The 61347-nt window shown below is 45.3% G+C and overlaps 3 protein-coding genes across 3 annotated transcripts in view; 2 read left to right on the top strand and 1 right to left on the bottom strand.

The window, feature by feature from the left end:
- Positions 1-3653: 3653 nt before the first annotated feature.
- On the bottom strand, positions 3654-27558 carry ada (adenosine deaminase). Its single transcript, XM_084445826.1, has 11 exons — positions 27446-27558; positions 18471-18532; positions 17320-17442; positions 15155-15298; positions 14543-14658; positions 13498-13622; positions 7612-7683; positions 7135-7236; positions 5421-5488; positions 4855-4984; positions 3654-4568 (listed from the first exon to the last, which is right to left on the bottom strand). Exons 1-11 carry the CDS (start codon positions 27488-27490, stop codon positions 4464-4466), a joined length of 1092 nt encoding a protein of 363 aa, XP_084301952.1. The 5' UTR covers positions 27491-27558; the 3' UTR covers positions 3654-4463.
- A 20357-nt stretch (positions 27559-47915) lies between these two features.
- On the top strand, positions 47916-53990 carry ccn5 (cellular communication network factor 5). The gene is made up of 5 exons (XM_084445427.1): positions 47916-48052; positions 49029-49245; positions 50885-51133; positions 52426-52646; positions 53138-53990. Exons 1-5 carry the CDS (start codon positions 47990-47992, stop codon positions 53411-53413), a joined length of 1026 nt encoding a protein of 341 aa, XP_084301553.1. The 5' UTR covers positions 47916-47989; the 3' UTR covers positions 53414-53990.
- A 2316-nt stretch (positions 53991-56306) lies between these two features.
- Positions 56307-61347, top strand: part of pfkfb1 (6-phosphofructo-2-kinase/fructose-2,6-biphosphatase 1) — a 10524-nt gene continuing 5483 nt past the window's right edge. Inside the window, exon 1 of the mRNA XM_084446012.1 lies at positions 56307-56438. Within this exon, the coding sequence (XP_084302138.1) occupies positions 56327-56438 (112 nt within the window). The 5' untranslated portion in view covers positions 56307-56326. The remainder of the gene's footprint in view (positions 56439-61347) is intronic.

Here is a 61347-nt window from a genome sequence, read left to right as displayed (position 1 = left end):
GTGATGCTTTTGTTGGAGTCTGAATACAGACTTTTTATTTGTATATTTTCTAAAGGGATAACATTATTACTGTATGACAGCACATCTCACACTTTCTACAAATCTATTTCTATACAGATTTTTAAGGAGATTAACTTGACATTCCCTGTTAATAATGATAATAATAATTCAGTGTTCATCCTGGATATTAGGAAGAGTTATTCATTTTATTTAGATTATTTTATTGACGAGTTGATTCCAATCAACACATTCAATCACTTGATTCAATCAGTGTCTATGATTGTTATGAACTATGGTTCTGTCCAGAGAGGGTCTCTGGTCTGCTTGTCTGTCCAGAGAGGGTCTCTGGTCTGGTTCTGTCCAGAGAGGGTCTCTGGTCTGGTTCTGTCCAGAGAGGGTCTCTGGTCTGGTTCTGTCCAGAGAGGGTCTCTGGTCTGGTTCTGTCCAGAGAGGGTCTCTGGTCTGCTTGTCTGTCCAGAGAGGGTCTCTGGTCTGGTTCTGTCCAGAGAGGGTCTCTGGTCTGGTTCTGTCCAGAGAGGGTCTCTGGTCTGGTTGTCTGTCCAGAGAGGGTCTCTGGTCTGGTTCTGTCCAGAGAGGGTCTCTGGTCTGGTTCTGTCTAGAGAGGGTCTCTGGTCTGGTTCTGTCCAGAGAGGGTCTCTGGTCTGGTTCTGTCCAGAGAGGGTCTCTGGTCTGGTTCTGTCTAGTAATCATGAGTTTGTAATTCCAGTTCTGTATTCTGGATGTCTCGCCATGGACTTCAAACCCCCCCACCCCCAGCCCCACCCCCACAGACGTCCTTGCTCCTGTGCTCATGTTGTCCTCTCTTCCATTGTTCTTCTCTTTTTATTTTGTGTGTCCCCCCCCCTCTCCACCTAGCCTCTCTGATCCCCTCCCTAATGTTAGTGTGTTCCCTCTGCTTGTGCCACTGCTGATTTCTGTGTTGTGTATTTCTGGCTCAGATCAGTCTTCCCTCCCTTGCCTTGTGTCTGTGTGTTCGTCTGCCACGCCCATCCCTCGTTATGTTCAGCTCCACCTGGTCCCGTTCCCCTCGTTAAGTCCGTCTTTCTAGTCCCTCCCGGTTCCGTTGTCGTCTGTCAGTTCACGGTTTTGTATCATGCTGCGTGTTCCTGTTGGCTTTTGTCTGTGATTCAAACTGAAATGCGCCTTCCTTGCCGCCTCCATCGTGACAGCGTCCCTTCCTGCGCTTCTTTGGGGCCTGATCCACGGCGTTGGCCCTGACCAGAGACACGCTTCCCTGGCTGAGGGCGGGCAGTAGGCGGGCCACCGGGGGGGCGGGGACCGGCTTGGGAGCGTCTCGCGCCGCTCTCCTGGACAGCAGGCGGCCGGTCTGCACCGGGGGCCTAGGGCAGGTCTTGGGCGTGGACCTGATCTCTGTGGCAGGCTTCTCTGGAAGGGCGTCTCCAGGCGGGCAGAGCATCATGATGTTTTTGAAGCTGGACGCAGGAAGGTCCAGCTCCTCCATGCACAGGAGAGGGCTGTAGGGCCTAGGAACAGGCTGGCTGGGCCTCACATCTGGCCTAGAGAGGCTAGCTGGGCAGCTGGGCCTCACATCTGGCCTAGAGAGGCTAGTTGGGCTGCTAGGCCGGGAATCAGGCAGAAGATTGTGCTTCTGCAGCACCTGAGTGATGGAGAGCACCTTCCTGCTCCTCTGGGGGGTGGATGGGGCACACAGGGTCGGCAGACTGGGAACCAAGGAGACGCCGCTTTTGATGTGTGTGAACCCAGCAGGGGCAGCCGAGCGTCCAGCCTGGAGGGCAGCCGAGGGCTGCCGGTAACGTCTCTTTTTTTTTACCTCTAAGCACGATGAACTGTAGGTTGCTCACTTCTTATCAGAGTCCAGTTGTCTTGTTGAATGAAATGGCTCAATCCAATTCTACAAGAGAGACGGCACCAGGATGGCAAAAACATGCCTTTTTTATGAATGTATAATAGGATGCCACTTGCTTTGAAACTTTTACTCGTTTGAGTTAGATTACATTGAGTAAAGAATTGCAATATAAATGGAAAAATAAGTGATTATACATATTCAATTATACAACCGTTCATAAACCTAAAGGAAAAAGTAGATATTATACACTAATTTTTCCTACCTTCGGTCACCGTGAAGTTCAAACCGCAAATGGTCATCTCTGATGACACCTCAGCTTTTGTAGGCTACACCCTGACCCTGCGTTTTATGACGCAATAATCCAAGTGTGTATCTCTGCAGGCCGGAGACTTCGAGGGGGCGGGTCAACTGTCAATCAATTTTTACTTTGGCCAATCAGAGGCTGACAATCGTCTTGTCAATCAAAAACTAATTCGCTCGTCCGGCCGCTATGGGTGGACCGGTCACCACAGCAACACCAGCACTGCATATCAACTACTGAGCTATTATGGTATGTTCGTTTGTTGTCGGAGCTGGCAAGTCGCAAGTGGCAAAATACCTACCTCCGACCTGTGTGCATTCGAGCTATATACCATTATATCACAGTTACCTAGTTGCTGGCCAGAAGCTCACGGTGTCTGTAGCAGTGCCCAGCCAGCCTCATTCTCCTTGCTGCTCTCTTCCCACTCACCCTTGGCCTCTCTTCGTACAGATCTTCAGTACTGACGTGTGCGCTATGACTTATGTCCAGTGCTGCACGTAGCATTCTGGTGTAGCATCTGTTCAGCGACCTCAGCAGGGAGTGGCTCAGGGTTGTGAAAGGTATTTTTGATAAAGTGCTATTATAGTTGTTTAATACAAGGCCTGTCTATTTAGGCCTAGTTATGCTTCAATACTGAATGTCAGCAGTTTGTACTTTTCCAGAACACATAGTACGCATGAAAAGTTGTTATCTGTGTTCCAGTAGCAGATAAGTTGACTGCCAAGGACACACAACCTCACAATGAAAAGCCTGTTAAAGTTGTAACTAACAGGGAACACCCTAATCACATCGGCTGAATGGAAAACGAAAGTAGTAAGCTCATAGGACTAGCATTAGATAAAAGTTTCAACCAATCAGGTACTAACACATGTAGTCACGCGCCAATGTATTGTGTGGAATAGTATATACAGAACGTCCCGACATTCGGTCGGCGCGCTTGCCCAGATACCACTTGCGTCTCTGTGTAACCGTCCCTTTGCTGCAATTGTAAGGTAATAAAGTAAGTTTCTTTTACTCTACTCTGTTATATTTCGTGTCCTCATTTGACAAGGTTGTGTGATTGTGTTGGTCCTTGGGAGGAGAACCCTGTGGTAGGCTACTGGTGAATTCAATCTGAAGTGTTATAATAGTATTTTGTGAGTGTCCAAATGTCATAGGTCAACCGAGTCCAGCCACCACAGGGTCCAGCACTCACAACCATACAGCAGAACGGCCTCCACAGCGGCCTCAAAGAAGTGGAGCTTGGTTTTCCAGGGGAGGTTGGAATTCCACATGTTGCTCATGCCGTTTATGTACATGTGCATTTGAGTGGTCACATGTTCCTGTTTACATTTGGCCCAGAATGGTCTTACACTTCCATGACACAAGAGATGGGAGGCTAATTTTTCAGGATGGTAGTAATCCTCATTGTATCTATTTCCGATGGCTTTCAGGAAGGACAAGACAACAGTTTAGGATGCAAAAGTATTTTATTGTTGTCTTTGCTGTTCTTCATTGTGGTCATGTCTTCATTTTGCGTCAAGTCAATAAATGGTGTAAATAAGTGCTCCTTAGTAAAATGTAAAAGCAGGAAAATATAAAATCACAATTCAAATAAAAACGTAATTTTACTACCTCTATAAAATATACATAGGCTTCACTATCTTAGAGGTTGTCATTCTAAAATGTAAGACCGCTTCAGTTGACGTCACTGTCCATTGGATGACAGTAGTGTGCCACCTAGTGTTCATATGTAGAACTACAACTTTGGTGTCGTGCAGTTTAACCTGATGCATCCCACATTTTTAAAATGTGAAAAAATTAAAATCTTTTTTTTCCACCAAAGGAAATAAAAAGCTGAGAGTATGGATACTGGTGATACAGTACTTCAGATTTCACTTCACTGTGTGTCTATGATATGACAACATCATGTACATACACTGTTAATGTAGAATAATAAAAAGCATGTCATGTCAGTTGTATGGTTCTAGTAGTCGCAGGTAGGTATGTTGACATTAAGGATTACATGATTCAGATTAAGACCATGCTATCTTAGTATAGCTATGGCATATCCAAGTGACCCAACATTCACTTGAAACACTGCTCAGACATTTGTATTCACTGCAATGTTCAAGAGGATATATATAATATTGTGGGCATGGCTGATTATACTATACATAGCTGGTTATTCTGTACATGGCTGGTTAAAACGTATGTGTACATGAGGGGAAAGACGTTATTAGGGGAAGACGGGGATGTTCCATTATGGCCGGGTGAAGGGGGGGGCAAAGTGTTTTGTTCCTGGGTTTGTGTTGCCATTACAGCATTAATCCTTCAGAAGCCGGTGGATTGCACCATGCCGTACGCATCATACAGCTTGTTCAGAAGGTCCTTCTTCTCTTTCTCAGGCAGGAAGCTGGAGTGCGCAGAGTTTATGTTCTACAACGGCAGGAGCAAAGTCAGAAGTCATTGGACTAATACTGGTACTCACTGGACTAATACTAATACTTATCATGGGACCCTGCTGGAGTCACACAATATCCATTACTCAAGAGCTTTGGATTTCAATCCAAGGACTGAACATGGTTTTTGTTCATTAAAAACATTTAACGATAGCAATCACAATGTTATTATCCTGAGCTGACATGGAATAGAGTTAATCCCCTCCGTGCTGCAGAGTCCAGTGTTGACATACTGAATGTGGTGTGACTGTGATCGGTCTCACCAGTCTTTTGAACTCCTCCTCAGTGAAGCCCATGTATTTCTGTGCCGTGACGTAGTCCAGGTGCAGGGTGGAGTTGAAGATCATGGGATCGTCTGTATTCAACGAGTAGTTGGCCTTGTCTTTCCTGAACCTGCGCACATTCGGAACAAAATGTGTGATTGATCAATCAATCAATCAATCAAAGCTTTATTTGTATAGCGCATTTCATACCCAGAGGCAACACAATGCGCTTTACAGAGAACCAGGGAGGTGGGCATACGACCCACTCTACATATTCCAGAGGGAAGCAAAAAAACAGTAATCACCCGGGGGCCAGATAAGTGAGCTGTACAAATTCTTCCCTGACCCCTCTCAACAAGGCGATCGAGCAAGCTCCAGGAGTATGTTTGTCTACCGGCTAAGAACATTTATAAAGCAATACATTGCATTAAATTACATTTCAGAGTAAGAGAGGCTAAAAAAGCATAATAGGAGAGGGCATCCTGATTGATGTGCATGTTATGAAAGAAACAGGCGTGTCACATTAAGGCTATGATGAGGGTCAACGGGGGGACATAGAAACTCACGTGATAACTGGATGTTTGGTGAAGTCAGGGTTACAAGCACCAGTCAGTTTACTGGATATGGGACACACCTAAAAACACACATCTGTCAGCCACCAGAGAGGAGAACAGATCTGATAGTAGGACAGTATGATGTGATAATAGTAATGTATGATATGATCGTACAGTATGATATATTAGTAGTATGGTATGATATATTAGTAGTATGGTATATGATAGGAGTACAGTATGCTATGATAGTAGTACAGTATAATATGATAGTAGTACAGTATATGTTATTAGTACATTATGATATGATAGTATGACATGTTAGTAGTATGGCATGATATGATAGTAGTACAGTATGCTATGATGGTAGTACAGTATGATATGATTAGTAGTACAGTATGATATGATAGTAGTACAGTATGATATGATAGTAGTGCAGTATGCTATGATAGTATGGTATGATGATAGTACAGTGTGATATGCTAGTACAGTGTGATATGATAGTAGTACAGTATAATATGATAGTAGTATGGTATGATATGATAGTGTGATATGATGATATTATAGTAGTGTTAGTACAGTATGATATGATAGTAGCACAGTATGAGCCACAAGTCACAGTCCCACTACGTGTGAAGGAGAGAAGACCTGCAGCAGTGTTCCAATGATTAGACGCTATGTGAATTCTGTCCACCAGGGGGCAGTGTGTCACATCAAACAAACTTCTACATTGTCAGCAACCGATAACCCCAGTCTATTGGGGCAGCCCCAGCCAGTGCCAGAAGAAAAAAGACACACAATGTCCGAATAGATATTATCTATGGAAGCATATTATGTCACATAATTCAAATGTTCATGCAATTAGGGATTGTATTTTCATGTTCTACTTTTGCCTGCATTATTTGACTCAATATTCAAATGTGATTTGCATTTTCATGTACTACATCTGCTTTGTGTAACACAATTCTAATGCATGATTGCATTTGCATTTGAATATGGAGTCGAATAATGCAGGACAAGGTGGAAATGAATTTGAATTATGTTACATGCTTCCATAACTATCCAGCAAGAAAAGTAAATAAGTAAAGTTGATTTGGTATAGAACCTCTCATAGTCAAAGTCACAAAGTGCTTCACAGAACGATACGAAATAAGATTTCACTGACACCATTTGATAAAATCTGGTTAGAAACAACAAATGAAAATGACTAATCTAGCTGGCTAAGACTGCTGATTATATTTGAATTGCTTTGTGTAATTGTCAAGTTGCTTGGAAACATGTTTCATGCCATTTGCAACCTGCAACTACTGTAATTATGTGAAAGTTTCACAGTGTAAAGCCAAATTCCAAACCCATGTCAAATATTGGATGTCATTGGTGTTCCTCCATCACCGTTTAAAATTCCAAAGCAGCGTGATCATTTTAGGAACTGCTTTTCTTGAGTTCACTACAATTGATATAAAAGATATTGAAATAGTCTGTATTTATCCTATAATCTTTCCCGATGTATAACAGGAATAACTCACTGGAGGATTGTGGTATATTGCAGTGGTGTTTCTTCCCACTGTACACTCCAGGGTAAGCCTGGTTTATCAAAAGAAATCCCAATAAAAATCCTAATAAAAATAAACTATAAGCTATTAATGGTCTGAATACAAGGATATGATTCATTAATAGACGGACCCATAATGCACATGTAGCATGATGAGAAAACCATACAGGACCATACCTCAAAGTGCATGTTCTGGGCCAGGAGCTGCTTGTATAAGCCTGGGTCCTCCAGGGTTCTATAGCCATGCCCAACCCGCTCTGCTTTCAGAACCTCAACAGCCTAACGATGAGAACAGATATGGGTCATAAAGATCATTCAAAAAATTTAAGGAGAAAAAAGCCTCATAAGCATGTGACCAGACAATCTATTTCTGGACACACATGGTCTTCGGTCACATAGTTGTCTGTCATTTTGATTGATGGGTTCCGTAGAAAGTGAGCTAGCGAGGAATTCCTGGGTGATATGAAATTGGCTATGAAATTGGCTAATGTTGTGCAATGGTGCAGTCCACAGTATAATATGTGTCTATAACAGAGCACAAAAGACAAAAAAGACCATTGAATTATTCCTCAATAATGAAATAACTATTGTTGAGAGGATCATATTGAAATGTCTCCTCCATGTTGACCCCAGAGGCCAGGGAGGGAAGCTCACCTCTTTGACGACCGAGGCTGGACCCACCTCTCCAGCATGCACCGTCCTGTGGATCCCACACCGTACTGCTTCCTGTTAGGAACATCAGCCAGGAACGTCAACAACAAGCACAGACATGTGTGTTTTACATCAGCTACAGTAGTTCTCCTCCCACTGCAGCTGCCTGCCTCTCACTGTCTCCTGGACAGAAAGTAAGTAAGTAAGTAAACTTTATTTATATAGCGCCTTTCACAGCACGAATGCACAAAGCGCTTTACAATACAGATAACACATAAAAAAGGAAGAAAGAGCGACATACAAAATGCAATACATACAAAATACAAGGCAATTACGACATACAAAATACAGTACAAGACAGTTACAAAATACAGACAAGAGCAGGAGCAAGCAACAAAAGCGTCTTCTCTGAACGAAAGCCGGAAGAAGAAGAAAGCCCTGTAGCACGGGCGATAAGAACAGTGAAACGGCGTTATGCATATCCTAGCCGAATTACAAGATAATAGGTATGTCTGTGTGTGTGTGTGTGTGTGTGTGGATGTGCTGCTATTACCATTGTCCCTCGTACTTAGTGCAGCTGAACAAACATCTGCTGGATTTGTTCTGCTGCCCAAATGCCGCATGATTGAAATGCACGTTTGGGCAGAACTAGCTTGGCCTCTCTCGACCCTGTTTAGACTGTTTAGACACCGTGGTTGTGATTAGCGCCCATACCAGAGTGGACTCTGCTCCGACAGCCCTAGTGTTCATGCTCTCCCCTATGATGACTGGAACAGATGTTACCATGTCAACCTTTTTTATTGGTGGGAGCCTCTAGCTAGCCTTCCCATATACTGTCTTCAGGGAAACATTAAACTGAGCCAATAATCAAAAATGACCTATGAGCAAGAAGAATGTGTGACCACTGCACAATAAAGGCTATTATAAAGAGAAAGCGTTTGTGTTGGCTTGAAACAATGTTATTAACAATGTGTCGGTCATCTTAATTACTATTTTCCCTGGAATGTGTCTTTATTACTCATTTCATTCTAACATAAATCTTGTCATGTTTGAGGTATTTCGTGACCTTTAGGACAGCATGTTAAACTAGAAAGTACATTTCCTGGAGAAAATGTGAGGTGGGCTAGCTGCTGCAGTTGTATGTAACAGCAACTGCTAGAACTACTACGGACCAGGCAATCTCCATGCACCCACCGGCGAAGACTGTGCGTCTCTAGCCCAATCAGGGGCTGAGTTGTGGGGTCTGTGGTGTGGACAGTGGCATGGTGGTGAGACTCCGCCCCCTCAGGTCAGAGCTGGTCGAGGACAGTGCACCCCTCTCCGGGCCACCTACCCGCCCGCACCGGTGAAGACCATGTGTCTCTAGCCCACTCAGGGGCTGAGTTGTGGGGCCATGGCGTGGATAGTGGCGTGGGGGTGAGACTCAGCCCCCTCAGGTCAGAGCCAGTCAGGGACAATGTAGCCCTCTCTGGGCCACCTACCTGACTCAACCGGTGAAGACCGTGTGTCTCTAGCCCACTCAGGGGCTGAGTTGTGGGGCCCGTGGCGTGGATAGTGGCGTGCTGGTTAGGCCCCGCCCCCTTGGGTCACAGCTAGTCGGGGACAGTACAGTGACCTCTGGGCAATTTCAATGCATCCACCAATGAAGACTGTGTCTCTAGCCCACTCAGGGGTTGAGTTGTGGGGCCCGTGGCGTGGATAGTGGCGTGGTGATGAGACTCTACCCCCTCAGGTCAGAGCCAGTTGGGGACAGTGTACCCCTCTCCGGGCCACCTACCTGACTCCACCATGAAGACCTCCGGGCAGAAGGAAGGAAAGAAAGAAGGAAGGAAGAATGGAAGTAAGGGAAGGAAGGAAGGAAGGAAAGAAGGAAGGAAAGGAAATGAATGAAGGATCGAAGGAAAGAAAGAAAGAAGGAAGGGAAGGAAGGATGGAAGGAAGGAAAGAAAGGAGGAAGGAAGGAAAGAAAGGAGGAAGGAAGGATGGAAGGAAGGAAGGAAAGAAAGAAGGATGGAAGGAAGGAAAGAAAGAAGGATGGAAGGAAAGAAAGAAAGAAAGAAAGAAAGAAAGAAAGAAAGAAAGAAAGAAAGAAAGAAAGAAAGAAAGAAAGAAAGAAAGAAAGAAAGAAAGAAAGAAAGAAAGAAAGAAAGAAAGAAAGAAAGAAAGAAAGAAAGAAAGAAAGAAAGAAAGAAAGAAAGAAAGAAAGAAAGAAAGAAAGAAAGAAAGAAAGAAAGAAAGAAGGAAGGAAAGGGAAGGGAAGGGAAGGGAAGGGAAGGGAAGGGAAGGGAAGGGAAGGGAAGGGAAGGGAAGGGAAGGGAGGAAGGATGGAAGGAAGGAAGGAAAGAAGGATGGAAGTAAGGGAAGGAAGGAAAGATGGAAGGAAGGAAGGATGGAAGGAAGGATGGAAGGAATGAAAGGAAGGAAAGATGGAAGGAAGGAAGGAAAGATGGAAGGAAGGAAGGAAAGGAAGGAAGGATGGAAGGAAAGAAAGAAGGAAGGATGGAAGGACGGGAGGGAAGGAAGGATGGAAGGAAGGAAGGAAGGATGGAAGGAAGAAAGGAAAGGAAAGGAAAGGAAAGGAAAGGAAGGAAGGAAGGAAAGGAAGGAAAGGAAAGGAAGGAAAGGAAGGATGAAAGGAAGGAAAGAAAGAAGGAAGGAAGGATGGAAGTAAGGGAAGGAAAGAAGGATGGAAGGAAGGGAAGGATGGATGGAAGGAAGGAAGGATGGAAGGAAGGAAAGAAAGAAAGAAGGAAGGATGGAAGGAAGGATGGAAGGAAAGAAGGATGGAAGGAAGGGATGGAAGGAAGGAACGATGGAAGGAAGGAAGGAAGGAAGGAAGGAAGGAAGGGAAGGAAGGAAGGAAAGAAAGAAGGAAGGGAAGGAAGGATGGAAGGAAGGAAAGAAAGGAGGAAGGAAGGATGGAAGGAAGGAAGGAAGGAAAGAAGGATGGAAGGAAGGGAAGGATGGATGGAAGGAAGGAAGGATGGAAGGAAGGAAAGAAAGAAGGAAGGAAGGATGGAAGGAAGGATGGAAGGAAAGAAGGATGGAAGGAAGGGATGGAAGGAAGGAACGATGGAAGGAAGGAAGGAAGGAAGGAAGGGAAGGAAGGAAGGAAAGAAAGAAAGAAAGAAGGAAGGGAAGGATGGAAGGAAGGAAAGCAAGTAAAGAAAGAAAGAAAGCAAGAAGGAAGGAATGGAAGGAAGGATGGAAGGAAGGAAGGATGGAAGGATGGAAGGATGGAAGGAAGGAAGGAAGGAAGGAAGGAAAGGAAGGATGGAAGGAAGGAAAGATGGAAGGAAGGAAGGAAGGAAAGGAAGGAAGGAAGGAAGGATGGAAGGAAGGAAAGAAAGAAAGAAAGAAAGAAAGAAAGAAAGAAGGAAGGAAGGAAGGAAGGAAGGAAGGGAAGGAAGGAAGGGAAGGAAGGAAGGAAGGAAGGAAGGAAGGAAAGGCAGGCAGGCAGGCAGGCAGGCAGGCAGGCAGGCAGGCAGGCAGGCAGGCAGGCAGGCAGGCAGGAAGGAAGGAAGGAAGGAAAGAAAGAAAGAAAGAAGTAAGGGAAGGAAGGATGGAAGGAAGGATGGAAGGAAGGAAGGAAAGGAAAGGAATGAAGGATCGAAGGAAAGGAAGAAAGAAGGAAGGGAAGGAAGGAAGGATGGAAGGATGGATGGTAGGAAGGAAAGAAAGGAGGAAGGAAGGAAAGAAAGGAGGAAGGAAGGATGGAAGGAAGGAAGGAAAGAAAGAAGGATGGAAGGGAAGGAAGGATGGATGGAAGGAAGGAAGGATGGAAGGGAAGGAAGGATGGATGGAAGGAAGGAAGGATGGAAGGAAGGAAGGATGGAAGGAAGGGAAGGATGGAAGGAAGGATGGAAGAAAGGATGGAAGGAAGGAAGGAAAGAATGAAGGAGGGAAGGAAGGGAAGGATGGAAGGAAGGAAGGAAGGAAGGAAGGAAGGAAGGAAGGAAGGAAGGAAGGAAGGATGGAAGGAAGGAAGGAAGGAAGGAAGGAAGGAAGGAAAGAAAGAAAGAAAGAAAGAAAGAAGGAAGGAAGGATGGAAGGAAGGATGGAAGGATGGAAGGATGGAAGGATGGAAGGAAGGAAAGGAAGGAAAGGAAGGATGGAAGGATGGAAGGAAGGAAGGAAAGAAGGAAGGATGGAAGGAAGGGAAGGATGGAAGGAAGGAAGGATGGAAGGAAGGAAAGGAAGGAAGGGAAGGAAGGAAGGAAGGATGGAAGGAAGGATGGAAGGAAGGAAAGAAAGAAGGAAGGGAAGGAAGGATGGAAGGAAGGAAAGAAAGAAGGATGGAAGGAAGGGAAGGAAGGATGGAAGGAAGGAAGGAAGGAAGGAAGGATGGAAGGAAGGAAGGAAAGAAAGAAGGAAGGAAGGATGGAAGGAAGGGAAGGATGGAAGGAAGGAAGGAAGGGAAGGAAGGAAGGATGGAAGGATGGAAGGAAGGATGGAAGGATGGAAGGATGGAAGGATGGAAGGAAGGAATGAATATGAATGCTACCACAGTAGTCAATAAAGGGTGCCTGTACAGAGAGCATGCACGTGTCCCCAAATTCAAATCCCAACTGACACTGAGCATCCTCTCATTCACTTCAATGGAAAGGCATGTTGGCTTCAGACAGCTCTCTGTCAAAAAGTATAAAGGTCACAGCCTAGATTTTGACACCGTATGAATCCTGAGAAAACGCTGAACATTTTAGGCTATTATATGTCCGTGTAGCTTAAAAACTGTAGGCAATGCGACAAGTTAGAAAAAGAGTAAAAATGCAAAATTAGCAGCTCAAAAGCTAGAGTGTGTTGCCATACGTTTCAATGAGGAGCGCAGTTGCCGAACAAATCGTCATACAGCGAAAACTATAAGTCATACGGCTTAGATACTTACATTGTACGAATCAGCACAGTTGTGTGAACATTTTGATGTATAATATGTGTGTGAGCTTTCAAAACTGTAGGAGTGCCAGCAGTTTACAAAATGTGTGAATATTTTCAAAGCAACTGCTGCCACCACTCTAAAAACATAACATTTCTGAACATTCCAAAAGCATTTCAAGCAGTTTCAATAGGACAAAAAATTTTTTTTAAAGTTAAATTTCTTAAAAACTATAAAAAAATATCAAAAATCTGAATGGATCCGTTCAAGAGCTGAACGTCATGAACATTTTAAAGTTTGAATGAAGTTTCTAGCACAAAGTATGAAGAACTAGTTAACGTCCAAAAAAGCGGGGAGAATAATAATAAAGAAAGAAAGAAAGAAAGAAATAGTGGGAATATCACAAGTTGGGCTAGCTTCTGCAAGATAGCCCACCTAATGACTTTTCTAATTAAGTTCAAATTGTGGAATGGAGTTTTAGAGAGCCCACCAGTAGTGGGTCTTAAATGCCGGCTCTGCTGCAATAGGCGTAATAAATACTAGTAGTACTTTAACTTTGTTATCAGAACACGTGTAGCCAGAGTGAAACATGTTTTACAGACATTATGATAATACCACTTCAATTCTTGAGCAAGTCCAACTTAGATTACTGAAATATTTGAGGGAGGCCCACTACTCTGATATTTAATTAGATGCAAAACAGACGAAAGTCCACAGAGATCTGAGACTTCCTCAGCTCTTTTAGCCTTTTCTTATCTTTTGTTGTGATGACACTAGAAACATGGACATGATTTGAATAATATTTTCTGTGCTGCTTGGATATGCAAACAGTTTCTCTGTTTTCATCGCCCACATAGTGTATCAGCCATAAAGGGGGTCTGTCCCCAGATAGCAAGCGGATCTGGGCCATATATGGGCCGGAACTAAGCCACAAGGGCCAGATCTGGCCTGTATATGGCCCAGATCCGCTTGCAATCTGGGTCTAGTTTCGGGTAGCCTGGGAGGGTGGTGGTGACCTCGTAGGCCTTCCGGTGTCCTGGGTAGGCCTCACAGTTGAGAGACTCGTCTCCTGCCAGGTCGATGGCCACCACTCCCTCATGTCTGTACTTCTTACACAGCTCCACCACATCCATGGACCAGCCTGCACAAAGACACACACACACACACTTACTACAGGAAAGCAAAAATATGGACCAACACACACACACACACACGCACACAGACACATACACACACCACGGACCAACACATACACGCACACACACGCACACACACACACGCACACAGACACATACACACACCACGGACCAACACACACACACACACACATACACACACACATGCACACACACACACAAACACACACATTTATTATGTGAGGTGTCATGCTAGATCTTGGGAGCTGATGAAGATAACTGGATACTGAACCAGTCCATACTGGGAGACCCTGACTGGTCAGTAAAGATGGGGTCAGCAGTGACTAACCAGATGTAGGCTAATTCTTCAACTTTCTAAATCCTTACACACAACTGGATTCAGAATTCTGGAAAGTATTGAATGTTTGCCTAAAATATTGCCTGACATTTACTACATAATTACAAGTGCAGGACCTTCAGGAAGTTACATCCAAATGGCTTTGCTCAGGGAAAATCTGTTGTACGTGACTGTGAATGAGAATTTGCAGTTGGTCGTCCAATGATAAAGTACTGGACTGTACTGTGGATACCAACACACACAAGAGCCCCTTCTCACTGTTTGCATGGCAATCAACACATGCCTGTATGGCCAGATCCATCATTTCTCAAGTGATCAACCCAATTTAGTCAAAAACTGAAATATTAATTACACAGTGAGAAATATGTCCAAAACAGGGTGGATCTAGTGAAAGGATTAGGGAGTCAGGACAAGATGTGCTTTTGAGTGGGAGCTGTTTGATGTGCTTGTCGAGGCGGAGCAGACATGGGGGTGGGGGTGGGGGGCGGAGCAGACATGGGGGGTGGGGGTGGGGGGCGGAGCAGACATGGGGGCAGGGGCCTCTCAGGCGAGTGAACAGTGCATTACTTGGCATGTGGCGCATGCAGCACAGAATGGACCTGGCTTTGATTTTGAAGGCCTCCTGCCCCTCCCTCAGGCCCTGGTTGACCAGGCGCACCACCTCGCCTGGGCTCAGGTCTCCCCTGGGACAGGAGACACACACAGGGACACGCAGCAGCACACAGGGTCACACAGCAGGACAGGATCAAGTCACTTCATATACATACAGTATTTAATATATGTTTAAGAGGAGGTACTGGACCAAGTTGTTAAAAATGACATTTCACTTATTGTAGTTGTTTTGAAATTGCCATACCCATTAAAGTTGCAGTATGCGGTTTGTCTCAGAAGTACTTTTTGTTATATTTTTGGAATTTCTCATTACATCCTGACAGCAATCAATAAATAAAGTGCTCTGACACTAAAATGAAAGAAATCCGTACTCTACCTACCTGCCTAGCGAGGGTCATTTGTTTCCCCCCAGTTTGGAGGAGAAGATTTGGAACGAGGCCTGAAGGGAGGGGCGGGGATTTTGTCGGTTGTATTTTTCAAAATCATTTAAAAAAAAAAATCCTATGTCACAAACCGCATACTGCATCTTTAATTCACGTAGTTTCATGCCACATAGCCAAGACTTACTCTTTCTGGTTCCATGGGATGGGATCCACCTCAGTGTTGGCCAGGAAGTGTGGGCTGTACCTGACCTCCACATAGACCACGCCCTCTTTGGCCTTATCCTCCACAAACTCATAGGCTATCCGCTTGATGGCTTCTCTGTCCCCACTGACCAGGAAACATCAACAATAGCTCAACAATGTGTCCACTACCCAGGAAACACAACAATAGCTCAATAATGTGTTCAGTAATCAAGTGATATCGACCAGCATATCTTACACTAGCATACTGGAGTGGTATCTCATCAGTTATGTCATATGTTGAAAGTAATGATTCACCTAAACCTTTAGTATTGATTATAGGAGGAGGGGGGGTAGCAGAATAAAAAGAGGGATATCAGGGGCTATATCCATATGTACAGTAACTGTGCAGTATAGAATAGAATATGATATGTACCTACATACATTCAGTCAGTATAAATATAACTATAAATATACATGCTATACAGGTACATAAGTAAAGGAGTATACACACACACACACACACACACACACACACACACACAGTACATACATACATACATACATACATACATACATACATACATACATACATACATACATACATACAGGCTGTCTAGGTATATACAGTACATATGTATACATACATACATGCACACCTCTTGTTAATCTGATGGGAATCCTCCACACACCAGAACTATCACTGTCCCAGAGAACGGCTCCTGACCACAGGTGATAACCTGCACTTGACCTACACAACGTGAGGCCCTCAGCCAACAGACAGGCAGATGTGAGCACTATCAACATCCCCAAACCAACACACAGAAGTAGGATCAGCAGGGGTCCAGTATGGGCCTATGATGGGTGATTTGAAAGTGGTAGGTGTTTGGTTCCAGATGGTTCCGAAGATTTTCCATTTTAAGAACTGTCCTCTTCCAAAACAACAACATCAACAACAACATCTAATTGGTTAGGTCAGTTAGCCCCCAAACCAACCCCCTTTTCTGGGGCTTTGCAGACTACAGCATAGCATCTCTCCCACATATAACATGGTAAACAATGCTTTAAGCTTTTTCACTAGAGGTGAATGCTTGTTACCAGCCTGAATACCTGTTGCTACTCCCCTCCCCCCCCCACCTCCCAGAACCCACCACTGTGCTCAACTCCAACTCACACAACCCTGTATGAGCCAGACACCGCTGGCAACTTCCCTGTGTTGCAGGGGAAGCAATAGACACAAACAAGGCCTTTTCAATGGCCTTGATAAAGAATGCTTTATTCAGCATCATTGCCAGCTGCTAGCAGACACGACAAGCCAGTATTGTCCCTCTCCAGTGGACTGCTGGTGTACTGGACAGAGGGGGGACAGTTCCAGGTTTCCCCCTTGTCTACCATCCAGCTGCAGATCTTTGGGGCTGTTCAGTAAGTTTTAATATAAGGCAGTGTGCAAGGGAAGGGAATCCTTGACAGATGGAACTGTGTCCGACTGCGTGATGGAAATGACTGGCGCTCTCACCCGCCTCCCTGGAGAGCCAGAGGACACGTTTCACCTCTGGAGAGCCAGAGGACACGTTTCACCTCTGGAGAGCCAGAGGACACGTTTCACCTCTGGAGAGCCAGAGGACACGTTTCACCTCTGGAGAGCCAGAGGACACGTTTCACACCGAAACACACAGGAACCTGGCGCAGAAAAACTAGCTAGCTAATGTATCTGACTCTACTCAAAATAGTTAATAGTTATCTTACTGACATTATTATTATTATTGTTGTTATTATTATTATTATTAATATTGTTATTATTATTATTGTTGTTGTTGTTATCATCGGCAGCAGCATTGCTGTCTTTAGTAGATAAGTATCAGTGTAATGCTATCCATCCAGCCAGTAAAAATACCAGTAGAGCCTTTAAATAAGTATTGATAAGGGTGGAGAACAAGAGATGTTTAGGGCCTCATGTCTGTGTTTGCCTTTGGCCCCAAAATGACTAAATGTGCCCCCTGCTTCCTGCAGCACCAGGCAGGTGAACCCTGACCCTTGAACCTAGTTACTATTCACACCCCCTGTCTAGCTGGTCACTCTGGGGCACCACCTCCCTGTAGTAGTAATGAAACCAGACATTCAGGCCAGAGTGTTTCTCATAATGATCATCTCCCAGTGTGGCACACTTACGCAACAACGTGCATGTACTCTGCAAACTTGCCCAGGAATTCTGTGAGGGTGGCGGGCTGGCGGACCGTGCAGATGCGTGTCATCTTCTCCACTGTGTCGGCCAGCAGGGAGATGCCTCGCCGCCTAGAGCAGGGAGACGAGATGTTACACAGGCTTTTAAAAGACAGATGCAAAGCCAGGAGGAAGAGGTATTTGAGTCAAGTGGAGCTTACACACTCAACTTTTTCAACGCGCCAGGTTATTGGTAAAAATGAGTCACCTTTCCTGTGAGGGACATTATTACATGTTCTGAGGTGCCAAAAGCCTGTCGCTACAGTGAAACTAAACCCTTTTAAAATTAGTAATCACATGTTCATGATTCATAACAACCTGTAAAACCGGATACTTTAAACAGGATGAAGGGTGAAAGATAAGACTAATTGATAGTTCTGACTTTGCGATCTGACTGGTTATATAAATCAACAGATATATATATATATATATATTAGCTGCTCTCTATATTCTATAGCTCCCTCTGTCGGTTGGTTGTTTGGTTGATTGGTTGGTTGGTTGATTGGTTGGTTGATTGGTTGGTTGGTTGATTGATTGGTTGGTTGGTTGGTTGGTTGGTTGGTTGGTTGGTTGATTGGTTGGTTGGTTGATTGGTTGGTTGATTGGTTGGTTGGTCCACAAAGCTTTTCCTGTATAACTCAAAAGCTCCTTGGCCAAACATCCTCTAAATTTGCATGCTGGAACTACTGTAGAGACAATAAGTAACTATGCCAGAAATAATTACCATTCTTTGTCGACAGGAGGTGGCACTATAGTAACTGTTTGCACATTTCAAAATGCAGGCATTTCTACACCCTTTCACGAAAATGTACAGTATAAAAACTTTGCCTCAAGAAACCACAAGGTCCACCATGATGGATTTTTCTGCAGGTTGAACATTTGGTGATTAATTTAACAGTTGTTATGTGTGTGTGTGTGTGTGTGTGTGGGGTGTGTGTGGGCGGTGGGGGGGGTAAGCCCCAAATGTCTTCAGATCCTAGAAGCATCCCTGTACCACACCCTCTCACAAGTTATTGCCTTAATGACAAACTCAGCTATTACTGGTCCATGGTGGACTGGAAAGAACACACAAGCTGGACATCAAATGATGGTCAACTTACTTGGCGACATCTAGGATGGTAGCCACTCGGATAGCTCCGTCCAGGTGCACATGCAGCTCAATCTGTGGGTGGGAGACGCAACACAGTTAGGACCGATTTGAAACAATCACAGATTAGCCTGCCTCATACAGGCTTGACTTTAGGCATTGACTGTGTGCGTCACAGATAATTTTGTTGATGGAAACTATGACAAAATATTTGTCAACAACCTTTATTTAGTCACAAGATGTCATCCCATGAAATCAATCAATCAATCAAAGCTTTATTTGTATAGCGCATTTCATACCCAGAGGCAACACAATGCGCTTTACAGAGAACCAGGGAGGTGGGCATACGACCCACCCCTACATATTCCAGAGGGAAGCAAAAAAACAGTAATCACCCGGGGGCCAGATTAGTGAGCTGTAAAAATTCTTCCCTGATCCCTCTCAACAAGGCGATCGAGCAATGTAATTCAGAAGCTTTGTCCATCAGATGTTTGGAAGTTCTAGGGAAATCAACAGTAGATTTAGTCGATTAAAATCTTAATTCTATTTAGTCAACAAAAACTAGATTAAAACTAAAACAATTCAGATGACTAAAATATGACAAACTAAATAGCGTTTTAGTCAAAAGACTAAAAGACAAAATTTGCTGTCAAAATTAACACTGTGCGTGACAGGAATGTGGAAGAAAGTTTTACAGATCATCAGGCATCCTCAGAGTCAGCCTACGTCTGTCTGAAAGGGCACAGCTTCACCTCACTGCCCTTGGCTAGAAAATAAAAACCCAATCATGGGAGATACACAATTGCACAGTCGTCGTGTGAGGGTGCGGCATCCTCTGTGTGTGTTCTGTATGTGTGATATATGGACTGGTGGTGCTATGTTGGCTGGACCCATCTCCAATGCAGTACGCATGACTGGGCATGGAGCAGTGAAAATGCCAGGATGCCAGAAACGGTTCTCAGAACAGCGAGTGCTCAGGGTCTTTCGTGTGTTATCCTGACAGATAGAAGTGCTAAATCTTCCCTGCTGTCCTAACCCTAACTCTAACTAAATCTTCCCTGGCCCTACAGTATATCTAAATCTTCTAGGGGTCTACAGCAGATCTAGATCTGGTCTACAGCCGATCTAAACCTGGTCTACAGCAGATCTAGATCTGGTCTACAGCAGATCTAGATCTGGTCTACAGCAGATCTAGATCTGGTCTACAGCCGATCTAAACCTGGTCTACAGCAGATCTAGATCTGGTCTACAGCAGATCTAAACCTGGTGTACAGCAGATCTAAACCTGGTCTACAGCAGATCTAAACCTGGTCTACAGCAGATCTAAACCTGGTCTACAGCAGATCTAAATCTTCCCTGCTGGCCTCCAGTAGCTGGGTCCGGCCAGCCATTGGCCAGCCTTTCCAACCAATCATCCATAATCGGACAGTAATGAGGGAGACTCACATATCCAATCAACTTCCCTCTTTTGCTAGTCTGAAACACACAATGAGAGTGTGGAACACATGTCATCATGATACTCATTGATACAGAACATACAGCACATTATGTCTCATACTGTAGGTCATCTATATAGAGAAATGTCCAGTGTTATGTAAGAGGCTGAACTGTCCCTGACCATGTAACCGGGCCATGAGGGAAAGCTCAAGGCCCTAATCAGAAGTGAAGTGTTTATCAAGGGAGGAACGTCCTGTAATCAAGGTGATGAATTATCCCAGCTGCAACGGCAGGCCAGGAAACCAGAGTTATAGAAAACATTTCCCCAAGGTTTCCCTGCAGGAAATCTCAAGGTAATGGGACTTGTACCATATGTACCGGGACACTGTAATTTACTACAGTATGTGATGTTTTTCTACCACAACCTTTACAACCCACAAGCACGTCATGTTCTGTTAGGGTATCCATCATCAGCCTGCATGTTTTTTATTGCACGGCCATGAATGTGTTTTCAACACGTGGTCCAGGAAGACTTTTGTCACCTCATGAGAAGCAACGTGAAAGGACAGTAAAACACTAAAGCGTGCCTGAACAGTCCATACTGACCCCACACATCACAATACTAGCTCGTTTCTTTTCTCTGAAATCCATTCCCTTGACTGCACTGAAACCAAAGCATGATGCTGACCGAGACCTCTTCATCTGACCATATTAGAGGCTAAGGACATGTGGGTCCATCAGATCAGCTCCATCAGATCAGCTCCATCAGATCAACACTGCTGCTTCACTCAGAATCTGAATCAGAATCAGCTCCATCAGATCAACACTGCTGCTTCACTCAGAATCTGAATCAGAATCAGCTCCATCAGATCAGCTCCATCAGATCAACACTGCTGCTTCACTCAGAATCTGAATCAGAATCAGCTCCATCAGATCAACACTGCTGCTTCACTCAGAATCAGAATCAGAATCAGCTCCATCAGATCAGCTCCATCAGATCAACACTGCTGCTTCACTCAGAATCTGAATCTGAATCAGCTCCATTACATTACATTACATACATTACAGTCATTTAGCAGATGCTTTTATCCAAAGCGACTAACAATAATTGCATTTAACGTAGGAAGAGCCAATGTACTACTACTTGCCAGAACTCACAAGTGCATCTTCTTTCTAAAACAAGTGACTAAGAGCATAATCTAGTGCTGAAGGCAAAGTGCAAGAATCACAATCTAAAGTACAGTGCAATATAATATAATAAGTGCTTAGGTGGGAGGATTGTTGTAGTACTTCTTGAAGAGATGAGTTTTGAGCCTGCGACGAAAGATGGGCAGCGACTCTGCTGTCCTGACATCAGTGGGCAGCTCATTCCACCACTGCGGGGCCAGGACAGAGAAGAGCCGTGACCGTGTCGATCGACCGCAGGAGCCTCGGAGTGACGGGGCAACCAGTCGCCCTGAGGTAGCAGAGCGTAGTGGTCGGGAGGGGATGTAGGGTTTGACCATGGCCTGGAGGTAGGAGGGGGCTGTTCCTTTCATTGCCCTGTAGGTTTGCCCTGTAGGTTAGCGCCAGAGTTTTAAACTGGATGCGAGCCGCTACAGGGAGCCAGTGTAGGGAACGGAGGAGGGAAGTTGTGTGGGAGAATTTGGGGTGGTTGAACACCAGGCGAGCAGCAGCTTTCTGGACAAGTTCCAGAGGTTTAATGGCTGACGCCGGTGCCCCCGCGAGGAGGGAGTTGCAGTAGTCCAGGCGGGAGATGACCAGGGCCTGGATGAGTACCTGCGCCGTTTCATTAGTGAGGAAAGGGCGAATCCTCCTGATGTTGTAGAGCATGAATCTGCAGGAACGTGTGACGGATGTGACATGTGAGGAAAATGACAGTTGGTCATCCAGGGTCACACCCAGATTCCTCGCAGTCCGAGTCGGGGTCACCACTGTGTCTTCAATGGTGATGGCCAGGTCCCGGTGCGGACAGCCCTTCCCCGGGAGGAACAGCAGCTCAGTCTTGTCCAGATTGAGCTTGAGGTGATGTGTCGTCATCCACTCCGAAATGTCAGCCAAGCACCCAGCTATGCGTGTCTCCACTTCTGTATCAGAAGGGGGAAATGACAGAACCAGTTGGGTGTCATCGGCATAGCAGTGATAGGAGAAGCCATGCGAGCGAATGACAGAGCCCAGAGATGTAGTGTAGAGGGAAAACAGGAGAGGACCCAGGACAGACCCTTGTGGAACCCCCGTAGTCAGACTACGCGGTTCCGACGTCGACCCTCTCCATGTCACCTGGTAGGAGCGGCCCGTCAGGTAGGATGCAAACAGGGAGTGTGCAGAGCCATTGATGCCTTTCTCCTCGAGGGTGGAGAGGAGGATCTGGTGGTCTACCGTATCAAATGCTGCTGACAGGTCTAGGAGTATCAGGACAGAGGAGAGAGAGAGAGTTCTAGCGGCATGGAGTGACTCTGTTACTGCAAGGAGGGCGGTCTCTGTCGAGTGGCCAGCCTTGAACCCGGATTGGTGGGGATCTAGGAGGTCGTTCTGGTGGAGGTACGAAGACAGTTGGTTAAAGATAGCACGTTCAAGTGTTTTGGATAGAAAGGATAGAAGGGAAACCGGTCTGTAGTTTTTGACATCAGAGGGGTCGAGAGATGGTTTCTTTAGGAGGGGGGTGACTCTGGCAGTCTTGAAAGCAGAGGGAAAACATCCTGATACAAGATGCATTGATGAGGTGGGTTAGGAAGGGAAGGAGTTCGGGTGCAACAGACTGAAGGAGAGTCGAGGGAACAGGGTCTAGGGAGCACGTGGTGGGGCGGTTAGATGTAACAAGGTTGAGGGCCTCGTTGGGGGAGAGGGGAGAAAAGTGGGATAAGGTGGGGCGTGGAGAGGAGGGGGGGAGCAGGGAGTGGAGAGAGGGTGGGGATGGGGGGGTGAGTTTCGTGCATGGAGCGTTGACCGGGGGAGGGGGGAAAGAGGATCTGATATCGTTAACTTTCTTGTCAAAGAAGTTGGCGAAATCATCAGGGAGAAGGGAGGAGTTGGGAGTAGGAGGTGGGGGCTGGAGTAGTGAAGAGAAGGTTTCAAAGAGTTTTTTAGGATTGGAAGCAGAGGTTAGGATTTTAGAGCGGAAGAAAGCAGCTTTAGCAGCAGACAGAGAGGAGGAGAATGTGGAAAGAAGAGATTGGAAATTAAGAAGGTCCTCTGGGAGCTTGCCTTTCCTCCATTTGCGCTCAGCTATTCTCAGGCTCCGTCTATCAGTACGCACTGAGTCCGACAGCCATGGGGCAGGTGGAGTTGGGCGTGCAGGCCTGGAGGTGAGGGGACAGAGATTGTCCAGAGAAGAGGAAAGAGTAGAGAGGAGAAGATCAGTGGCAGTATCAGAGGGTAGGAGAGAGAAGGATTCAGGGGCGGGGAGGGCGGAGGTGACAGTAGAGGAAAGGTCAGTAGGGGAGAGCGAGCGGAGATGGCTACGGGCGGTAACCATGTGGGTAGGAGGAGGAGTTACAGGGGAAGAGGGGATGGAGAGGGAGTAGGACATGAAATAGTGGTCAGAGAGATGGAGGGGCAGGACAGACAGGTTAGAGGTGGAACAGTGTCTAGTGAAGATGAGATCCAGCTGGTTGCCGGCTTTGTGAGTAGGAGGAGAAGAAGAGAGGTGAAGATCGAAGGAGGAGAGGAAGGAGAGGAAAGGTTCCAATTTCTCACTCTGGATGTTGAAGTCCCCGAGAAGGATGAGTGCGGACCCATCATCAGGGAAGTGCGAAACTAGTGTATCGAGCTCCTCTAGGAATTCACCAAGAGGACCTGGTGGGCGATACACAACAGCAATGGTGAGCTTGATTGGATACATGACAGAGACAGCATGGAATTCAAAAGAGGGAGGGGAGAACTGTGGGATGGAGACGAGTGAGTATTTCCATGTTGGGGAAATGAGCAGGCCAGTACCACCACCTCGCCTCGCTGCTCTGGGAGTGTGGGAGAAAGAATACACATCTGACAGGGCTGCGGGTGTGGCAGTGTTCTCTGGTGTGATCCATGTCTCGGTGAGAGCAAGGAAGCTGAGGGAGAGCAAGGATGCATAGCCTGAGATAAACTCAGCTTTGGGCACCGCCGACTGGCAATTCCAAAGTCCCCCTGTCACCACTTGCTCTCTATGAGTTGAGACAGTCGGATAGATGAGGTTAGAGGGGTTACGGAGTCTGGGGGTGACCCAGTGTCTACGTGACCCCCGGAGAGGGAACACAAGAGGGATAGGATGCAAACACATAATGGTAACAAAACAGGTACAGAGGTAAATGTAGACGTACTACCTTCCTGACAGTCGCTCTTGAATAAGTCGCCCGGTGCCTTTGGTCGCCCTAGCCTTCAGTCGCGCGCCGGAGGGCGCTGTCGCCTTCCCGCTGTCGCCGTCTAAGCCGTCAATGCTTAAGGCCTGTAACTGTTGATTGCTAATCGTCTGCCAGGAGAGTAGGCCACTCCCTCAGCCCACTCAACAGGGCAATTAGTCTAGCTCAGGCCGAAACTAACTCTCACAATAACATTGAATAACAAAGCAGTTTCACAACAACACTGACGACTTAGCACTAGCTATTTAGAGAAACAAAAATATACTTATGTTTCTAGTTCAGTCTTGTAGCTCCAAGTTCCTTCCAGAGGTTAAAGCAATCTGCATCAGATCAACACTGCTGCTTCACTCTTTAGCAAGTTCAGTCGTCCTCTGGCGACGGCACCAACCCTCTGCCTTACTATCTGTTTATCTCATCTATCCCTGGAACAGGAATGGGATGAACAAATGCTGCTTTGGTCAGATGGGGCTACAAAACTGGCCCAACCACCTGAGTGTGTAGAAGCAGAACTGCATTGTCTGCCCTCTACTACTCAGCTCTTGCAGCTCAAAAGACCTTGCAGAGTTCAATTAATAATGCAAAGAACTGTTGTTAAGAAATTGGAGACTGTCATATAACCAACATGCTTCAAAGACACGAAAAGAAGAAGAATATATCCCTGAATGCAAACACAACAAGAAGCACATACTATTTTGTAATTACATGCTTACTAATGGAGTCATATATGTAGATAGATAAAATGATATATACGTATATACAATGATTGATGCGCTTATTGAAGATCTATGAGACTGACACATCTATGCTTACTGGAATATCTATGACACCACTGGGATATCTACAGTATGACAATACAACCTCGTGTTGAAGTGATACTTTCTCTTGCTTGGATAATGAGCCCCTGAGAAAAATATAATGTGTGGAACTCATTGTGGCCATGAGTGGCATAAATGCTTGATGAAGAGATTTCCTTCCGAGTCAAAGTCATTCCTCAACATTGGCCATCTTTGTTTCCCAATCCATTCTAACTCACGCTCACCGCCAGTGTAATACAATAAAAGGAAGCTTTACACACACGCACACACACACACACACACACACAAACACACATACATACAAAGACACACACGCACACACACACACAAACAAACACACAAACACACACACACACACAAACACACACACACACACACACACACACACACACACACACACACACACACACAAACCTGGAAGCCCTATCATTATCTCTCCTCTTATCGGGGACTAGCTGGAGGGTGTACAATGTGCACACTGACTCTGGGCTGCTAGGACTTCAAAGGGCACTCCTATTTCTGTGGTACTCATGGCCCTTGGAAAGAAGATCACTCACAGGGCCCCTGTGTGAAAGAAGATCAAACTTCAGAACCAATGGGCCCCCACCCAGAAACGCTGGAGGGGGGAGACTTGTACCAGAGCCCACCTGGAGGCACTCGCCAATTAATTGTTCCTATTGCCAAGTACATTTCGCTTTGCATTTTACACTATGCTTTGTGTCTCAATAAAAGTATAGTTTATCCTACTCAGGAGCCCGTCTACTTTCTAAATCCACTGAGTTCAGAACTTGAAGTGTTCAGTAGCTCTTTAGGTGCTTGTTCTTACACCTTGTAGAATACAGCATTGAGCTGTATGCATATCCCTATGGCGGCAGTAGCACTTTACGGACAGCAGAGGGAGACATAGACCAGATAAAACTAACTGTTGTGGACACATTTTAAATGAACAGTAGATTATCATACCATTTTATTGCATGGCATTTTTTTCATTAAAAAAAAAAATGTTGCTTTCATTACGTATTTTTTGTCCTACAGAAAGTTAAAATCACTTGAGGTTCTATTAATATTACCAATTTAATCACATTATTTTAATTCACTACTTTACTTTCGAATAAATGCTTTACCAAACTAAAAATACGATAAGCCTATATGCCAACTCTATAGCCTGAATCTAAACGAGAAAAGCCCACTCCCACAACAACCGTACATGCTGATGACATGCATCATGGGTGGGGGACGACAGGTTCACTATTCACTTGTTTGCCTGTCCCTTGTCCTGGTGAACGGATGCCCTTTTGTGAATTAGCTCCAAATGAAAAGAGAGAGGCTCTGAGCAGGGGATATGACAGTACTGTCAGAATAACCCCCGACCGTTACGCTCTGCTACCTCAGGACGACTGGTCGCCCCGTGACTCTGAGGCCCCTGCGGGTCGATCACGGCTCTTCTCTGTCCTGGTCCCGCAATGGTGGAATGAATTGCCCACTGACGTCAGGACAACAGAGTCGCTGCACATCTTTCGCCGCAGGCTCAAAACTCATCTCTTCAAGAAGTTCTACCACGATCCTCCCTCTTTTAGATTGCTATTCTTGCACTTTGCCTTCAGCACTAGATTATGGCCTTAGTCACTTGTTTTAGAAAGGAGATGCACTTGTGAGTTCTGGCACGTAGTAGTACACTGGCTTTTCCTATGTTAGATACAACTATTGTAAGTCGCTTTGAATAAAAGCATCAGCTAAATGACTGTGATGTAGGCCTAATGTAAATGTAATGTAATACTTCCCCCTCTAATCAAAGCATGTCATCAGTGTGAAGACTGGTATCAAAAAATACTAGCTCACCTTTAGGGATTAATTTCTCTAGAGCTGAAGATGCTGTAGGCTATATTACTTCTACATGGCCAGCACATCAGAATGAATCCATTGCCATAAATTGTAGTCTTCATACAGTAGACTAGCCTACTGTCCCCCACTAATGAACCTGCTGCCAGTCTAGCCACCTTCCCCTCAGTGTCAAAATCTCACACCCTCTTCTACTGCCATGATAAACGTTATGGTTTAGAAAATGTATCGCCCCTAATATCAATAACGCACCCACTGGTGGTGTGTGAGGAGTTGGCTTTGTGTCCCTGTGCTCTGTGAATGACACTGCACAACTGAACTGCAGCAGACGTCCGTTCAAGGAAGTGAAACCACGTGCTTTCTTGATTTCCACTCTGACATACCATATGAAATAGTGACATTTTTAAATTTGTCTAATAATTTAAGTTCAGTTCAAGTTTTATTTTGACCACACAAAATTAGAAACAGTGAAATGGAGCGCTTGCTTTGTAGGGCTATTGATAATTCAGTAAGTAACGTTTTGTCTACTAGGCACCTATAGGCTATACAAATAAATTTACCTTTGGCTTGTTGAATACCACTTGATCTGAGAAGTGTTCTGCCATCACGAAAGCGCGGTGACTGCAGTTGAATTTAATGAGAGCACAGAACGAGTGGCGCGACTTCCAGCTTCCCCCGGCTTCTACGCGAATGCCCAAGCCTATCGCCTCTCTCAGCGCTTTCGTTATGACTTGGCCGAGCGGGACACGCCTCGCCCACAATCCAATCCACAGCAAAAATGGCCATATGCATGCACCCAGAAAATGAGTTCTACCGCTATAGGCCTAGGGAACGAAATAACATCGGAGAGGGCCTACATAATCCCAGTAATGGTTACCAGCCAGCTTGGTGAGTAGGATTAGACCTGTTGATCAGATGCAGCAGTGCGTGGCCATATGCTGAGAGGTTGCGCAATAATCTAATTAAGAACTGGGTAGGTGGAGAACTTAGAGAGAAAGAGCCTATAACCAAACATTGATTATATTCACCGAACATTGATTATATTCAGTAACCAGTAGGCCTACTTACTAGTATACACATATAGCCATACAATTAGCCTACTTACTACCCCTATTCATGAACTATTAGAGTAGCCTACATACAGCAGCCTACATGCCCAATGGCCTACACCTCTATTCATCAATTCAAGGCACTCGGGTGACAGCTAAATGTAGTTGCATTACACTCTCCTAGCTAAATGTGGGCCATAGTTGAAAATGTCAATGTTTTAACCAGCAGTTACCCTGATATGAAACTGCTAAGATCAGCATGTGGTCTGTGAACGATGCTCAAACTTCCTCTTCCTTTCCGTCTCTCAGCTGTGGGGGTAATATTATACATTTTGACTCATCGCTTATCTGTAATGTTTCTGCATTATGAAATTTAATCAGTTTTGAAGGTTATACTGTGGCATGCGAAAACGTCACGTAGCGTCGCTAGATTCGTTCAGTTAGATCTCTCCATCCAATCTCCAAGAAGGGTAGCCTACCATCCTCTGTAAAGAGGAACATGCTATTGCATCAAGCAGTTTGAAGTGGTTTGCTGACATGGCTCCAAATATGTCTGTGTGCATTGTATTTTGCTAACGTAACACATTTCACCTAAGATATTGAATAGGCCTATTGAAAGAGTAAAGTCATGTTGTACAACCTTCAGTGATCATTTCAATGGCCATTCAAAGTGATAGCACCACCCTGTGGTTATGTCTGATGACTGTTTGCATTTGATGGATATCTTTTCAGACCCCTTCACACATTTAACCGTGGAACCTAGGTGCAGTCCTATGCCAAAAGTCCTCAACTGACATTGTGGGCCAATAGTCCTGATGGTGGCACTATAGTTGCTGTTGTTGTATACAGCAACAGTCTTAAGTTTAAAACTTTAGAATCATAACAAATCAGCCTTGTGTGCCATCACTTTGCAACCACCACCACACAAACAAAAACGGTCATATGCTTCAAGCTGGCAGGAATTATGAAGTCCATCATGTTTTTCTCAACAACTGTAAAACCTATCTCCTCCCACATTTTGGGTCAATTGACACCATGTTTATCTTCAAACTGTCCTCTACAAACTTCGTTCCGGATTTTTTGAAATATTAAACATTGAGCCCACAGTGCATCAAAATGTTTTACTGTTAACAATACTGTATGCAGCTACTGCAAATTCTCACTCAATAAATCTCCAAAGAAACGATTCTGACCTGCGCCAGGCCTCCCTGCCACACAACCAACGCTACAACACAAGCAGAGATGCAGAGGGATGAACTACGCCACTTGTCTCTGATAGCGGTGTGGTGCCTTTTAGCGCCTCTCCCTCTCACCACCCATTAGCCCATTTCAATACAGTATGGAGATCACCAACAGTCTCTTGCACACCTGACTCTCACATGCAACCCTGCCCAAAATGGCTGCTACAGCCTGGCAAATTAACCCTGGCGTTTTCTCTGAAAGAGCACACCTGCACTCAATGTGCAATCAAGCAAGACAAGCCCAAGAACATTTCAAACCCCAGCCAGGACAGCTCGAGTAGGCTAGTCAATGAAAATAGAGCATTGTTAAACAGATAGATAGATAGATTAGATTAGATTAGATAGATTAGATAGATTAGATAGATAGATAGATAGATAGATAGATAGATAGATAGATAGATACCGCACCACAGCCGTGCCAATAAACCACAGTAAAGCACTCCCTCTTGTGTCTTATTGCTTAATTAAAGTCTATATGAAAATAGAATAGAACAAACTATTGTTCTACCTGTGTTTGACTATGGTGATGCTGTTTATACTGCATACTGCTTCCTCCAGCTTACATTATTCTAGATACTGTTTTCTGCTGTGCCCTCCTATTCATGCCAAATATTGCACACTTCACTGCAATTTCTATCACCAAGTAGACTGGACGTCATTAGCTATTTACAGATCCCATCATTAGCATCTACAGTTTTGGAATACAATATTGCACACTTCATGGCAATTTTGCAAAAGCTCCCCTCCTACTTGTCCTCCCTTTTTTAACTGGAACTTTGTACTTATGACACAATCCACGCAGAAGCTACTTTTAAAATGTTCCTCATTGTTGCAGTGAATTAGGAAATACTGCATTTAGCCATCATGCTCCCAAGACCTGGAATAATCTACAGAATGTGCAAAGTCTTGAAAATCCTCTGTATCTGCAGCAATTGTAATCAATTATTACTGGACTGGACTCACTGAAGAATGTACCCTAACTGCCTTTAAACCCTGCTCTCACTGTCCCTTGTCCTGACCTATTTGCTCAGTGTTGCAACATGTGTATGCAACAATACAGTACAGTATATGCATGGTAATGTGCTTTGTACATTGTTTATGTACAGTATGTGTCATGTTACCCCTGCAGGTTTTGCTTGAAAAAGAGATGCAAATCTCAGTGAGACAAACCTGTGGGAAAAAAAATAATAATAATAAATCTTGCTGGTATGTGTTCTAGTGCTGCAAACTTTATTGTTGTTGTTGTTGTTGTTGTGTATTTTAAAGCATAGACTTCGAGTGAAAAAAGAACTCCAGGAGAGAAAAAACGGTCGAATCAGCAATTTATTGAGCAAGCCTTTCACACAGGGTCAAATCTTCGGCAATACTAAAGTTCACAAGGTGGGGCCTAGTTTATATATCCTGGCTTCAGGCCAGGTCTCACATGACAAACTAATTTGCATACAAGGGATGTTCATTAACACAGATCTGATCAACTAGTCTTGTAATTGGTCAACAGGTCACTGAGCTCTGCCCCTCTGACATGGGGCTATTCTGGGTTCTTCCTGTGTCCTCCTAAGATCACGTTACAACTGTAGACTTCAGAGGTGTTATCTTTATTGACTCAGGGACAAAGGAATGTTTACTCAGGACAGGACATCTGTTGTAACTAACCTGTTAAACTAAACACAGTTCTACCTAAAGTGAAGTTTATTCATTATTCTTAATAAAATGATTACTACATGAGAGTAATACAAATGTATTGATGTAATACAGTATGGTACAGTATAGTACAATATAAAAATATACGACATTGTTGTTGTTGTTGTTGTTGTACTGTACTGTTGAATACTGAGATGCATGTTGTGCCTCTTGGAGGTCTGGTCAACCTTTGGCTGGGTCATGTGGGTGAGGGTGTATGATATCGAAAGGCCCACAACACCTGTGATCTAACCCTAACCCCAGGAACATCCCTGAACACCCTGTGATCCTAACCTAAACCCAGGAACATCCCTGAACACCCTATGTCCCTAACCTAACCCCAGGAACATCCCTGAACACCCTGTGATCTAACCCTAACCCCAGGAACATCCCTGAACACCCTGTGATCTAACCCTAACCCCAGGAACATCCCTGAACACCCTATGTCCCTAACCTAACCCCAGGAACATCCCTGAACACCCTGTGACCCTAACCTAACCCCAGGAACTTCCCTGAACACCCTGTGACCCTAACCTAACCCCAGGAACTTCCCTGAACACCCTGTGACCCTAACCTAACCCCAGGAATATCAATTTGTACAGAAGCATTGAGAGATGTAGGCCTATTTATGAAATCTGAGTAGTGAATTAATGAATAACACTGAAGGCCTTCTCTTTGCCCTCACATGACTGCATCACATGTGCATAGATAAATATTAGCAAATGAACTTTAAACCTCCATAAAGGAGTGAACCCCTCATCTCCATTCATACAAATGCTAACTACATGATTTATGGCTGTTTAAGAGCTAACCTCTCTTAAGAGAGTTGTTTGCACAACATCTCATCTGTGCCAGTGTATTTAGAAAGTCAACTTTCAAGTCTCAGTGAGCTGTGTGAGTTGTAGTGGAGATTTGTGGAGAGAACTGGAACCAATACGAAGGGTCATGAGGGAAAAATCCACCAGCTGCACTGGAGCAGATCTGCACACCATTAAACCCCTACCTCACGACTATTACAACACGATCCAACACTGACCCATAAGCACATCCAACTGAACCAAGCACTGCATAACCGAGCACACCAACGCAACGTTCTGAGCAGCCTGACAGTTTTATTACCCAAACATGGAACATCATTTTACATCCCTGAATGGAACATTATTTTACAGCCCTGAATGTGACTGTAGGAATGTAGTATTCGAGCGATGACAGTCTGGCTCCGAGTCCCACACACAGGCGAGCAGAAGTCGGTAGGCCCGTATAGTCAATGCTTTCTCGTGTCTCCCATGCACACACGCTGAGCATGCTTTAGGAGTTGCAGAGAGAGGCATAGAGTGGTTCAGGAGGAGGTAAGAGCAGGTATGGAGGATAACAGGTCCTGTAGAGGTGGGAGCAGGTGGTGGAGAAGATCTCTTGGACTGAGCTTTGATAGGCAGGGCCACACCGCATCACGTGTTCCTGATGCAGTCGGTCTATGATGTTCTCCCATCCAACGTCTAGCTGGGGCAAAGTGGAATCTCCAGCTTGCCCACACTTACAGTAGACTAGGCTAGATCATTCTGGTCTTGGAGTCCACGAAAAACATCCTCCTACTGGAGCTGACAGTTCCTTGGGAAGATGGGATAGAGAAGGCCTACGAGAGGAAAATGGACAAGTATGAGGGGCTTTCATTCGCTGCCAGGGGCAGGGCTGGAAGGTAGCCTACAGTACGGCGCACATACCCGCGGGAAGTAGGAGTGCTGGGGGTGCTGCAGCACCCCCTGCTGGAGCACCCAAAGGTGTTGCTGCGCCCAAAAATATTTTCAAAAAATAAATATTAATGATTTTTCTTTTTAATATTCATTGAGTTTCATAATGAACTGACGAAACTGAAAAACTAAAACTAAACTAATTAAACTGAAAAATCATTAATATTTATTCACAACGTAGCCTAGCCTACTACGTTGACCTGACGTTGAAGTTCACTGATGTAGCTAATTATTAGTCCATGCTGTTAGTGCTACTAGCTAGCTACTGTAGTCGAAATGGCGCAGAAACGCAGTTTTCATGTCTTTGGAAAGCCAAAGCCTCAAAACAAAAAAAGATGCGAGAGCAAGGAGTTGCCTGAGGAAAGACTCGCTGGCGTCGCTGCCCACTGAGGCTGAACCTGGACCTAGTTCTAGCACCTCAGGCTCCGGAACGAGCAACCCCCCCCCCCATCACAGCAGGTAAGACCAGTTTCGTAATGCTATCGCCGCGCAGAAATGTGTGTTTGGAGATTGTGCTTTGTCTGAATTATAATGCTGTCGCTGAACAGCCAGCATGCATTTTGTCTTAGAAATGTGGCTATAGGCCTAAAGCTGCCGCCATGCAGAATGTGTATTTGAGGTGATTGCGCTTTGATTATTATAATGGTAAATAATATAATTTGGAACAAACCATTTCATGGTTTACATTAGGCTATAGCCCATCTGTGTGCTCTTAAGGATTCTTTTAAATTTGTTAAGACTGTGCTTATTATTGAAAAATAACAATAGGCATAGGCCTACATTTTACACAACGGTGCTTTTCTGAATGTGCAAGGGCAGGGCTACAAAACTACCGGCCAGTCCAGTCAAGCAAGGTTACTCTGGAGAGGTGGAGGGCTTTTAGGGCCTCTCCTGATCAACCAGCACACGTCGTGCATTTCAGAGGAGGGAAAGCGCAATGATGGATGGATTGAGACTATCTGACATCTCTGGGGTTGCTGTGATCAAAGTTCTTCTTTCTCCCCGTTGATGTGGATGTAATAGCATCTCTGTCAGTGCCATGACGTTTTTTCCCAACCAAACCACATTCATTATCCTTAATTTAAGCTAATTCTAAACTCCACTGAGTGTGCTTGCGCTTCAAGTTACAGCCTCCATTAAGACTACAGGCAAACTGTCATCACTCTGGTGAGAACAGATGGGTGGTTCATTTCAATCATACTGTACCTCTGAGAAACACTGAACTATATAAATAAAGTTTACTTACTTACTTACTTACTTACTTACTTACTTACTTAATTACTAACTCTTCCCCTAACGAGCACTCCCTTTCCAGTCTACTGAACTCTCAGTTTTAAGAGGCAGCGGGCGTCTCTTTCTGAGGTATGCCGGGAGGCTTGGTGACTCATGAAATGCAGTGAATTTCAATCAACAGAGGTAAGATGGGGAGTTCACCCCGTGGCAGAGGTGTGTCCACCACACACTGCAGTCCTGGATCTGACAGGGAATGGGCTGTTGTTCCATATCTTTGCTTAACATCCGAATTAAATCGACGACAACGATTTATTTATGTCGTCACCGAGAAGCTCCATGCGTGGCCCCATTTCCAAGTCCAACAGAGCCCACAGAGACCTGACAGGAGAAAGCTGCTACCATTTTCTGAGTTGTTTAATCATATCAATATAACAGTCCCACGGCGCCTAGAGCACCAGAGCATGGCCAGGGACTGTTTCAGACAGAGTGGATTTGCTGTGTTGATAACAGTGGGCAGATCCACCATTACGTTGAGAAGGAAGGGGGAGGGGGCAATATGACTCATCCAGTTAGGGCAGCAGAGCATAGACCTGGTGAGGTCGAGTGTGCAAGGTCTGTTTGAGCCTGTGGGGCACAAGAGTAGGCTAAATAGTGAAAATACATTCTTTATAGCAAACATCGATCTCAAGACACTTTACATTACAGAATATTGTAGTATTGGCCATATCTCCCATTTTTATGTCATTAATTGCATAACAACAAAAAATAGCCTCTGAAGTTTAATTCTCAAAGCAACTGAAGGAAACAAACCGTATCACTCATCCATCTTACATGTTTGTTTTTCCCAGCAGAAGCAGCTGGTCTGACCTCTTATAGAACAAGAAACACCACTGGCATTTCTGGGAGACTAAAAAACATGCTGGAGGAGGTCATCCAAGGACAACCTACCGAGTAAAACAGTTACAAACCTCTACAGAAACCTCCACAGGTCAATTGCTGCAAGCACTTTATTATTTATTATACGCTCCCATGCCTTGAAATTAGTAACTGATGAGGAAAGGTAGGGATATTATCTTCATCCCAGTAATTCTAATTAGAGTACATAAGAATAGAACCATACTGATGAAGGAATTAGACTTCATGCCAGACATCATGGTTCTGGATTCTGAGATGGCAATCTGGCCTAAGCCCGTGAAATGACGGCATGCGTCTGTTTTGGAGTGTGTCTGAGGGAATTTGCCCATTCATCCAGAAGGGATGAGGTCAGACACTGATATAGTATGAGAGGGCCTAGCTCGCAATCTCTAGAACTAGTTCATTCCAAAGGTGTTCGATGGGGTTGAGGTCAGGGCTCTGTGCGGGTCAGACAAGTTCTTCCACACCAACCTCACCCAACCATGCCTTTATGGACCTTGCTTTGTGCACTGTGGCAAAGTCATACTGGAACAGAAAAGGGCCTTCCCCAAACTGTGCCTACAAAGTTGGAAGCATAGAATTGTCTAAAATGTATTGGTAAGATGAAGCATTAACATTTCCCTTCATTGGAACTAAGGGGCCTAGGCCAACCCCAGACCATTATCCTTCCGCCACCAAACAGGCAGGTAACGTTCTCCTGGCATTTGACAAACCCAGACTCGTCCATCAGACTGCCAGATAGAGAATCTAGTGATTCATCACTCCACAGAACACATTTCCTCTGCTCCAGAGTCCAGTGGCAGCGGGCTTTACACCACTCCATCCGACACTTGGCATTGCGCTTGGTGATGTAAGGCCCTCTTGTCCAATATCAGTGTCTGACCTCACAAATGCTCTTCTGGATGAATGGGCAAAATTCCCACGGACGCACTCCAAAATCTTGTACAGTAGAAAGCCTTCCCATAAGAGTGGAAGCTGTTCTAACTGCAAAGGGGGGGGGGGGCAAATCCATATAAATGCCTATGAATTTAAAGTGGGATGTGATAAAAGCTCCTGTAGGTGTAATGTGTAGGTGCCCCAATACTTTTGTCCAATTAGTGTATTGGGAATCCAGAAAATATTCACATCCCCTCTGTTACGTAGCCAGCTGACCTCCTGCACTCACCTGGCTCCTGTTGGGCCATCATCATGAGTACATCTGACCTGCATTCCTGCTACTCCACGCCAATTCAATGTTAACTCAGGTCAGTACGCTACAGTACCTAGAGACATTTTTCTAGTTCTCGAGTCTGCGTGGAGTTTTGTAACACCCTGTCTCTATTTTTCCCCTGGACTCCCGGAGCGTGCCTTTTGCTGTCTGCTTCCCTGGCTGTGAGATCGCTTAGGACCCAGTGCAACCCTGGACGTAAAACCTTATGTTACATTCCATGAGTTGGAACTTATCATATCATCGCTAGCTAGCTTGTAAACAAACCAGCATTCACACGGGACTTGCCAAACACAACAGGTCTGCTATGTTCTGGGGGGGATGGACATACTGTATAATAGACTAAATGGGCAATTACTGATTGCTCTAACGCAAGGGTGTATTTTTGATTTGAGCTTTGGCGGGGACATAATGTGAGCAAGCATTGCGCGTGAGCAAATTTTTTTTGGCACTTTCTAAACTAAAAACGCATACATTTGAGCTGATCTGATTAGCCTGATGGCTGGTTCTTTAACCTCCTGAACTGGTGGTCAAGCATTTGGTCCACATGTGCACTTGCTGCATACAAATTGATAACAACAGATAGGGTTTAAAAACGTAACTTACCTAAACATTACATGTCTGGTTTGTTTACTAACTTTATGCATTTCAGTGGGGGAGTGAGCCTCGTCATGGCTCAAATCTTGCCGCATTTGCAATGGCAAGTCGTTGCCGTTAATATGGAATTTTCTCGTATCGAAAACGAATTCAGGCTGATTTTGGGCAGATTTTTGTCGTAGACAAAGTGTCAGCGTCAGGCCCGAATTTGAACATCGTTCATTAGTGTGACATAATAGAAGATCAGCGATTTGGACGGCCTATGCCAAACGAAAAGTCTAGCATGTTAGAAGTTTTTGTATTTTCCTGCCTTGTCTGACATCTGTGACCATGCCTATGACGTACCTTGACATTGGTCAATAGGATGACATGTTAACACATTACCTCAAGTTCTTCTTGAAGGATAGACAGCCCATACTGTCCTCTTTGTGAAACCCAGGAACGGGTCCACAATCGTTTTATCTTTATTTTATTTTTCTTCTTTGATTCTGCGCAACACCGCTTGTGCCGAATTGCGACTCCCTGTCAGAATCCCCTTTGCGTTTAGTTAGATTTGTGCACTTCTGACAACGTGTTTATAGTTTCTACCACTCAGCAAAAAACAGGACATCACAAGATAGCAACTTGTCACAAAAAGCGAGGCTATTTAAGCAATTGACCACGAGAGGCAGTGGTTACACAGGATTTCACAACAGCTACAGGGCGTCGTTAGGCCCGACGCGATAACTTATCAGCCATCCAGCTTATCAGCCATCCAGCTCCTGACAAGTGGCATGAATCTACAGTATCTGGAATCCTTCAAACCGCTGTTGAAAACTTCGCCCAAGCTTTTCAGGTTTTTTTGTGAATGGGATCCTGCAATATTGAAGCATAATCCATCCACTACCTTACCTTTCTTCAACATTATGGACTCATACTGTACTTTGTTGGCTTGAAACTAATTTTGGCCCACGCAGGAAATGTCTCCAGCCCTTACAGAATCTACCTGCTTCCAGACACGGACTCTGTTGTGACTGTAATCTATGAAGATCCTGATTAGTGATCAGGGCACCCCAGACATAGTTAACCCCCCCCCCCCCCCCTCAACACTCTTTCCTGACTTCAAAATTGCCAGTGCAAAGAGAACGGCCCATTACAGCCACAGAGCATACGGTTTGTGTTGCCGCCCCTCCCACCCCTGTTCTCTAATACTGATTAGAAAATACTTTTTATTCGATTCAACCGTACTGCACCTATACTACAGCTTGCAATTTTCCATCTTTTGAAATGGCATGTAGCTACTTCAGCTTCTTATGTAGTACCTCCTCTGATTAACTTCTACCAAGAATCAAAGCGCACAACAGGTGAGCAGGTCACACAGCTTTGCTCTACTCAAAACAGACGCTGTGTTTGTGTTCAGATCCTTGATTTAGATGGTCTGGCCTGTGGGACTGGCTGCAACAGAAGTAGACTAACTGCCAAAACACCTGACTTCTTCATTATACCATGACAGTGAATGTTGTAGTATAATCAGAGTTGTTATTGTAATATATGACACCATTGCTAATGGTGTGTGTGTGTGTGTGTGTGTGTGTGTGTGTGTGTGTGTGTGTGTGTGTGTGTGTAATCAGAGCTGTTATTGTAATATATGACACCATTGCTAATAGTGGTGTGTGTGTAATCAGAGCTGTTATTGTAATATATGACACCATTGCTAATAGTGGTGTGTGTGTGTGTGTGTGTTCAAGTTCCAGTTTTTGTCTTTGTCTTTGAGCCTGGAGATCAGAGGGGGGAGGGGAGTGAGTGTGCAGGGTGGCTGTCATCCATGATGGTGCCATGTGCCTTCATCCAGCAGTACCTAGAGTAAATGGACTGGGCTGATTTCACCACCCACTCTGTAGTGCTTTGCAGTTGCCGTACCAAGCTGTGAGGCACCCTGTCAGCATTCTCTCCACACTGTACTTGTAGAGGTTTGTGAGGAGTGATGCGGACATACGGTACCATGTTTTCTCAACCGTTTGAGGAATTACAGACGCTGGGGGGCCTTAGTGTTGAGGGTGGTGGTGTTGAGGGACCAGGTCAAGTCATTGGTGACCCAACTTGCAGGTGCTGAAGATCTCCACACACTCGTCAGCACCCTCAAAGAGAGTGTGTGTGTGTGTGCGTGTGTGCGCATGTGCGTGTGTGCGTGTGTGCGCGCGCGCATGAGGGCAAAAACAAAAGCACTACAAAGGCCATTCCAAAGGGCTGCTGAAGAGGTGTACCATCAACCCCACTTTGAATCCACTGCCCTCAACGAGCTGCCTGGACATGAAACGAGCTGCCTGGACATGAAACCCTTTCTTGTCCCACCTTACCGAGGGGTGCAGCCCCCGCCTCCGCCGCCCCTAGATGTTGTCATCTTGATTCTGATGGACAGCCAAGACTGTGTGTATACTGTATGTTATGTATTGAGATGATTTTTAAGATTTTTAACTACTCCACAATGACCACTAGATGTCATCAATCAGTCACTATCAGTACGACATACATCATAGGGACTCCTGTACATAAGAACAAAAATATCTCAGCCGGATGAAAATAGAGAGAAAATATTTCAAACCACCTTAATAGTTTTGGTAAACTGATAAATGACAAGCAGGTCAGTTTACGGAAATCTGATTGGAATTGGAATCCAGTCTCTTGTTCATACTTTCTCAGTCACAGTTCCTCCCAGTGGTAGCTCCAATAATGCTTTGGAAAATGATGATGACCGAAGAGAATGCTGTGCTTTCTGGAGAACAGCATGTTGGTATACTGCTGCTGTACCTTTAGTCAGTGAGGTTATCTTTGTTCCCTGAGATGCTGTTAATCGTAGGTGTGTTCAAACATACTTGGATGTTCCAGCACTGGTGTGGTCAATTAGTCCTCAGATTTCACATAATAGTCAGGACCAAAAATGGAAAAATCCCCCTGGAAAACAATGCGGTAGACATTTTTAAAGAAAAGTATGTCATGTGTTGTTTCTATAAGATTTTGATGTGCTGAATCCATTTATGCTGTATGCCAAGCTGTAAAAGTCACTGTTTAGTCATAAACAATTAGTAATTTGCATAATTAGTTAATTAATCGCCACAAACTGGAAATGCCTATAATTTTGATTCTAGTTAAATTATAAAGGTGAACTGGTTTGCGCCGATGTTTGTGATGTCCAGAAATTCATATATTACCATGGTGCAGTCTTGCCACTTTATCTTCTTAGCACAATTTGCATGAATTATGTAACAATTAAATGGTAAATGGACTGCACTTTACAATGGTCTCTCATTCACCCATTCACACACCAACAGCTGCCATGCACGGTGCTAGCCTGCTCATAGGGGTTCAGTGTCTTGCCCAAGGACATTGCCCGCCGACCCTACGATCATTGGACGACCCACTCTACCACTGAGCCACAGCCGCCCCAAAATCCAAAATGGCGGAAAATGCAATATGGCAGAAAATTGTTGAACTCGGCGTGAGCCAAGGAATCCAGTGGTCCCTCGTTTTTGAAAATCGGGCTTACAGGTCAAATTTGCGTGCACAAACGCACCTCCAACTTTGACACGTTGGTGGCGCTGGAGGGATCGAGGTGTGGACATGAGTCTGGGTGACAAAACTCAAGGGACTGTTATGAATGTCATAATCTGTTTCATCATAAAACACTGAACGTGTGGTACATGTAAAAGCCCACATGAAAAGATGTTTGTTGATTAAAGTATACACACTGAAACAAAGGATTGGGCCGGTCCCAGACTGGGCCGGTCGTGAACTGGCATTTCGACAGATGACGACATTTTTCGTTGTTTTGTATGTGTGGGTTAATTTGATTGGTTGATTTTTCATTTGGACTTGACTTCCATAAGCCAGAAGCTTTTTACCTGGCCTACAATGTTAAGTGAATGACGAGCTAGTAAGACCACTGTCAACGGACCGTAACATGGTTTTCACAAGGCCTGTAGGGGGCGACGGAGCACTACCAAACCAGTAAAAACAGATGAAAATGAAGCGATATGGCAGAATACAAGACACATTTAAGTCAAAAACAGTCTGAAAGTCGATTTTCTGCCTTCTTTCACTGAAAGAAGGCACACAAATCAAGTTTTATTAGGATCTGGCTTACCTTGGCATATACAGTAGGAGCAATAGCCACTGATATTCTCCAGCACAATCTTCATCCTTGAGAACTCTCTTGGATCTGGCGACGTCAGCTGTGGGATTGACGGCTTGGGCCCTCTGTATGTATGTTCTTGGGTGGATGGCGGGTCTGCTTAGTAGGAACGATGTGGGGCTCATGTGGCTTACGTGGTGCATAGTATGGCCGCGGATGGGTTCTTTTAACCTGACATGCCAGATGGTTTGTTTCACTCAACAAGGCTTTTTTGGAAACTGTTTGGAAAAGGGTAGGCACTTTCAAAACTACTTGGCAGGTGATTGTATGAACCATCTGCTCATACCTCTGTGTGAGAGGGGTCTTCTTACACCTGGTGTGAGACTAAGACCAGGTTCAGACTCCATGAAAGCGCTGCGAAGTGCTGCGAAGCGCAATGTCCTTTCGGCACCCATGAGAACCAACGTGACTGCTCACACCAGCGCCCATGTGAACCAACGGGACTGTTCACACCAGCGCCCATGTGAACCAACGTGACTGCTCACACCAGCGCCCATGTGAACCAACGGGACTGTTCACACCAGCGCCCATGTGAACCAACGGGACTGTTCACACCAGCGCCCATGTGAACCAATGTGACCGGCCACATCACGTTGAGGAGCTCCACGGCCGGCTCGCGCCCTGTAGCTCCAGAATTGGTGTCTGGCCTATTTTTTCGCAAGCCACAAGCGAACGTGTGTGATTAAAGTGCAGAGGAGCAGTGTTGCTTGGTTACCAGTTACTCCTGGTCTTCTGGTGTGAACAGCCAGGCTCCTGCTCGCGTGAGTATTGACGCTTCACGGCGCTCTTCATGGCGCTCTTGCATCAAGTCTGAACATACCGTATGGCGGAAATTATCCTCTGCTAGCAACTCATCAGGGTCAGGAGGGAGGAGGTGCTGCTCTCTACAGCCCACAGGATGCACTTTGCCTTGCATTCTTCATCAACCTTAGAGCTGCAACAAGTTCAGGTACCTGGCCAGACTGATGCTTCAGAGCTGCATTCTCTTGGTTGATCTGCTGCAACCTGGTGGCCGGTTCCAACAACTGACTCATTTTGTGGCGCAGGTCCTAATTGTCACCCCTCACATCCTCCAGCATCCGTTGCCTCTCTTCTGTCAGCATGCTCCGGTCTGGTACACTGCCTTGACTGATCTCAGCCATGGCCCTGGAGGGCGCCTCAGCCCCTAGTGACCCAGGGGTATGGAATCACCTCTGGAACCTTTGTCCGGTTAGGTCATAGTCTGACAGGTGGGAGGGAACTACTGCGATTGGGTCGGGCGACCATCTCATCTGGATCAGGGTGTTGGCCCATGACTCAATCCCCACAGTCTTAAAGGAACAGACGGCCTTTTAAACACATACCTATGAGCATAAGAACATTCAAAACAGTCATTCCATGTCATCAGCTAATACATTTTTGTGGGTAGTTTGTGATTATAGGGGGGGGGGCAGGGATGAAGCTTGCAGAGTGCACCAAATGTGCAAGGACCAGTATTGAGCCCACATGTGATATTGCACTTGTTACATTTACATTCCACATGTGCATGAACTGGATGAAAAAATGATCTAGCTGTGTGTTGTAATCATCTTTGACTGATCCCTGTTTTCACATGATGGAATTAATGATTGATTATGGGCCTGCATTGCAACTGAATCAGTCCCAAAGAACATTCCGTGCCAGACTGTCTCGTCTTCATTCAAAAGAGGTATGATCAATCACGCCAAGGTTCTCAGTGAACCTGTAACAACTTCATTGGTTTAACCATTCTCACAACATTCCATCCATGTTATGTCACCTAACGTAATTTCCATCAGATGTCATCATACATTTTCACAGTGAAGCACTGCGGTCCATATCTCTCAACACATTCATTCAGTTTTAACCGAAGGTTTTCATTGTTAAAAAAAAACAAAAACAAAGTAAAGCCCCTGTTGAATCTGGTCTAATGTGTGAAACGTGTCCAGTATTCAGCCATAGCTTCAGGTAGACTATATCTCCTCCACTGAAGTGAGTGCACAATCTCAGCTAAAAATATTGACACTACATACCACATGTTAGGAAGTGGTTTCAGAGATGAATTGGCTCCTTGTACCATATTTATTTGTTCTCCGGTATTTTTAGTAGCCTAACTGCGACTAGAAATGGATGTGTTGTTGTTGGTTTAGGTGTGTCATGAATGCACACTGCTATTTCTACTGCGCCTTGCTGCAATCAGCTCTCTGCAAACAGCTACTGTACCTTTGTGAACCCTGGTTGTCCTGACGAACTCCAGGGACACAACAGAGGAGAATGAGACCACTGGAAAACTACTCTGGTTGGTTTTGTATAAGTCAGGAGATGCTGACAGATCTTGGAGATGTTTGCTGTATGTTTGTGTCAACTAACCTGGTTCTGAAGGTTCAGGTCCATTCAGGAATCAAAGACAATTTACTTTTCCTCTACGCAAATGGAAATGTCCTTATTGTATGACGACTGATTGATGTGTCAATACAATTCAATTTGTAATATACACAAAAGTAAACATCACACTTTACAGACACGCATGACCAAATATTACAGTGGTCTCCTAGCTTACATAGACTGTCATTCACAGCCATGATGGAAATATTCTCAGCATTTTGATCGGTGGTGCCAGACGGGGTTACTACCGTGCTCATCAAGCTGTCAGCGCGGCCGTCGAGGTGGGTGGGATGTGTGCTCTCCCTGTGTTTCCTGTCTAGCGGACAGGGCAATGCCCCAGGCTGCCTGCGTCAGGAGGTGACCTTCGGTCAGGACAGTGCCATTATCGCGGGCTCGGAGTGTTGCTGTGACAACCTTGTGGGATTTTCACAGATCATGCCGGAATGTCTGGAATCTAGGTGTCATTTCCTCCCGGGGGGAAAACATCTTGGCCGGACGAGACATCCATGTCGGAGGGCCCTGCTGTGTCTACATAGCTGCACACATCTGGAGCACAGCTGGAATTAAATACATAAAAAAGCATAATGGAAGTAGACTGACAGCTCTCAGAATACCCCAAACCCTGTTTTTATTGTTAACGTGGATGTTGTAGTTTCTCCTGTTGTAGTTTCTCCTGCCGCGTTATCTACGTTTACAACTGTGTTCTTTCTAGAGAGAGCATCGATGAACGCCCAGCGTCTGCGTCGAGTAATCGTCGTATTTACTGTTCCCTAGCCTCTTGGGAAGTTTCCTATAGATTTCACCGGGCTGTTTTCAAAGCTTACGTCGGACAGTACATCCCAAAATAGTAATAGTTACAACTGTTGGGAGGGCTTTTTCATTCGCTAAGCCACCTGTGCGCCACCTTACCTTCTTCATTAGCCTGGTGGAAACTGTGCGCCTCGTCCCTCTGACGCCCTACTGGCCCCTGCTCCATTCGATACATAGTTTATTGGTGCGAACACACAATCCTCACGCTCGGCCCTCAGATCTGTTGGAGAGTGTTGGTCAGCGGTGACTTCACTCAGACCGGTAGTTATCTGATAAGATTTCAGAGGCTGGTATTTATGAAAGAACACATTGTCTCCATGTTGAACTTGGACAAATTTGCTGTAAACATCGGAGGGGGGAAAAAACCATGTCCTTCGAATTCTAGAGGAAAGATTTTCAAACCAAAAGTAGAGTACAGTGTGTGAGTGTGTTTGTGTGTGTGTGTGTGTGTGTGTGTGAGTATGTGTCTACTTCATTTTTACAGACTGAGCAATATGGCAGAGCTGAAGCTTGTTTTTGGATGAATGAGTAATACTTTGTAATGGCGTGAGAGCTCGTCTCGTTTCAGACCCTGGCAGGATAAGACACTGATGCCGGGCACGGCCGTCCTGGAGCCTTACTGGAATAATGACTCACAAATCAGCACATCAAAATAATGTAGACAGGTCACTTGGCTTTGCTTGCGAAGTCGGACCACTTCTGCTACATCTGAACCCTACCCTAGACTGTCAAGGGGGATTTGTCTTCCTCACCTTAGAGATATACAAGCAGATATACTAGCAGGTCTGGCAGACGCGTTGACCAATTACCATTTTGCCATTTACACTACTCGGCCACTGCTCGGAAAGCTGTGGCTGTTGGTTCTGGGATGGACCCTGCCAAAAACCTCAGACACCAATTACGCGAGCTCCTGGAACTTGTTTGCCATGTTATGTATGTGTCAAATCTGGCCCAAGTGTGGGTGTATTATTTGTGACTGTTACTGCCCACAGAGAATTTTAACCCCAGTCACATCCATATCAGTCGTGGCACAGCAGCGGGTAACACCCAAACCCACTAACATTAACGTTGGCACGGCCAAACTGTTTTGGGTCTCTGTCGAGAGAAAGTTGACAGTTGAGAAAATCATTCATGGATACATAGACGGAGGTGGACGCCATTGCTGTGTATTTTACACTGTCTCACTTGAAACTATTTTTAGCTAGATATTGGAAGACATTCTCTCCTGACATGTGTTGGAACATTGTTGCTCCATGGTGACAGATTTGGTAGAGTATTTCTTATTTCGTCCCTTTGATGAATGCTTTCTTTTCTACATTTATAGGACAAATAATATTTTCATTGCTTTGCCCCACAGTCTGTGTGTTTGAATCAACATGGAATCCAATAGGCCGCTGGACATACCTCTACAAAGCAAAACAATATCCCCTCAAACTGAATAGAATCATTGTATTTAGGACCTAAGAGGTTTCTCCATGTGCAATGCTGTCTGACAGTCACAGTGAGCCTTCATTATCCTGCAGCTTTCCAACATATGTGGTGGGATTTGGACAGACAGACTGTAGTTGGACCTACAATACTGTGTCCACCCTATGATTTTCTTTGCAAATACAGTATGAATTAAACTGTACAGACTGATATGATATACTGTAAATCAAATATATATATATATATATACACACACACCTACTGTATAGTCAGATGAAGCACAAAAGTATCTCTTTCAGCTGCTGTCCTCTAGTGAGAGGCATTCGGCACCATATGTGCCCTCATGTGCCCACTGTACTAAAACGACTCATTCAGGATCTCATGACTGATGATGATGTTCGCTTTAGCACTGAAATCCCACCCTTCCTCATCATGTGTTCTCTTCACAAATGTATTTGTTTGAACTTTGACTTGTTTGGACAGTCATGGAATGCATTATAGTATTGCCAGCATAGCTATGTAGCCTAACATAAACTAATATTCAAGTTGAACAGTCTACAGTAGAGTACAGTAGGGTTGTTGTTTTTTGTACTGAAAGGCTCATCCAAAGTACACTGCAGGTACGGTAGAGCTATTACCTTATGATCCTGGGACAAGTCCAACTACTGTCATTCTTGGACAGCGTGAACAGCAAACAGAGTGGTGGTGAGGTGAGGTTTCAGAGCAAACTGGGGCTGGCATCTGCTGTGCTCTGACCACCTGGCTCTCACCTGCGTCAGACACGCATACTTTCCTCTGACTCCTCCATCGTCTCTACTCCACACCCTGCCTCGTGAGAACGGCTCCTCATCAAACGCCACATCCTGGATTCGTTTTTATAAGACATTCTTACAGACATCTTCACTGTAGCTGCCCATATGTAGTGCAATACCACTGTATTAACATGTTATTACTATGGTACATTACCTTATGCTTTTCCCATAGTGAAGGGCCCAGCACCAGGCCACATTCTCTCTCTAGAACTCTCTAATAATGCACTCTGACGAGGTTGGCTTTTGTGTCCCTGTTTGAGTTCTTCAAGGAAGAGCCTCTCCTACAAAAGCTCTGGTGACGACCTCCCCCCCCCGCGCCCCCCCCCCCCCCCCCCCCCCCTCCCTGTGTACGTCACACATCCTGCCCCAACTCCATGGAAACAGAGGAACAGAGAATGGTCAAATAATGAGAGGATGATAAAGCAGACTGGCGTGGAAAACAGAACATCTAAGCTATAAAGGCAGATTCTAACCTGTTCCCCTTTTAAAGATTTATACCATTGTTTACAGATGCAAATGAGCTTGCAGCTACAATCTGGTACGGTGCATTCAGTGGTGACATTTATGTTTGAGCTGTACATTGTCCCCTTTAAATAAAAGTTGGAAATCTAAAACAACTGTTTTATGTAACTGACCATACTGTTTGGTGAAAACATAAGCTATAGTAGAAATGGTGCTCAGAGAGCACAGTCCTCCGATCCTGAATGCATTTTGTTGCTCTGTGCAAGGCAAACTTAAATGGGGTCTAAATTGGCCAATGGTACACAATGGAAACACCATGAATTTCATGAAAATCGGCATGGTAGTTTTTGTGTATTCCTGGTTCAAAGGTGAGAGGTCAAAGGTCAGAGGTGAATGGCCAGCCATGTTTCGGCGGCCCGTGGACCTGACCCGTGCTTTGGATCCGCTCCAAAATGTAATGGGTTGTTATTTGAGGCATGCTACACCCCTCCACCAAGATTCATGAAAATCAGTCTGGTAGCTCTAGCATAAACCTGGTCTAAAAAATGAATGGAGGTGAATGGTTGGCCTTGTTTGGGTGGCTCGTGAACCCGCTCCGTGATTCAGATCCACTTCAAAATTTAATGGGTTCTAAGTAGGCCCATGCTACACCCCTCCATGAAGTTTCATGAAAATCGGTCTGGTATTTTTTGCATAATCCTGGTTCAAAAAATGAATGGAGGTGAATGGCCGGCCATGTTTGGGCGGCCCGTGGACCTGACCCGTGCTTCGGATCTGCTCCAAATATAAGTTGGTTAGGATGTTAGTTGAGGCATGCTTCACCCCTCCATCGAATTTCATGAAAATCGGTCCAGTAGTTTTTGCATAATCCTGCTAACAGACACGAATACGCCACCGAAAACATTACCTCTCACCCTGCACTGTCATTGGGGCGGAGGTAATGATGCATGTTAATGATTGAATTATTGACTGAATCATCTACAATCAGCCACTAGTGAGCTCTGGTCATTTTTTGGAGCTCTTTAGGTATCCGGGATAATCTCTGTTTCTCCCCTCAGCTCGTGTGAAGCTGTGTAAACTTAGCACACCAAAAAAAAAAAAAAAACTGGGAGGGAGCAGAGAAGGAAAGAAGAAAAAAGCGCCTGGAAGTGGGAAATGGGCGACTGGGAGGAGGAATCCCAAACATTTCTCGTGTCGCTCCAGTGGCTGTTTACACGGCGTTCAGCCCGTGACATCAGAGCCCGGACTTTATAAATGTCAGCGAGCCCAGGAATGAGCAGTTAGCAAACAGCAGCACCGGTAGCACCACCTAGCCTGACACCAGCGCACTCAGAGAGATAGAGCCTAACCTACCGTAGCAGACAGACCCGTCATGGATAGACTCCTCTGTGACATTGTGACAGCCCTGGCCCTGCTGCTCTGTATGGCTGCCCAGGTGAGGCCGGACTCATTCTTTGTCTCTGGGTGTAGATGCAGGTGTGGCTCCCACCTCTTCAGCTGGGGAGGGGTGGAGAGAGAGGGGGGTTTAGGAGGGGGGAGGGGGGGCGTTGAGCGGTCGGGTTGAACGATGGGACACCTCCACTGATGCTGGCGGTTGTTGATGTAGCTCAGAAGAAGCTTTCAGATGGTTCTGGGTTAAGATGGAGATGAAATTTAAGGAATTTATTGAATTTGAAGGAATTTGAAACTGAAATTGACTGAATGTATTATTTTGTGTTTTTGTTCATTTTCGACATTATTTTCTATGGTAACAAAAATCATGTTTGGTGCAATCACTGGAAACTTATTTTTAGAAATATGATATCAAATTATATTTAATATCAACTGTGCAGTGTAATAGATTCTTATGATTTTGAGGTAGAAGTTTATTATAGAAGGAGATGTTTGCTATTCTCCTTAAAAGTGTCGATAGCCTGGAGATGATCTTGTCTCTTCTAAGATAACCTGCTGTGTTCTCCTGACTGACTGAGAGCAGCGTGTCCAGCGCTGCCGGTGGGCTGCCTGCTTGGCTGCCTGCTTGGCTCCATCAGCTCCATGTAATTGAAAACAGAGTATTCTGTCTAGACACTGTTGAACAGAGTGTTCCCCAAACAACGTTCCTCCACCAAAAAAAAAACCTATGTGCTCAGTTCTGGCATAGAAACGGATTAATTTCATTACGTTTTTCCACAATGATGATGATTATGACAACGATGATGATGAAGATAATTATGACAATGATAATGTCGATGAAGATGGTGATAAAGATTAGGATTTTGGTGGTGGTGGTGGTGATGATGGTGGTGGTAGTGATGATGACAAAGATGACGTCTATGATGATGAAGATGATGATGATGACGATGACAACGATAAAGACTGATTTACAGTCCTCTCACCAGCCGGTTTAACCTCTGTGTTCTGGTCACTTCCAGGTGTGTTGCCAGCTGTGTGCCCAGCCATGCCAGTGCCCCGGCCCGGTGGCTCAGTGCCCCCCTGGTGTTCCTCTGCTGATGGATGGCTGCCAGTGCTGCCAGGTGTGTGCCAGGCAGCGGGGCGAGGCTTGCAGTGACATGTACGCCTGTGACAGCCAGCGGGGACTCCAGTGTGACTACAGCGCCAGCTTCCCTGGCGGCCCTGGCGAGTGTGTCGGTGAGTGCCACCCTTTTTTCCAGTAAACAACCACACCTTAGCAGCTAAAAATGCTTTTGTTTAGACAGGCATTTGTTGACTGTATGTTTATGGCTATAGTCCTGTTTCCCGTGTGTGTGTTTTTTTGTGTGTCTATTTTTGTTGATTCTTTGTATGCCTTTTGACCTGTGTGAAGCACTTTGTGAGTCCTCTCTGTGAAAAGTGCTAACAAATAAAGTTTACTTACTTACCTGAGCTGCCCACGGCTCACCCACTCCTGTGGGCTTTGGACACAGTGAAAGACGTGAAGAGAGGGAGGGAGAGAGAGGGAGAGAGAGAGGGAGGGCAGAAAGGAAGGAAGGAAGGAGGGAGGGAGGGGTGCAGACTAGGGCTGCTGCCCTCTGTGTCAGTCTATCTGTCTGTCTCTGGATGGATGGATGGATGGATGGATGGATGGATGGATGGATGGATGGATGGATGGATGGATGGATGGATGGATGGATGGATGGATGGATGGATGGATGGACGGATGGACGGATGGACGGATGGACGCATGGACAGACTATTTAGAGCCCACTCGGCCAGCCATGGCAGTGCTTTGATACATCCAAAATATCTCGACCTCTATTTCCAGGGCTGCTGTTGACACACTTCCTCTGATGACTGCATATTAAGAATGATAGATTGCAGCAACAACAACTGGGAACTGAAAAGACAGACTCTCCAGTCTCCTTGGGGCTGTTATCCTCGAACATCACATGACCATTGGCACCCGTCCCTGGGTCCTCACTTCTTATACAAGCTCCGTCTCTTCCTCTCTGTTTCTATCTCTCGTTCTCTCTCTCTCTCTCTCTCTCTTTCTCTCTTCCTCTCTGTTTCTCTCTCTCATTCTCTATCTCTCGTTCCCTCTCTCTCTCTCTCTTCCTCTCTGTCTCTCGTTCTCTATCTCTCGTTCTCTCTCTCTCTCTCTCTCACGAGGCCTCTCTGTTTTTCTGTCTCTCTCGTTCTCTCTCTCTCTCTGCCTCTCTGTTTTTCTGTCTCTCGTTCTCTATTTCTCTATCTCTCTGGCACTCTGTTTTTCGGTCTCTCTTGTTCTTTATCTCTGGCACTCTGTTTTTCTGTCTCTCTCGTTCTCTCTCTCTATCTCTCTGGCACTCTGTTTCTCTGTCTCTCTTGTTCTTTATCTCTGGCACTCTGTTTCTCTGTCTCTCTTGTTCTCTATTTCTCTATCTCTCTGGCACTCTGCTTCTCTGTCTCTCTCGTTCTCTCTCTCGTTCTCTCTGGCACTCTGTTTCTCTGTTTCTCTCGTTCTCTCTCTATCTCTCTGGCACTCTGCTTCTCTGTCTCTCTCGTTCTCTCTCTCTATCTCTCTGGCACTCTGTTTTTCTGTCTCTCTCGTTCTCTCTCTCTGGCTCTCTGTTTCTCTGTCTCTCTTGTTCTCTGTCTCTCTTGTTCTCTATCTCTCTGGCTCTCTGTTTCTCTGTCTCTCTTGTCGTCTCCCAGCCTCGTCTACGCTACTCTAGTTTCATTTCCTAGCTGTGTTTCCCCCGGCCGGGGCGTGGGGCCAGGGGTCAGGGGTTCTGCTTGGGGCAGCAGGGCCCCAGTAGCACAGCGGGCTGAGCTGACCGGTCCTCCCCCCCCTGTTTCTCTCCACCGTCAGGTCAGGAGGAGCTGGCCTGCGAGCTGAACGGGGTCACCTACCAGGACGGACAGGTCTTCCAGCCCTCCTGCCGCACCCAGTGCCGGTGCCAGGCCGGCGGGGTTTACTGCGTGCCCGTGTGCCCCCTGGACGTCCGCTTGCCCAGCCCGGACTGCCCACACCCCCAGCAGGTCCAGCTCCCGGGGAAGTGCTGCAAGGAATGGGTGTGTGAGATCCTGGACAACAGCATCTTTCAGAACACCATCACAGGTAACCCAGACTAAACCCTCCAGAACAGAAAACATCGGTAACACTTTACAATAAGGGTACATTAATGAGCATTAGTTAATGCATTATTAAGCATTAAGTAACAGTTAACTAATGTCTCTATTAACCATTTACTAAGGTTATTTATGTTAACTAAGGTTAACTCACCTAACCCTAGCCCTAACCTTAACTAAGGTATTAATGAACATTAGTAACCTAATCTAACCCTATATAAGCATTAGTTAACAGTTAACTAATGTTTTTTTTTACCCTTTTTGTAAAGTGTGACCAAAACATCTGACTCCTGTTTCTGCTTCATGTCTTTACAAACGAGGTCATCTACAACAGGAAAAGGAAGAAAAAGCTTCTTGGATTTCAAACTTTACTTTGATCTTTAGTCTGATCGGGAACAGCTTGACATTCATTAAGGGTGATGCAACCGACATGTCCGAGCTGGAATACCAGCTTCTTTCACACACCCTTTAATGCCGTAATTACAAAAGTTGTTCCGATGACCACGCTGTCGGACAGTGTCGGTCAATATTTTGTTTGCCACATTTATGACCCCGTCGTTGACGGTAATGTCTGGAAGTCTTTTATTTGAGGGATCTTTAACATTTTATTGGGGTGAGTCTGGCCAAATGCTAAATCTCTACAGTAGTGTATGTCCAAATATAACACACATTTCTTCTGGAAAAGACAAAACAGGTCCACTCCAACAACCAAGTTTCCTAGTTTCATTACCAGAGCTGTGGCTCGGCTACGCAACAACCAAGAACATGAAGCCAAAGGAGTCTGAAATGCTCTCAACGGGGTTTAGGAAAAGAAAACCACTTTAAAAAAAAAAAACATCTGGAATTTCTGACTCTGTCATCCACTCAAGCTATGTCAATAGCCACGGAACATTTTGTTCTGAGTGCTCTTGAATTCAAAGCCTAGACAGTGTTCGTGCCGTTTAGATTAACACTTTCAGAGAAACAGCTGATTATTATTACTCACATTATCCAGAGTGTTTTAGAGAGATCCTGAGATAACAATACTGCTTGGAGATTTCTGTGAAGTTCAGAAAGACCTATCCCCGAAAACCCAATTTGAGTCATTTTTCTCACTGAAATGAGAACCATCCTTATCTATGATTTTATTTCATAACAGGCAAGACAGTGAAGTTAGGATCTCACGGTCAGATGAGTTCGTAGCTTCATATAAAATAATTTGGATGTGATTCCAGCTGTTTGTGGCTTAACGTTGTGACTAGGTGTCTCCTACCTCCTTGTCCTGTGTCTCCTCTGTCCTAGCTCCAGCCTCCAGGCCGTGGCCGGTGCTTCCGGGCCTCCAACAGAACCCGACGGTGAACTGCATAGACCAGAGCACGGAGTGGAGCGCCTGCTCCCGGACCTGCGGCGCCGGCGTCTCCACGCGCGTGTCCAACCAGAACCCGGCGTGCCGACTAGAGATGCAAAGCCGGCTGTGTAAGGTCCGGCCCTGCCGGACTCTCCCTCCCCACGGCCTCCCCACGGTGAGATCCTAACCTCATCTGACCCCACCAGCCTGGTGAACTATGACCCTACCGAGCCTCCATAGTTTACCCTCAGCATCAGTTATGTGTCTGCCGTAGGAATACCTCAGTTTCAAGTACAGTATTTGTTCTCCAAATGAGAATGTTGAGCTTTGCGGGGGGTGACCCGGTGGCTCATGGGTTAAGGCGCGTACCACATTAAGGCTAGTCCTTATCGCAGCGGCCCGGGTTCGAATCCGGCCTGGGCCCTGTACTGCATGTCCTCCCCTCTCTCTCTTCCATCTTTCCTGTCACTCTACACTTTCCTATATAATAAAGCACAAATGCCCCCCAAAATATATTTAAATAAATAAAGAAATACATAAAAAAAGAGAATTTTGAGATTTGCTACAGTATCTAGTATCTAGTATCAATCTAGTATGATGTTCATTGGTTCGTTAGTTAGACCCGTAGGTCACTAGCCAATGACACGCTCATGTTTTTCCCGCCAGTGGGGGCGTCTGCCGCGTTGCGAGTCCAGCTACCAGTCGGCGGCGCCGGTCCGGCTGGTGCACCAGGGCTGCTACAGCCAGCGGCTCTACCGGCCCCGGTACTGCGGCCAGTGCACCGGCTCCGGCTGCTGCACCCCCTACCGGACCCACACGGCTCAGGTGTCCTTCCGCTGCCACACGGGCAGGACGCTGGTCCGGGCCGTCATGATGATCCACACCTGCGTCTGCCACTACCACTGCCCCTACACCGCAGAGCACAGGGCGCACTGGGGCTAGGGGACAGGGCCAACAGGGCCAACGCACTGACCGACTACTGCTCCACACTGTGACCTGTCTGGCCCCGGGAGCAGGACCGGACAGGGAGGTGGTCTCCAAGGGTTGGATCCAGCAGAGGATCGTCATAGGATAGGGAAGTAGGATGGTATAGATAATGAACTGTGACCAAGTCGAAGGGGGAAATCCCCATGACTGGAGATGCTCAGTCTGCACTAAGAGCTCTAACTCGAACCCCCACCAGATCTCATTTAGAGTTTTTTCCTGTTTGTGTGACATCACCCGGAAAATGTCTGTTGAAAGACTGACCGACTCCGCAGAGAGACACCAACCATTGAGTTGACAGATGCTGTATCTTGACATGCAAATACAATGTGTTACTTGTACATTTGCTATATTGTGTGTTAGTAGCCAGATGAAATTGCACTTATTTTCTGTTGCTGTAAATATATTTCAGATGCTCTCAAGCATTGTCCATTTGTCTTTGTTATTTCATAGTATTTTTCACATGCTTTGTATAGCATTTGGACTATGCTTTTTTGTATTGTATATTACTCAGTAATTTTATTAAAATTATGACATATTTTTATATTCTCTTTTACCCCTCATGCTTGAATGCTGGATCTGACTCTTACTTAAGTAAAATCCTACTGTGTGTGCATGTTTGTGTAGATAAGGCATCATACACATGGTGACTTAAAGCTGTTTTAAGCAGCTACAGTACAGGTATGTTGGCCTTTTACAGTACATGTACAGTATGTATTTCTCATGAGTTGTAAAAGTTTTAAATTATATTGCTATCCTCATTTGATTATCAATGATGCATCATTCAATATCATCAGTCTTTAGCTGAGTTGACAATTCTTTTCTTGAATACCTTTAAATAGTATTGACGATGACATTTCAGCCAACATAAATGATGCCCCCATTCAAATAAAGAGTGTACCACAATATTCTAGTTTACTTGCAATATTACACTCATTTTCAACCATTACTTTTCATCAGCAGTTTTACATTAGTGTCACCTGAAGTGGCCTGGATTTTTATGTAGAAAGTAACTTCATATTGGTTTGTTAGATGGTCATACTGTGCACATGAATCCAACCATCTAACAAACCAACGTGGCACACCTTTGATGCAGTCTGACCTCTGTAACACAAACCTTTGTATACACTATGAGGCTGTGCTAAACCATAGCTGATACAATGATAATAGAGTGAGACATATAATCAGAACATCAAAATATGGGAAGTATGACATCTAGTGGTGTATTGTGGTAACAGAGGGTGTTGGGATTCTCTTTATTACCCAGAACAGCAGGCGGGGCAGGAGGTCATGTTTTTACCTCCGTTCCAGCCACAGTGCAGGGTGAGAGGTCATGTGTTTGGTGGCGTGTGTTTGTACTGTCCATCCGTTCGTCCGTTAGCAGGATTACGCAAAAACTATCAGACCGTTTTTTACGAAACTCGCTCCAAGGGTGTAGCAAGGGCCCACTTACAACCCTTTATGTTTTGGACCAGATCTGAGTCACGGGGCGGGTCTACGAGCCGCTGAAACACAGCCAGCCATTCATCTCCATTAATTTTTTAGACCAGGATTACGCAAAAGCTACTGGACCGATTTTCATGAAACTCAGTGGAGGGGTGTAGCATGGCGGAACTTAGAAACCATAAAGTTTTGAAGAGGATCCGAATCATGGGGCGGGCCCACAAGTCATTTCTTGGTTTGTCCATTCACCTCTATTAATTTTTTTTGACTAGGATTACACAAAAACTATCAGACTGATTTTCATGAAACTCAGTGGAAGGGTGTACTGTAGCATGGGCTACTGTAACTTAGGACCCATTAAAATCTGAAGCGCATCTGAATCATGGGGCGGTTCCATGAGCCGCCCAAACACGGCTGGCAATTCACCTCCAGTCATTTTTTGGACCTGGATTAGGTGATGTCAGAGAACTTCTTGTCCTTCTCTAGCCCACTCCACCTACTCATTCAACAACTCGTTCACCACATGCATTGTGGGCGGCGGTCTGCGCTCTCCAAGCGCTCTTTCCTTGTTTTGTTGTGTCGAGTGTGATTCTGAGGCAGTTCACTATTTTTTTCTGATCATCCACAGATGAGCTGATTGTTTTGGAAAGCTACAGAGGTGCTCTTCACCCCAGAGCGATAATGATACTGCATGTGTCTGGGTTTCAGTGCCATGACACTGTGGGTCCTGGAGGTGGTTTGTTGAGGTCTTCACACCGCCAAACTAAACCGCCATACTGTACTCTCTGCCCTCTGCACAACCGCCGTGCAGTAAATCGACACATCTCATGATTTAACTCAACATTCTTTCGGGGCCTTGCATGGAGAATGTTGCTATGGTATGTCAGTTGCCCCTGTGAACCACAGCTGCTGGCTGCAGAGAATACCCTGACTATCCTGTCCTCTTCACGCTACAGAGCTACTGTACCTATGTCAACTCAGCCCTCTTACTGCTGTATTCATATTTGAGTATCTAGCTTTTATTGCTGCCAGTTTTTTATCACACAAACAAGTCCAAATTGTTAACTTGAAACCGTAAGAAACCCTTAACATAAGTCCATAAACATTAGCTTAGGTTATCCTCTGTTGTATGTTAAGGGAAGTGACAGCATAAAGGTCAAACCCCTCCGTGACCTTTGATCTTGTTATGAACCGTCCTTCGCCTGGCTCAACTGTGCACATTTGAACCCAGGACCTGGCAAACATTAAAGGACAAGGCCAGGCTGGCGCTATCGTGTGTCCATGCGTGGCGCGGAGAGGGGGGGGTGGGAGGGGGGGGGGGGGGTAGAAGGGTTTGGTTACATTCACTAAAGCATCAGCTGCCTATGTGCACTGACAGTCTTTAGTTCAGACTGTGCACTATCTGCTCTCAGACAGGGTTCTGCTGAGATGGACGGACTGCAGGTGGACGGCTTGAGGATGGACGTGTCCCCGGGGGACGCCGTGAGGTTGGACGCGTCCCAGGGGGACGGCGTGAGGCGTCGCAGATGTGACAGCGCAGGTGAGAGCGCGGCAGGCGTCGGCAGTAAAGCGTCTGAAGAGGAGCAGGAAACTGTATGTTTCGGTTTGAACATCTGTTCAGCTTTACCGTGGGGGTTCAGTGCCAGGCTGTAGTGTACAGGAAGGAGCTCATGCTGTCAAAGGACTAAAAATAGACATGTAGGCTGGTTCAACTGGACTGGTGCATGTGTGTGCTGTAACATTGTGGTTTTAGCAGAATCGCCGCAGACATAATAGTATGATTATTATGACTACTCCAACAACAGTTGCCTTCTTGTTTTCTGTTTTCTTTCTTTGCTTTTCTTATAATCTTTACACCTTCCGTATCTTGTAAGTTTGAGAGCGCCGGTGTTGCTGTGAAACGTTGATCTACATGGCATAGTTGTTGTCGTGCCAGTGTTTGTGTGTGTGGTCAGTGTGAAGGTGATGGGTTACCCGGTCACCCCTGGGAACACAGAAGACATGTTGACTCTGCGTGGTGTGGAACCTGATCACGGTTGCGTGTGACAGGCTTGGCTCCTGCTGAAGGATAAATCAAATGAGCTCTCCATATTCTCTTTCTCCATAAACCCTTCCAATGCTGCACCATTAGCGCTTTGTTTTTGAACTTTGAGAAAGAGAGAGAGAGTGTGTGTGTGTGGGGGGGGGGGGTTGGGGGGGGGGTGCAGTCGGCTGTGAGTGATTAAGAGCACGTGGCTGCAGCCTCGTCTGTCTCTTCAGCTTGTTGTGAGAGGTCGGGCTGAATTCCTGCCAGGCCAAACCCCCAGACACCCCCCCAGGATACTGTGTTCCCCATCTACTATCAACACAATAGCATGTTCCTCTGCTACTGTGAAGCTCAAAACTGAAGCACGAGACATTCCAGGCCCTGCTAGTTTAAACAGGGGTGAATTTGAAAATTAACCCACAAAAATTGTGTGTCTTTGTCATTTAAGTCAATCTTTATTAAACCAAGCAAGGCTATTTACACCAAGTGGCTGAAGTGAGTCACATTTTCAGCACATGACAAAGATAATGCGTTGATGTTGAACCAGAAGTGTGAGATAAGGACTGAATGGGATATTACAGTACAAAGAACAACACTCGGTCTGCTTATCATCAAATGTTTTGTGTCTCTTTTGTCCGGTGCAATAAGGTGCCATGAGATGAGATACAGTCCATGACCCATAAGGCTGTCGGCCTTCTAACGCTTTCATATTGTTAATCAGGTTAGCCTACCAGCAGCTTCTAACCGGCTGATAGGCTCCACCCCTGTACAAAGTCAGGCATCACATGTACAATGCTGAGAGCCATATAGCTCAAAACATAATCATAGGTTTTCTTTATCTTCGAAGAAGAGATCTGTGTCTGACTTACAACTGCCCCCTTGTGGTACTACGAAGCCACCCCCACACTTCCTCCTGTGGTGAACTAAAACTAACTTCCTAAAACGTTCCTTGATCTGTTCAACACAACTCCTCCCATTCATACAGTAGGATGATTTGACATATCACCTCAACAGACTGGACAGTGGTGGTGGATCGTCCCACTGTCTACTGCTACTGCTATCTGTCTTCCACACTGGGGACAGATATGTTCTCCTCAGAGCAGAAGGAGCTCACAAATGCACCATCTGGGTGCCATGTAAGTGAGAACCAACCACTCCAGTCTGAACTACTCTTCCTCTGTTTGTCTTCTGTCCTTCTCTCTATCCTCATGCCTCATCTTTCCATCCCAGCTTCCTTAGTTCTGTTGCTGCCACCCAGGGGGGAGCTGTGTATCGTCAGTAGGTGGGGTGAGAACACAGTCAGGACTTGCCGTTTTGACGCTGGTCTCTCCCATGGTCATACCTCTTCTTGCCTCTGGCACGACAGTGAGCTCATGGTAGACAGTCAGTCTGAGGGAGCCTCCATACTGTACCCCCCCCCCCCCCCAAACACACACACACACACACACACTCCTCCTGTGTTAGTTCAGCCTGCACTGTACCTGTCATACAAGCATTCAGCTTAAAATAAAGTCAATGTCAAGTTTATTTACAGAACATGCTGCTCATACAAGCAATTGTAACACACCGTGCTTTACAGAATAAGAAAAGATAAATACTAACATAGTACATAGAAAAAAGAAAAAAAAGATAATATATACATGGTTAAAGAGAAAAAGGGTTTAAAATAAATCTAATATAAATAAAGCTAAATGATAAAAGCGTGACTAAAAAGTTCTCTCAAGATCTCGCTTAAAAATGTCCACAGCTTGAGCCATCCTTAGTTTTTCTGGCAGGGTATTCCAGAGGCTGTATACATAAAAACTAGGGGGATATTTCACAATACGATACGATACACGATATTGGGTTGACGATAACAATACGATACGATACACTAAGGGCAGGTGTGAAACGTTGCAGTAGTGCTGCTGTTCACACCAATAGTTCATTTCTCCCATCTTAAAAGCATTCCTGACATGCTTACAGTATATAGCTGCTGTCTGTGAAATCTTCTCTGAACTTTAAAATGTAATGGTTTTGCATTTTTGAAAAAAAAAAAAGGTATGCCCCCCTCAACCCGAGAAGCGCATCTGAACACGTGTTGACACGGGAATCAGGATTCTGTGATCTGTATGAAGAGAATCTCACACTGAGTGGGCGCTTCTGTGTGTTGCCTCCAACGCTGCCTCTGTCTGGTGGTCAGCTATGTGACCGGGGGACACCGTAGTGCTCAGTGTGCACTAGTAGTAGTAGTGCTCTGCTCTGTTAATCTCGGAGTAAATTCACCAATTTAGCAGGATCAGAAGCCACACTATACAGTTTAGCTTCAGTCATGCTTGGCTCATGCACTTATGCTAAGTGGTTGTGAGTGAGCCACGAGGCAATGGTGGCAGATATATATATAGACTATAAACTAATTCTAGACTTTACTCCATAGCATGGCAAGAAATGAAATGATATTGACATGTAATATGTTCACAAACAAAGCACCCCACGACCTCATACAGCAGTTAGATTAGATTAGATTAGAATAATTGAGGTGTTAGGTGACCTCCCTGCCCTGGTTTACTGACATTTGATCTATCTCCTGGTGCCCTATGTCTTAATTAGATGGTGAGAATTACACACACGCATGCACGCATGCACACACACACACACACACACACACACACACACACACACACACACACACACACACACACACACACACGATTGGAGCATATTGATATAATTGTTCAAAAAATGGGTATAGGTATATTAATATCACAACAAAAAGGTATGTACTGTACCTAATGTACCATTTGAAATCCAGGATCAAGTTTGTAGAGCTTTAGTCACCCAGATTACAGTTGTATGGGATTATTTTGTTAACATTGCCAGATGACAAGACTGGTAGGCTACATATGGGTATTTCACAATGTTTAACATACATGGCTAGGATACACTGTTAGCTTCTAGCTAGGTAACGTGACTAGACACTCCATAGAGATCCATTAATACTAGATCTGAAAATGATCTAGCCAATCAGCGTCCTTTCAGGAAAATAGCTAGCAGCTACGCCGGGCGTGGTTTAGGTGTGACGACAGCAAGAAGCAATGGAGGCTGCTGGATTGTAACTCCAATTCTGTGAGTGGACTATGTACAACGCGGACAGAGCTGAACATGTTCTTGAGCCACTTGAGTGTAATGTGTAACCTGTGTCCAGGCTACTGTAGCTCCAGTTGACGAAGGCATGAGGGAATCTCTGTCCTCTGAGGCCTTCTCACACTTGCCTTCCTCGGCAACGGTTAGGAAAATGTTATTCTGAGTATCCAGAAGCTCTCACTATGGCAAGAACTTCTGGGAACAAGCTATTACATTCATGGACACCAATGAGAATCCGATCGAAGCGGATGCTGATCTATCTGGCCCACGCAGATAGTGGGCTGTGATGAGAGGCTGATTTGGCCTCTGATACAAGAGTACTTAAATACATCAGCAATAAGATCACGGTCCCACACCTTTGTTGCTAATAGAACAGCGGTCACAAGGGAAGCTATGAGTGGTCAGGTCCAGCTGATGACATGATCAGGAAAGCCAATAACTTCCTGACTAGCAAAAGGTGGATTAATGGACCATCATTTCTCTCTAGGCCAGAGGAGGAATGGCCTAAGTCTGACATGACATGGAATTTCTGATGATGATCCGGAGGTCAAAAGAGACAGACAATTTCATTGTTACAGACAGAGAATCACATCAACCGTTTGATCAACTACTTTTCACCTGCTGCTGCTGGTTCCTGAGAATAAAGCAATGTCTCACGCTGCTACGACAGACAAGAAAGGAAATCTATGCTGCTGTCAGCATCAACGAACAGGACCTTGAAAAACAAAGGACTGAAGTAGCGAAGAGAATGCACAACTTCAAAACCACAGTCAACGGCAAGTTTACATCCACCATGCCGCCAAGGCAGAAAAGCCATGTTTTGTGCAAAGTCAAAGGTTCAAAGATGACATTATAGCTGTACAAACTGGATCCAGTATTAGAAGAGTCCTGAGTTGGTGGCCATTTGAGTAGATCATCAATGCCAGAGGATGCAAACTTCAAAGAGGAAAGACCAGTAAGCAAAAGATGACAGAGTCTTGAGTTGTCTCTAAACGCTGCGCTCAAAAGTCTGGTATCACAAGGCTTACCTGACCAAGCACCCTTTACCAAGGTGGGGGTAGACTACTTTGGTCTCATCAACATTAAATGAGGAAGAAGTGCACTTAAAAGGTGTGGAGCGATCTTCACCTGTTCACCTGAATTGCAGGGTTGCTACTCTTGAAATAGCAGTCTAAATACAGATTCATGTATAAATACTATAAGAAGATTAAATTGCAGAAGGGGGCAAGTGTCTAGCATGAAGTCTGACAATGCACACATTTTTCTGGAGACAACAGAATATTGAAAAGAGTCTCTTGCT

This window comes from Borostomias antarcticus, assembly GCF_949987555.1.
Source record: "Borostomias antarcticus genome assembly, chromosome: 11".
Lineage (NCBI taxonomy): Eukaryota > Metazoa > Chordata > Actinopteri > Stomiiformes > Stomiidae > Borostomias > Borostomias antarcticus.
Note: the sequence above shows the minus strand (reverse complement) of the source record. Positions and strands in the feature narration are given on the sequence as shown.

What these genes read in the sequence shown, in the direction of transcription:
- ada (XM_084445826.1), bottom strand. Translation starts at nt 27,490, where the DNA reads ATGGCAGAACACTTCTCAGATCAAGTGGTATTCAACAAGCCAAAG. An exon ending in CTGCATGCGCCACATGCCAA is followed by an intron (nt 13,623 to 14,542) that starts GTAATGCACTGT and finishes GTCTTTGTGCAG; the next exon opens with GCTGGTCCATGGATGTGGTG. An exon ending in CCCAGAACATGCACTTTGAG is followed by an intron (nt 5,489 to 7,134) that starts GTATGGTCCTGT and finishes GTGTGTTTTTAG; the next exon opens with GTGTGTCCCATATCCAGTAA.
- ccn5 (XM_084445427.1), top strand. Translation starts at nt 47,990, where the DNA reads ATGGATAGACTCCTCTGTGACATTGTGACAGCCCTGGCCCTGCTGCTC. An exon ending in CTTTCAGAACACCATCACAG is followed by an intron (nt 51,134 to 52,425) that starts GTAACCCAGACT and finishes CCTCTGTCCTAG; the next exon opens with CTCCAGCCTCCAGGCCGTGG. An exon ending in CTCCCCACGGCCTCCCCACG is followed by an intron (nt 52,647 to 53,137) that starts GTGAGATCCTAA and finishes TTTTCCCGCCAG; the next exon opens with TGGGGGCGTCTGCCGCGTTG.